Here is a 60,948-nt window from a genome sequence, read left to right on the forward strand (position 1 = left end):
TAAGAGTTGTTTAAAGTTACAAAACAGTTAGTAAAGGCCATTAAGAACAGAACAGCTTGTCACCACACAATTATAAGCCAGAGGAGAAAACAGATATGGAAAATACATTTGGTAGAAACACTGTATGATTAATAAAGTATTGGACACTAAATATTATAAGACATACACATTAAAATATCAGGTTATGTGTTTCAGAATTTTCTAACAAAACATTTTTAACACTGAAACTGCATATCAGTGTGTGTGTGTGTGTGGGGGGGGGGTTTCTTCAGTGTTTAATCCACAGTTATACAAACTAATTACTTGTTTATACTTAAATGAGAGATAAAGATTGTGCTCTGATTATGTTTGCAACACTCATGCTAAGTATATTGAATGAATCAAAAATTAGAAGGAAAAAAATAAAACAATTGTTATGCAAACTGAGTCAGAGTCATTTAACTAATTTCCTATCTTAGCTTTTTTAATGTCATATATATATACTAACTTAAAGCAAAAGTTGTGGAGCTTTTACTAATGCTTGTAACCAATGCATTAAGAGAATGGTGAAAGTTGTCAATAAATATGCCTTTAAAGGACAAAATAAAATACAATACAATTAGTATTCACTACAGAGTAACTAACTGCCTTCCAGAAAATTGCAGCTATATACAATAAGATTGGCAAATACAAATATAATGTAAATGGGATGCATGCATACAGTATGCTCTAAAAAAAGAATGTGTTGACATATCAAAGGGAAGCAATCTGTAGCTTACCCTTGATAAAACTATACGATCATCTGGATCTCTGCACTCAACGTGCATACCAAGACCGTACATTGTTGGGACAAAGGCATTTATATTTTTGTCAAACATTTCGACTTTATAGTTGCCTGAAACAGGAATGAATTACAAGACATATTCAAAATGGTTTTGGTTTGAATTTGCAGTAACATTCACAACCCTGTTGAAACCTCACAATTGTCATAGCTGACATCCACTCCATATTCATAATTTAATGCCATTAATGGCTATTCAACCATCATCTACAAGATTAGGTTGCCTGAATTATTTAGTGCTGTGAACAAATAATTAAAAACTTTACTGCATTTTATACAAGGATTTTGCCCATTTTTAGATGCCCCGAAAGGGAAAAAGACGCTATTAGTTTTGTGTGGCCTGTCTGTCCTGTTTAGATCTCAGAAACTAGAAGAGAAAATGAAAATCGAACATCATGATATTTTAGATCATTCAAAGTTCTGATGCAACGGCTATTTTTTTCTTTTCTGAAAGCGAAAAATCTAATTTTTAAAATCAATTATGCAAGCATTTTTTCATAAAAATACACCATTTTTACAACTATTCACTTTTAATAGTAACAAACACTGGAAGCTTTTTAGTAAGGGAGAAGGCCATTTACCATTTTTTAAACACATTTATGCAAATGGTTTTAGATTTTAGATCAAAAAATATTATTTTTTACAATTGTGTTGCTAAGTTATGTAAGTTGTCATACTAAATACTACATTTACAAAAAAAAAAATTTAAACAGAAAAAAATCTATTTACTATGCAAATAAGTTGGGCATAATTTAAAACAACAATTAATAAGTAGTTTTTCAGATTATCGCGTGAACTGAAATGTACAAATCACATAATGGAACTCAAAACTAAAGGAATTTTTTTTTTTTACTGAGATGTTTTTTTCTTGAGGCTTTGAATAAGAGATTCCTGATCTAGATCTAAAATGGGTTGTAATAAAGATCTAGAATATTCTAGAATCTAGATTGACTAGATCATCATCTATCTATAGTACTATAGTAGTCTCATCTCTAGAAAGTATCTAGTCTAGATCTTATTTCTAATTCTAGATGTAGATTCTAGATCTATATTATTCTATATTCTATATATTATAATATATATAGACGTCTAGAGTCTAGTATAGATTATAATTATAAATTCATTTTTGGCTATCATCTAGTCTGGACTATAATACTATTCTATATTCTATATAGTAATATAGTGGATATATAGATCTATAGAGATTATAGAGATCTAGAATATTCTAGATCTATTATAAATTTGTTAAGATTCTAGAATCTAGACTCAATCTAGAGAATTACTCATTCAGCTCATTCAATTGAGTTGTGATCTGTGATCTGATTGAGACTGATTGAGTCTGAGAGTTGTAGAATATAGTCATTCTAAGACTAAGACTGTTGAAACTCTCTATTATAATCTATATTAAGTCTATATATTATAATTAGATCTAGATCTAGACTCTAGTTATAAATTATCTTTATTATACTACTTGTAACTTGACTTATCTCTAGACTCTAGTTTTAGTTTAAGTTTAGTAATAGATCTAGATCTAGATCTATCATCTACCTCTGTCGGCTCTGTCTCTATATATATATTTATTATTATTATATAGTCATAGTATAGATCTATCATTTGACTTAGAGATCCAGTACAAAGAGAAAATAGAAACTGCTTACCAACAACCATAGTTTCATCTGGTATTTCTTCGATGAAACATTTTCTTTCGGTTTCTCCTATATGAAAATACAACGCATTTGTATAGAGAAAAAGGCAGAAAACGACCAAGGCTGTTGTCAACGCCATGTTGGCACTTCAATAGGAAGTTTAGTTTCGCATGCGCAATCATCTTAGCCACGTATTTCTTGTTTATTATTTCAAAATATATTCCGTTCTCTCCCTTGCATTATCGGTAATGAAGACCTCATAACGGCACGGGATTCTATTAATTTAGATTTAATACAATGACATCTTAGGCCTCAATATTATAATCGTTCATGCCAAATATAACGGTTCATTAACTGAAAAAAAACAACTAACTTGTGAACAGTGACGGTGTTTTCACAGATGACTGTGACCTTAATGCCTCAAATGAAGAAGACCTTCAAAAGAGCCTGTCCCTCTTCGCCAGGAGTGCAACAACCTAAATCAGACATTCGTATAGATGGCCAGAAACTAGCAATGTTTGTCTATCTGAGAAGCACCATATCAGCATACGCCAACCCACTAGCGGATCCAGAACTTTTGTTCAAAAAACTATGATTTCCCCTAAAAGTAGGACCTCCCCCCTCCCCCCCCCCCCACACACACTCAAAGCCAAGGGTTTAGTTTGGAAGGGCAGTAGAAGTATTCGCCCCATCCCCCAATCGGCCAACAGGGAAACGACATGATATAAAGATCTGTTAAAACATCAATAACAAGTTTTAATCATATAGATATTTAATATATTCTGCTAGCAAGCTGTGATTTCTACAAATAATTTGGACTCAAAAGTTTATAGGGGGGCGGGAATGATGCCATCGCCCCCTCAAGATCCCACCAAATCGGCCAACATACTAGAGGGGGGGGGGACGAAATAATTTAAAAATAGGTTGAAATATAAATAATTAGTATATATTTTGTTAAAAGTAATAAATTCGTACACAAATGTGGATTCTATATTAAAATTCGTCCGCCCCAAGGTGGGTGGGTGAGAGGGGGGGGGTCGGAGGAGTGGGGGGGGGCGATCGCCCCACCGCTCCCCCCCCCCCCCCCCCCCTGGATCCGCCAGTGCGCCAGCTTAGATGATGATGAGGTAGACAACTGCGTTGCACATGCCAGTGCTGCCTTTGGCAGGCTTCAAGGACAAGTGTGGCAACGGAGAGGACTATGCATATCAAAAAAAAAAAAAAAAAAAGGAAGTCTACAGTGCTGTAGTCCTGTCGTCACTCTTATATGCATTTGAGTCCTGGACCTTATATTCTTGCCACATCAAAAAGCTAAACTGCTTCTACCTACGCTGTCTAAGGAGTATTCTGATTCATAAGGTGCGTTGGTACGACTACAAACCAGACACATAGATCTTAAAGCTGTCCAACAAGAACAGTATCAATGCGACAGTAAAAAGGTCCCAACTTCGATGGGCGGGACATGTAGTCCGCATGCCAGACAATCACCTTCCGAAGTGACTTCTGTACGGGAGTTGTGCGCAGGAAAGCGCTCACAGGGAGGTCAATACAAGCGCTACAAAGACACTCTCAAGAGCTCCTTCAAGGAGTGTGATATTGACATTCACGGCTGGAAAGCACTAGCCCTCGATCGCTCCTCATGGCGTGAAGCTGTAAGTCTTGGAGTCTCAAGATATGAAGCAAGAAGAGTGGCCAGCGTGATAGAGCGTCGAACCAACAAAAAGCTGAGAGAAGACGCAGGCCTATCTGCAACTGAACTGAACGCCACGTATGCGGCCGGTTTTTTAAAGCGAGGATTGGACTTTACAGTAATCTTCCAGTTCATTGAGTATGAGAAATGTGCTCATCTTCGATCACGAAGGTGAAGAAGCTACATTTCCACAGTTAAACAAACTGTGGGGCGCATCCCATAAAAAGAAGGGTGTGAAAGCGGTCATTCATGTTTAAAGGGAAATACTGCATTCCTCATTAATCTTCGGACTTGAAGACAAGTCTTATTATAAAAAAAATAATAATAAAGTGCCGGTAGTCAGTGATGAATTGCCAAACTTTTAACTACTCATAAATTAATAATAAAGGTTAAAAATACAAGAAAAATAATAATTTTTCCCCACATTGAAAAAGGTGCCGGTACGCCGTACCGATGCGTACCGTCACACACACAAAAAAAGCACTGATTATTATTATAAATCCAAATTTGAAATTGATCAAGTGAAACGAAATGATTACATTTACCAATGTTTGAGAGGTTACAAAATTAAATTATGAGACATCCTTTCACTGACTGTCTTCAAATGGTTCGAAACCGCCTGATTCCATTCTCTGCCGTCCAGATGGAGGTTTGGACTAAGTCATAATAACCTTTATTTTATGAAGGATGTGCGAAACTTATCAAACTTTCAAGGGTCTACACTTTTCAATGGAGACGTCTGCAACAAGATGAACTCAAAAAGTTCATTCGAAGAAGACACTTTAAATGCGTCTGTGCCAAGGAGATTCTGCCGTTCTTTCTTGCGTCAGAACAGAGGACTTTCTCACGTTGTAACCTTGTTCCATTGTGAAGTTCTATGCCTGAACTGCTTGGTTTCAACTCATTTTGCTTAACACAAGGAGATGTTTTCTCTTTGTACTTTAAGACATCATTAAACAGTTGCATTAGTTCAATAGGGCTTCCTTTCAGACATCAGGCAGTATACAGTTGCATTAGTTCAATAGGGCTTCCTTTCAGACATCAGGCATTATACAGTTGCATTAGTTCAATAGGGCTTCCTTTCAGACATCAGGCATTGTACAGTTGCATTAGTTCAATAGGGCTTCCTTTCAGACATCAGGCATTATACAGTTGCATTAGTTCAATAGGGCTTCCTTTCAGACATCAGGCATTATACAGTTGCATTAGTTCAATAGGGCTTCCTTTCAGACATCAGGCAGTATACAGTTGCATTAGTTCAATAGGGCTTCCTTTCAGACATCAGGCAGTATACAGTTGCATTAGTTCAATAGGGCTTCCTTTCAGACATCAGGCAGTATACAGTTGCATTAGTTCAATAGGGCTTCCTTTCAGACATCAGGCATTATACAGTTGCATTAGTTCAATAGGGCTTCCTTTCAGACATCAGGCATTATACAGTTGCATTAGTTCAATAGGGCTTCCTTTCAGACATCAGGCAGTATACAGTTGCATTAGTTCAATAGGGCTTCCTTTCAGACATCAGGCATTATACAGTTGCATTAGTTCAATAGGGCTTCCTTTCAGACATCAGGCATTATACAGTTGCATTAGTTCAATAGGGCTTCCTTTCAGACATCAGGCATTATACAGTTGCATTAGTTCAATAGGGCTTCCTTTCAGACATCAGGCATTATACAGTTGCATTAGTTCAATAGGGCTTCCTTTCAGACATCAGGCATTATACAGTTGCATTAGTTCAATAGGGCTTCCTTTCAGACATCAGGCATTATACAGTTGCATTAGTTCAATAGGGCTTCCTTTCAGACATCAGGCATTATACAGTTGCATTAGTTCAATAGGGCTTCCTTTCAGACATCAGGCATTATACAGTTGCATTAGTTCAATAGGGCTTCCTTTCAGACATCAGGCATTATACAGTTGCATTAGTTCAATAGGGCTTCCTTTCAGACATCAGGCATTATACAGTTGCATTAGTTCAATAGGGCTTCCTTTCAGACCTTGCCATCTATGGGGCAGATGATGTTAAGGTCACCTGTTTCTGTGGCCAACTGTTGACGAGCATAACGACCAACTGTCTTTACTTTCCCCAACTAAAGTCTTTAAGCTTTTCCAAAGATGTAACACACGCGTGTCATTGGGAAACTAAACGAAAAGCTATTCAAATACGAAAAAAAAAAAATCATATCAACAAAACATACAGATTTTTATAAGACCTAATATAAGACCTACGCTGCATTAACGTCTGAAAAATTCTTCCCAACCGATATCAGGCCAAAACGTCTTAGAATCCGAGTCTACTACATTTAGTCTGAGACTTGAATCTTCATCTTAGTTGATATTTGTCTTACTTGTCTAGTCCTTCTTAGTAAGTAGAATCCTTTTAGAAATGACATTTTCCTTTGTGTCCATCTCAGAATTTCACAAGTCATGGGCGTGGCTAAGGTGTGACAAAAAAATCTGGGTCAAGAAAGGGGTTGGATTATTCGCAAGAACAGCGTTGAACAATAGCCGCACTCTCGGTGCCAAGATTCAAATAGAGACATTATTTTCTAATCATTCCAAAAAGGAGTGTCCACTCCATGGAAGGCGAGACCCGTGATAAAATAACATCATCAGATGCGCAAATAACGGAGGTAACGCACCGTGGACAGTGGTCAATTTATGACCTAGAGTGACAGGCGGGTGTCGAAAATAAAATAAAACCACTACAAATACGTACGCAGTTAGCTTAGAGCAGTCTTGATTTAGTAGTGGAAGTTTTTTTAAAACTTTAGCAAAACTGAAATAGTAGATTTTTAAAGTTTTTTTTTAATGCCCTTGGCACTCTGTTTGTTAATCATTATTGGAGTGTTCTTCTCTTACGTCCTATTGAACACTCACTGCCATTGGGCAGGTCTGTTTGCGTTTTTGTTAAATGTCAAAGAGAATGTGTCGAGAAAATGGGATACACTGCTTGGCATACGATAAAACATTGGTAGCTATCCAAAATAAGTTATTGAAAAGAAGGACATTAATTATATTAATTGTAAAGATTATTTCTTTTAGCGGTAAGCCTACAAAATGTTATCTTAAGTTTCGGATGTCCCATAAAGAAGTTACTTTAAAAAAAAAAGAAGTTAATTACGTTTTAATTTACACATTACTACAAATCGAAGACGTAAACACTGCTAAACTATTGGTTTTCCTGGCTCTTTACGGTAACCCATTTCATGTTCTAATGGCACTAGGGAAGATAGAGCACTTCTGCCTAAATCTGTTTGATTCATGTACCCCCTTCTCTTCCATTGGAGGAACACAAGAAGAATTAGAGTGACTCCCTTCGAAAGATAGGCGAATCTAAGCTCGACTCATTCTCTGAGGAAAACAACAACAACATGTTACAATAAAACAGAAAAGGAAATAAATTAATAAAATTATTAAAAACAACAACTTACTTGTGGTGTCATTCTATTGAATTCTACATAATAAATGATAATACTAATAATAATTAATTCTATATGTCGAGGAAAGGCCAAGTCGTAAAAACAACAACAACTATGTGAAAGTAAATACTTTGTAAAACATTCGCTTCTATTGAGTAGAATCGCAATGGAACTAAGATGCTACAGAAAGATCCTAGGTCTCATAAACAATGCATCACGAATGAAGAGATTAGAAACAGGATTAATACAGCAATTTGACCCCACGATGACCTGCTAACCACTCTCAAAATCGTAAACTCAAACTCTATGGCCACATCACAAAGTCCTCATTGCTGGAGAAAGACAGTTGACAGATCTTGTGTGGTGTCCGAACTGCTTTTTTATCTACTAGATTAGCTGCTCATTAGTTCTAAGTTTTTACCATGACTCAAGGTTTATTTAACAAAAGTTTAGATTTACCTGTTCGACTACCAATGTTAGAAGACCTTTTGTTGGAAATGTCGACACGATATTTCGAGACTACTACATTAAAAAAGGCAAACGAAAAGCGGAAGAAATGTTCAAGAAATCGGCCAACTTTCAGAAGAAAGTTATGAACACGGTCACAGAAGATTCAAGTTCCAGCGATGCAGAGAAAAGTCAGCATATCGGCTTCGATTGGAAAGATCTAGGCTAGTGGTCATCTTCAATTAGCAATAAAGAGCTTGTCAAAACCATATTGATTGATTTCACTATAGATATAAATATGTTCGTAATAAATTGCATGCTTTTATTTTTCGTTGTTTATTTTTAATTTTTATTTGGGGCCATCTAATTCACTTCGCATAGGGCCTCCAATTACTTAAGGCCGGCCCTAATGGAGTGAGTCAATGTAAGCTCCGTGAAAAACAAATAAAACACTAAAGTGATTGGCTTTCAATTTGAGTTCAAAACTGTCACATGTTTAAAAAAACAGCACCTCACAAATGTAGGCCTACAGCCCTCACAGAATGCACTAAGCATGCTTGATATTTGAGGACTGAAAGGCGTGACGAGTCAGAAATATCATCATCATTAATTTCTTTTCAGAAAAATGAGAGATTGCATATTTTAATCGCCTCTATCTATAGAAACAATACACCTAGTTGTTCTATCAACCGAGGAGATAATGACAACTGAACTCCCAGTCACATTCGAAGCCTTACTAAACATTCCTAAAAGGAACCTCATTACCTGTCAGAGGGCAGTAGTGCTGCAGACATGTCACATCATCAGAACATTTCACAGTGGACACTGTTAATGGAACTACAATGAATACTGTTTCCCTATAACGAAGGTTAGCCTGAGAACGAAAATACATTCCTTTCTCTAATAATAATACTAACTTCAACTCACACTAAACACAAACACACGCAGCGCTTTCATTTCCTCGATTTTATTTTCTTTTTTTAGTGCATTTTAATTGAAACGTTTGTTGTTGTTTTTTTTTTTACTATTTATTATTTTCGCCTTTTTAGTCTCAAACTGTAACAATCAATTTCGACCACTCTTGCTACTCAAACAATGTCTTGGTAAGAAAAAAAAGGTTTGTGAACCAAACATGACATTTAATCGAGTCACTTTAAGGCCTTACTATTGGCAAAGAGAGATTACACGGAGGTGTAGTGTTATTGTTTACATACCACCCACGACTAGTCTCCCCTTAGCTTAACATTTTCTCTATAAAAACAAACTGAATTAATTACGACTACTTGATGAGCTTGTTGATTTTTTTTTTTATTGATTCACATGTTGTCATCGAGCATAAGGTTGTATGCATGAGCGTATATGCCATATTCGATGACATTTAGATGAGTAGAATTGGTTTAAAAATCGATTTCGAAAATCCAATCATACAAGAAACATACAGAGTCTTCTTCCTCGTTCTCATTTTTCATGTCGGAGGGTTACAGATCAGTAATCATACAGTACATACTGAGTGTCTTGTAATAAGCGTTGTAAACTATGAAATGTCTTAATGAACAGGAAGGGGTATTTATTCAGTGTAATATTTGTGTATGAATTTCTGTCCTTAAACTTCAATGCTTATTGAAAAATGTCACTTTATAATAGGCCTACAGCATCAAATAAATCTCTCTACAAATGTCATTTAGCTTATTTTACTAAAAGTCTTAAATAAACTGTCATGACAGTGTCTGCTACCACCTAGGTGATTGGCGCATTGGATAGGACAATAACTAAATCTTAACAAAACAAAACAGAGCCCTGGCAGACTGTCTGTCTCTGGATAGGACTGACCAGAGAAAGGAAGCTGTGACGTCAGTCACGTTTATTTAGGCTGTCGTTACGCTTATTAAACCACGGGGAATAATTCTTACACGGACGTTTATATACGCGTATAGCTGGCCGAATAGCGCCCCTCCTAAACCAAAAACACGGGCGACAATGAGTTTAATTTTTACCTCCCTTTCACTTGGTGGAGGAAACCTTGCGCCATTTCTGTTGTGCCAACCACATCTAGGGTTAACTCAGGGGGAGAGAATCAGTGTCACTGTCTGTCGTCACTTTCCCTGGAAGAAAGGAACGAAAAGACGTAGGGGCGGGAGGTCTTGATTTCTCATTCATGCTAATTCACATCCGATGGCCACTGGTCAATGAGATTACACAAAGAGCCATAAAATATAATCGCTTCCCATTGAACGGAAATGGAAGTAAATCAAGCAATCTTTCCGACATGAGAATCTAGGCTTTAAAAAAACAGGAAAAGTATAATAATAATGACACCTCTGTCCTGGTGGTTAAGTTGGGTTTTAAATTTATATTAGAATCATTATAAATTTACAATCCATACCTATTTAATAAATAGAAAGTCTAATTGTCCACAAGTATAAGCCCATGAAAGGATGTAATCAATGGTAGGCCACAGTGGCCACTGATTTATTTTGGCTAACAATGTTTAGGGGAAGGAGTATTTGGTCGTCGATTTGGTCTAACATTTGTTGAGTTCTTAATTGAAGACGACTATTTGAAGACACACCTGGCTAGTATGTCCAAAGGAAGAATCTAGCAAAGCAGCATACATCTCTATGTGTAAAATGTACCACTTATTAACTGAATCCTCTGAATTGTTTGGTCCTAATATTTAAAAAAAAAACTTTGATTACATTGTCATAAAACAATTTTTTGCGACCTAGTTTATTGCGTGCAGCGGTTAATTGTAAAAATAATTTATTTTAAAAACTCATTCATTTTGAGCAGACATTAGCGAAACCCATGACATCTTGCCCCTAATACAAGACATATTCACAAGCTAATCGAGTCGTGAATGGGAAACACTGAACCAACATGGTTATCTCTGCAAATATTTGGAATGAGGTCCTTGAAAGGTTGTCTTGTTACAGGCCACAAGAACTAAACTAACCGTGGAGTTGGGAAATCCCAAAAGTAAAAGGAACAGGAATTTCACCCTTTAGGCTATGAACTCATCAAATGGATTTTACTTCGTTTTTAATGGAAATTCTTAGCGTGCCCACTAAACTAATAAACTATTATGCCCATGTCTGTTAAGCTAAGGATAGGCTATAATTACCTGTTACCATTTAAGTTTTAATGTATAATTAAAATAACCATACCTTAGACTTACAATGTAACTTTTCTTTCCGTAAAATTGAAATGAGCAAATTTTAAATAATAAATTAGTACCTGTATTCACTATTCACCCACCGGCTACTCCCGCTACAATGATATTCATCCATCCCAGTGGCGCTAGAGCCCGTTGAGGACACACACATCGTTTCATTCCAATATCTCTCGAGCTTTTCGTCTCCATGCTGAAATCCCATGTTGTTTTAGGTATGCCTTTTGTTATGGAGTTTGTAAGTGTTTCTATGGTGGCAGCGGAAGTTAGTGATTGGTTGTGAATGATGCAAGATAAACGCCATAGTCGTCAGCAGTCTTAGATAGGGGAGACGACTTCAGAACGCCTGACTGAAAAGTATTGTTGTTATGGTGAGTTACATTTTGTTAAAAATAACATTTTATATTATTACTAACTTTTACTACATTAATTTCATTATATCTCAGCTTGATTCTGTCTATAATATAACACATGTTATATATATATGCCTAGTATTGTTCACAAGAAAGTTATTCATGTTCTTTAAAGTCTTTGAAGTAAAGATATAATATGTCTAGAGCGGTTTAGTTGTCTACCAGCAGTCTGGTGCTACATACCAACGACCGTCTACAACACCTCTGCAACGTGAATTTTATTCTTCGTTTGCTTTGAGTCGTCTGCGTCTTGTTGCTTTGTTTTGTTGATTTGCCGGTGCACTATTTTCATCTTTCTATTCTCTAACATTTGTTCAAGATGGTCTAGACAATTGGTCCCTAAGTACAACTATGTCAGCCTTCTACTCTTCCCTAAGTAGGGATACATGTTTAAGCATTAAAAAAAAAAAATTATAAAAGTTGGAAAATACTGTGAATTTGAGCAGTTTGTATAGCTAGTAAAACACATAGGCCCTACACACACTCACACACAAGCACACACACATTACTTAGTTTCCAAACAGTATGCTAATCATTGTTTTGATTAAATTCTGATTTTTAAAGAAAAATGACCAAAAAAAGTTAAATAAATTAAAAGCGTTCTTGCAAAAGTAAAAAAAAAAAAGAATGAAGTGTAGGCCTAATCATGTTCTGGGACTCAACAGGCTGATCCGCTGAGCTGCTTGAAACTGAATATTTTATATTTTAACATTGAAATGATATATCGAACATCCAGGTCATCACTTTTTGTGGCACACGGTTAACGAGGGTGTCATGTGACCAGCACAACGAAGAACCGCCTTTACTTTTGCCCAACTAATGTCAGGTACTCAGCTGGGTGGAGGCGCCTTAACGATTCTAAAATTCAACATCCAAGTCTTCACCGAGATTTGATCACAGGATCCCACTTTCGGAAACCAACCGCTTTACCACTCAGCCTCTGCGCCTCCACCGTCAAACATTGCGCTAAATAAAATTCTATCTGTTTGTAAAAAATTTAATTTCTACAAACTTTCGCCTCCTGGTTGTTCTTCTCTTGTTACTCTACGAGGGTAATTGACGAGTGTAGATTAGTGAACGCTTTACTGTGGTGCATGTTCGCTATATTAGTGAACGCTTTACTGTGGTGCATGTTCTTTAGATTAGTGAACACTTTACTGTGGCGCATCTTCGTTAGATTAGTGAACGCTTTACTGTGGCGCATGTTCGTTGGATTAGTGAACACTTTACTGTGGCGCATGTTCGTTGGATTAGTGAACACTTTACTGTGGTGCATCTTCGTTGTCTTGTGTTCCACTCTACTTTTGGTGCTTCAATGAACAGAAATATATGTTAATATCTTCCATCTTTTTCGCCTGGGGCGACATTCTTCTCTTCATAATAAACATTGAAAGCCACCTATCAAACCCAATTTGTATTTTTCATTTCATGCCGCAAGATCTTTTAAAGTTCGTTTCTCGTTCCTCATTGCCCGGGCCAGTCATTTTACACCTAGTCGTACACTCATTTCGGGAGACAAAATATGTAACAAACAAAATCAGGGAGCTCGCCAAATGACCAGACACCTCGAACAATGAAATTAACCCACTGATGGAAATCATGAAGCCCCTCAAATCTCTGTCTCCTTTTCTTTTGACAAGATCTAAAGCTCGTCGACCTTTCTGGGCGCGTGGAAATGACCACAAGACAAGACTTCAAGCCGACGAGGCACACTTCGATTATGACACTCCTGCTTGCCCAATGGGCATTCGATTTGTCCGACAGCCTATTCTTACAGGAACATTAGAGAGTCGTTGCGGCCCCCTTTTTTTAAAAACTTGGCTTAAATTAAAGCGAAGTAATTTGCGTCTGCTTTGGGTGATGACGTGCTAATGCGAGAGATTCTGACTCAAGAAGTAACACTCTTAGTGAAAGGAGACGAGCTTGTTATGAAGTCTGGCCAATACATCTTCCTTAATAAAAACTAAAACAAAATATTAAAAGTTAATAGTTAAAAGTTTATTGAAATTATTTTAAGTTACATTTTCTTTATATTGCTTTATATTTTGTATATGTATATTTTGTTTCATTATATCACATTGCCATTGAGCATCATATTTATGATAAGTTAGAAGTTGTTTTTTTCTTCGTTTAGTTTGATTTTGTCCCATGAGTCTATATGTAAATCTAATGGATAGTTCTACTAATAACAGATGTCTTACAAAGAGACGAAAAAAAAAAAGGTTACAAAGACAGTTTGTGTGGAAACACAAACTCAAAATCGGCATCCGAAGTGCTCCACCCAGGCAGGCTTCAATATTTTCAGAAAGAACATCCGAATGAAATTATATCAAAGACAAATGAGAGATAAGAATGGAAAAAGAAGGTTTTCCCCAACTAATGTCAGGTACCCATTAGAGCTGGGTGGACTCAGAGACGCCCAAGGATTCCGAAGTTGAAAATCCTTCACCAGGATTCGAACCCTGGACCTCCGTTTGGAAGCCAAGCGCTTTACCGCTCAGCTACCGCGCCTCTACTGGCCTAACTGAAGTTTTATAATTGATGTAATTGTTTTGAAAAGGCTTATTCTCTTATTCTTTTTTTTTTTAACATTGTAAGAAACATCTTTTAATTATAACCTTATTTTTTCTTTGATGCTTCTTGTGCCTTGAGAACTCGGGCCACTATCTTTTGTTCCTCGATAAAAAATGCACGAACTATTCTTTCTCTGGCAGCTTTATGACATCTTGACCCACCATAGGCACGTGTAACAGTCTTTTGTCGTTTACTCATTGCAGCAAGTTTATGTGGCCTAACAGCTTTCACCCCTCTAAGTCTTGTTTTGTAATCACCGCATATTGGTGTCTTGGCCAATTTCTTCTGGTAAAGATATACCAGTTTGCCACCAAGTGTTTTTGAGACCTTTCTGCGGTTAGAATTGGTATTATAAGAAAGACGACGTCTAAATTTAAGACGCTGTGCCATCTTCTTACTTTAAGTTGGTTTGTAACTAGAAAAGGAAGCGGAAGCAGATTTATCACCTGTTTTATTATCTTATTCGAATCCTCTAAAAAAAAAAAAAAAAAAAAAAAGGAAATGCCACTGTTCAGCAGCTATAACAAAAGTTCAGTTTACAAGATTACTCTTTGTTCTAAATTAGGTCTAACTTATAATGTATACTAATTAGCTTTTTCTCTTTAAAAAACTGCTTGCATGACTGATTTTGAAAATTAGATTTTTCGCTTTCAGAAAAAAAAAGTAGCCGTTGCATCAGAACTTTGAATGGTCTAAAATATTGTGATGTCGGATTTTCAATATCTTTTCTAGTTTACGAGATCTCACCGGGGGCCGCTAAAAATGAACTTAGATAAAGTCTAGAGAGTCAGGATGGGTCTTATCTACTGATCTTTTTTTTTTTCCATCGTAAACAACTAAATGTTGAAGAGAAATATGTGAAAAGAATCATTTCTTTTTAATAGAGACATGCTAATATTGATCTTAGAAAATAGTGAAAATAGTTTTGAGCTAAAAATGGCTTCAGAAACCTTCTCCTAAAGCAAACGATCTGGTTGTTGGTTTAAAGATTTGAATTTATAAGTTCGACATTCCTACATAATGTTGTGCACTTTGTGACCGCAAAAATATATAGAACTAATCGAAAGGTTAGGCTCACCTTGGTCGTGGTCAATTTCTTCTGCAAATCTTGAACACTGTCAAGTTGGAGAGTATGGGCTAAGCCACGATGACGACATGCTTTAGGAAGCTGCTGAACATCGCTTAGAGAGAAGGAAACAAATGTCAGAATATTCTCAAAGATCAAACCCATTAGAAGCAACGTATGCCCACTCCCCAATTCCGGCTTCACATACAATTGACCAATCTATATTGAGTAAATGTGTTAACTAGTCTGGTCATCAAAAAAGCATTAAACTGTCAGGACAGCGCTCTGATTTACGGTGACTTAATTAAATCTTGACCCGGGAAGAAAGAGATTAATCTAGTGTTGTATTGTTTGAAAAGTTTATATAACATACCTCCCTTCCCCCCTTTCTATGGATTCATTTTCCACCTTACATGATTAGACATTTCTAAAATGGTTACTCGCCACAGGTCATCGGCTAGTTACTGTGAACGAACAGTGAAAGAAACGCTGGGACAGTGTTGACAACAAAATAGAGGGGACAATGGAGGCACGACCACTTCAAGGCTGGAACACAGGGGACGGTCAAGTAACGGTGTTTGGTGATCGACTGGACACATGTAACCCCTGGCTAGGATTCAAAGATCAACAGTGAATAGAGATTGGAACATAATAGATATTGGGGGAGGGGGGACAGAATGTAGAGCGAATAGTATTGTGGACTTATCTCTCTTTCTCTTTATCTCTCTCTCTCTATCTCTCTCTTTCTTTCTTACCTACACTTTCTCTCTTACCTACACTTTCTCACCCATTCATTCTTTCTCACACTCATTTCTCAATGTAAAAAATCTCTCTCACACATACACTATTACTCTTTCTCTCTTACACATTCTCACACACACACACAAACACACTTTGTGTTTGGATAGATGTAAATAAAACTTTTAGTGGACCTTTAATCTTTAACCTTAGAAATATTTGTGTAAATTATTGAATAGAAAAATAAACTATTACTACAAGTAAGACTTGTTTTTTTTTTATTAAAATTATAATTCATTTTATTGGGATTGAGATTTCGTTTTAGGTGAACACGTTACAGATGCTTATCAAAAGTTGTGTGGGTTTAATTCAGACTTGATTCACATTTTTTTTAAACCTCGTTTTACCTTCATTTAAAAAAAAAACGTGATGCCCCTTGTTTGTATGCTGTAAAATTACACTTTTCTAGACATTATTACTGAAGTCACTTGTACTGGTCATTGGGTGGCTGTAGCTCCTTGGGGTGAAACAGGTCATGATATTTTCCTTAGCCCCAGCTACGGTTTTATTTTGAATAGCGTCATGCTCCATTGAGCCTATCGAATCCCAGACTCCAAGGGTTAATTTCACACAACATATTCACACATGAATAGCTCCCGTTCATGCCAACGTGAAAAAATATTGACCCATATCACTGACTTACCTGATACTCATGCCATCACCTTATTGTCTTTACGTGTCCTACAGTGGTCAGTTTGGGGTCAGTGTATCTCTCGCTGCCTGCATGGCTTCCTTCTGTTCCACTGTCAGTAACATGTGTAGAAAGTTGTCAATATTTGTCCAGATTCCATGCTGACGTTAATCAAGTCCACTCACAAGGGTGGACAGTAAGAAATGGACATGCCCAGTGTTCTGAAAGATCGTCTGCTACCCGAGATCCAGGCTACACGATTGGATGAAAGTTAGTTAAAAGACAAAGCATCTACTTTTGTTCGTTTGCAAGTTACGATAAGATATTTTATCTCGATTAAAACTCTGATTATTTCAAGTGTCTTGACATTTAGATGTTAATGAACATTTATGTTAATGAAAAACACAAAGAAACACCCACTGCGGAGAAGATTGATATTTACTCTTATCTTATAAATTACAGACGTTCCTTCAATAGAAAAGATAATTACGTCCTACGCGTATCCATGTTGTAATCTAGTCGTGCATGTTGATTAGAGACTTCAACTTTGTTAAGTCGTTTTCCTGGTCCAGAAACCCATTCTAAGCTTTAATAGCACAGGGGAAGAAGAAGCAGTTGTAGGAATTTGTACTAACATACGCAATAAAAAAAAATATAGGCCCTACACTTCTCCTTGTGTCTTTCTGAGTATTTAATTGTGCTACGTCTTTTTTTAATGTAAATTAGGGTGTAGTGTTTTGTGCATTATTACTACTTTACTTCTTAGTCTTTCCTGGAGTGTCATTAAATTGAGTGATTTTACTCACGGTATTACTATAGTAAAATGTGAATATTCGTTTGTTGAAACGAAAGTAACTCCAAGCCTTTTTTAATCCACGCTTCTTTTTTTGCATTGGCCAGCTGCTCCTTAACTCAAGTTAAAAAAAAAAAAAAAGCAGCTTCTTCAGTGAGTTGAGATTCTTTCGGACATGTCAGTCCTTATAATACAAAGATCTAGTATTTTTGAGCTTTCCAATTCTTTATAACGAGGAAAACTGAATGAGTATAACCTATTTCTTGTCTTTTACTGTATTAGTGAAGTCAACGCTGCTACGCAAACCTACAAACATTTCGAAGTTTAATCCAATTGAAAACATTTAACATTTCACACAATTAGTAATAAACGATTGACAAGAAAATAAAATTGCCTACAGCTTTATAAAAGATCTTAATGTGACTTTCTAAAACGTGTTTCTAACTAGGCAGGAGGAATAAATGAATGACAGATCTTGGGAATAAATGAATGACAGATCTTGGAAATAAATGAATGACAGATCTTGGGAATAAATGAAGGACAGATCTCGGGAATAAATGAAGGACAGATCTTGGAAATAAATGAAGGACAGATCTTGGAAATAAATGAATGACAGATCTTGGGAATAAATTAATGACAGATCTTGGAAATAAATGTTTGTAAAAATGTTTTACATGTTTCGGATGTTCCTTCAGAGTTGAAGATAATTACTTCCTAGTCCAAACCTCCCGCAGGACGACGGGGGATGGGAGCGGGCAGGGTTTGAACCCTCGACCATCGATAAATGTGAACGACAGTCCAGCGCGCAAACCGCACGACCAGGCAGCCATCCTGGATGAATGACAGATCTTGGGAATAAATGAATGACAGATCTTGGGGATAAATGAAGGACAGATCTCGGGAATAAATGAAGGACATATCTTGGAAATAAAATGAATGACAGATCTTTGAAATAAATGAATGACAGATCTTGGAAATAAATGAATGACAGATCTTGGAAAAACAAAAAACACCATATTATTGCCAAAATTTTTCAAACAACAAAAGAAAAAATAATTCTTGGCAGTTCAATGGGAAGGGAGTTTTAAATGTTTACTCCATCATGACGCCATGAACTAAAATGTACGTTTTGAGGGGTGACAATCAGTAGAACTTAAAGAGAAGAATTCAGGGAACGCAATGAGTTTATAGATTATAAGCAGTGTAGCGTTTTGATTTACTTTTAAACCAGTGCTTTTTTTTGTAAGAATAATAGCTGCCGGTACTCAGTGATGGATTGCTTAACTTTTAACTACTAACAAATTAGAACATTACCACCAAGTAAATAGGCGTAATGAAGTAATAATTGTATTCTTCAACAGTTTTTGTTTTAATTACATGTAAATAGAACAGGGCCGGATTTAGGTAAAAAAAAAGTCCCTAAGCTATATGAGTTTATGGGCCCTTTATATGTCCACATATCATATGTACGTACTAAATATGATTTATATTTAGATGGTTTAACTTATATACAATTAAGAATTATATAGATATTGAATATATAGCGTCAAATAAATGCTAGTTTTTACTTCTACATAATAAAAGTTGTTTGTGAAAATTTTTTATTTTCTCTAAGCATATTTTAATAAAAAATATCAACAAATTTGTTACTTTTAGCCATGTTAACTATCACTGGTTGCATTTTAAAAATAAATATTACGAAAGTTATAGAACGCAATAGGCTTAATATACAGTACAAATAAAGAACTACTCCTATTGTGTAAGGCAAAACGCAAGGCCATATTACAGGCGAAGTACTTAAAAAGAAACCTTTTATTGGCGAAGCATTCCCAAAGTAATTTCTTTGTTGAAAAGCGATGCTTGAAAAGAAATATTGTAGGCCCTACACTATAAGTTTATACAGTCTTAGAACATATTTTAAGACAGTCAGTAAACACTCATGCTAGTCTAGTACTTAAACTAGATTCTCCATTGTGGCACCATATCATCAGTATCATCAGTATTCTGAGCATACAAGGATGTCCTCCTGGATGATGACAGCATCCGCTGTTCAGAAAATATTCTAAAATTTGTTTTCATATTCTAAAAAAAATGTTGAATGATCTTTTTCGTTGGCAACCAGATCATGGGGTGGGGCAGGAGGCGTCAAAAATAATTTTTAATGCAGTAAGATCAGGGAGATCCTCACTAGCTCAGAAAGTTCTGCCTTTGATAAAAGTTTTATACGAAAATAATATCTTTAGACAAAGTAGCTCTTCTTTTGCCTGGTGAACTCAACGGATTCAAAACATTAGGGAGTATCCGTTGAATAAAATCGATTATTCTTATCACGAATTCGCAACGAAGCTTAATGTCAAGGTTGCAGTAGCGGGCTAATGGTTTATTCCGAACATGTCCATTTAGTTTTGTATAAATAACATCTACACTTAGGTTAGAGAGTTAGTATTTTCTTAATAATAACCACAGAGAACAAATCTCTCAAATATATGTTTTTTGTTTGTTTGCTTGTAGAGCTGCTTCTCTAATCAACTAGCAACATTATAAATGAAGCCACTGGACAGCAACATTATCCATTCAACCAGACGAGAAGAGCAAGGCGTCATGTTGTTTTTTAATAACAAAAAGTCATATTTCTTTGGACACTTCATGAGGCCAATAATATGAGAGAGGGGGAAAGAACATCGTATAGACAATAAAATGGTAATTTGACAGACGATAGCCAGCATAAAAAAAAAAGATCGGGAAAGAGGTGGCCTATGGGACATAACTACGGACAGTATGGAGAAGAAATTGTGCAGCATGAGTAATGATGAGTGAAAATTATAAAGGTCAGTGTTGTTTCTTGTCGTCTGCTCATCTTACGTTAGAAATTGTATGAAATTATTCCAGACTCGTCCATTTTCTTCTCTCCAGCATAAATCTTCAATGAACCCTGTAAGAAAGTAACAAAATTAAGTGCCCACACCCCCTCCCCCATATACAGTGGAGGTGAATTCTAAATGATATCACATTCCTCCTTGACTTCTAGAATCCTCCCCCCCCCTTTTTTTTATTTTTCGTCGTATATTTTCCTCTCCATCTACGAAATGTCTTCCCGAGCGATCTGCTAAGCAGACTTCGTGGGGGCTTGATTTATCCCGGGAACTACCGAGAGCCGTTCGGTGACAAAAGGCGGAAAATATCGTGTGATAAATGACGCGGGGTCTTGTCTCATTTCGTGCGCTTCTGATCCGAAATAGTGGTAATCAGCACCCCGTTGTCTGGCCTCACTCTGCCCTACACACGCGTCATGGGGTCGAGTTGACGCATTAACAACTCTTGCAAAGACGGACACTTTTATTGGCTATCAGCGTGACGGCTCGGCGTGGTCAACCGCATTTTACGCTTTTACTTCAAACGAAGGAGGGGACATCTTCCCCAGAAGCTCCGCCCCATTGGGTTTTTTTTTTCAAAGAAAATGCCATGAAAGGTTGGGGGCTCTAGGTTGGGTGGGAGAAGGGTCAGTGTTCAAGGAAATAATAAAGATTTGGTAAGTGGTTACAACATTTAACGGACATCATCCCCTAAATGGCCAGTGTCTTATGACGGATGTCCAGTACGGAAGAAGTTTTGTTCTGTGGATACTTATGAAACCGTTAATTTAGTCAAGCCACAAGCGGCCTTTTCTTATAGAATATATACAGCCGTATTATATATACAAAATACAGTTTTTATTGCATTTAATGAATAAGATCGTACATACTTCTTGGTGTTAACATAAAGGAATAATTTAATTACTAGACATTGTAAATATGCATCATTTAAGAGGTTTCTTTTTCCAACGTAGAACTATAGAACTACGATAGGGAAAACAAGTCAAATAGTTCAAGATCTGTTCTTAATATTTTGCATCTATTTTGATTTGAACTGCTAAGTGTTCGATAAAGTGTATTGGTCAAGGCACTGGAAATAGAAATGCAACCTGATGTGAGTTCGCCCTACATGTTATGGCAGTACATGAACGCTATGAAACCGCAAAAGTCTTCGGATTATGTTTTGCACCCTGCGTTTACTCACCCGGCCACTGCTTACACCACGCTACAGCCCGGCTGTGAGCAGAGCGTAGGAAGCTATGGCTACCAGCGCCATCAGCAGCAGGTGCACCATCCATACATGTACAGCAGACACACAGACGTAGCCTCGAAACAAAATTTCCAAAATGAAGGGACATTTACTAGAAATAACGTGAAAAAGCATAATTACAAAAATAGGACTGAACGCTTAATGAAAGCAAGTTATAACGAAACGAAACACTCGGAAGAGCCCGTAGACTTAATCTCTTTGACTAAATGTCCAAGAAGCAGCTCGCCGATGAAAGGCTCCTCCTTCACGATAGATGCCATTTTGAGAAGAGATGAAAGGGTTAAATCTCATGGCGATGACGCCATTGCGTCGGACGATTCTCTTTTGACAACGCACGTGAAGCCTGAGCATACATTTCCCTCAGAAAGAGTCCACTCGACGTCTCCACCTTGCATGACAGCCTGCTCTCCCACATCTGGGCGGCTTTACGGTCCACCGGTGATGCACAGCACTCCTTGCAGTCAGGAAAGGAAACACGGCCGGTTCTACGACTTTCCTCAACCCTATTTGTTTCACCAGTATGATTCTCTGCAAAGTCAGCACCAGCAGCCACACCACCATCCTCATCACCACACACAAACCTTAGGATCGTCTCAGTTAACGTCTTCTTCGTTAACATCATTGTCCAGTCTGTCCTCTGTGTCGTCACCTGCTTCCATTTCTCCAGAATCAAGTGCAACGTTACACAAGGGTAAGAGCAGTTTTTACTTTAACAAATCACAACCTATTGTACTACACTGTATGCAGCAAAGATATGTCCCACAAATAATAGTTAAAAATTTTATAAATTAAGTAAGGTCAAGATAATATTAAATACCAGCGAAATATTGTATTTACTATAAATAGTTTAACTGAAAAAAATCTTTAACGATATGATAGGATTTTTTTTTAATCAAAGGAACAGTATGTAGGCCTCAATATTTTGATAAATACTCAGACTTAGATGTTTTATTATTCTTATTGGAAATACTATGTGATTACATGGATTCTTTTGAGGCGCGGTGGCTGAGCGGAAAAGCGCTTTTCTTCCGAACTGGGGGTCCCGGGTTCGAATTCTGATGAAGACTGGGATATTTAATTTATATATCATTGTGCGCCTCTGAGTCCACCCAGCTCTAAAGGGTACTTGACATTAGTTGGGGAAAAGTAAAGGCGGTTGGTCGTTGTGCTGGTAACATGACACCCACGTTAACCCTAGGCCACAGAAAAAGATGACCTTTACATCATCTGCCCTATAGACCACAAGGTCTGAAAGGGGAACTTAACTTACAGGGATTCTTTACAACGATAAGGTTATTTTTGCCACACTCAACGCATTGGTTCTAAAATATTTACGCTTTTATTAGTTACTCATTGTAGAATATTGACAAGGGTCGCCCGCCGCCGATTTATTCTTTTTCCATTTGAAACAGAATTAATTAGTTACAACAAACAAGCTGAAGTTTTGCACAATTATTTCATTTACCTGACAAAACATAAAAAAAAATTAAACAATAGTTAACTAACTATTGGTAATTAATTATTTTGTTTGGTATCTCGAACAAGGGAAAGGAATTGTCCTTGACTGAATCGGTGGCATTTGTTGAATTAGTCCGCTCTATAGGTTGCGGCTCTAAAATGAAACAAACAGAATATAACTATACAAACAATCTTTTCTTGTCATAAGTACCTCACTGGCATAGCACTTCGGCCAGAGGAGGTGTGAGCCATGAGTTCGAATTCAGGTCTTTTTTTTTTTTTGTTTTTTTGTTTTTGTTTTTTGTCTTTTTTTGTTTGTTTGTTGTAAATGCTTTTAAAAACCAATTACGGTAAAATTCATCCAAATATCCATTCTTTCTCCCCCCCCCCTCATTTGTCTAACTGGTCCAGATAAGTGATAGGATCTTAGCGTATTGAGAAAGCTAAAAGCATAAAAAAGCGCTAAACAAAAACATTGGTAATATATTTTTTATGGCACAGATTTATTGTTGTTGGTCTAAATCTATTCCTATACTAATGACATGACTGATCCAACACTAATTGATACAATTACACTTCGTATAAGCTTTGTTTTTGTTTTTAAAATATTTCTGATGTTTTTCTTGTTTACTGTTCAAAAAGCCATCTACGACCTGGTGGTTTTCTCGTATTAATCTTAGAGAGATTTAGTAGGAGGACATTTTATTCTGTCTTCTCAGCGTTCAACTCAAGACAGAACGTATAACAATTGCTTTTTTTTAGGTCGATGTAGAGTCAATTCTACATCGTACAGACCTTTGGCTGAGCGGTAAAGCACTTGGCTTCTGAACAGGGGGTCCCGGGTACGAATCCTGATGAAGACTGGGATTTTTTATTTCGGGATCTTTGGGCGCCTAGGAAAAATATATGTGTGTGGGCGTGCGTGTGTGTGTGTGTGTGTACATAATTAATCTTTATTACATTCTGACCCTTCATTCTTTTGGAAGACGTTTATTGTACCATAGAATAGGTTCGTCCTGGAGATAGTGGAAAAATTGTAGACTCCCCGCCATTGTCAGCAAGGGGGTCTGGGGGAGCGCTGTGATCTCCAGCAGCGCGGGGCGAAGCCAAGTAGGCCTACTATTTCCGGTATCGAAAGCCAACAAAATGCATATTCTGAGGAATCTAGGCCTACATTGCATTGTCATGCTATTAAAAAGTGTTATTTCAAAAACCTTATGTAGCCTACTATTCTTACTAACTTAGATCCTCCCGCTTCGTTCAGCACATTTGCCGGCAAGCTGTTTCCACAAAAATCTATCATTGACAATGTCTGAAGCCACTTCCCACCAACTCTTTGGACCTACATGAGAGTGTGGCGTCAAGTTGTACAAGGATGTCCCTGTTTGCGCTTTCCTCGTAATGGCCACCATGTCATCGCAACTCTTATTATGCGTAATTCATTTTGTCGGAAAAATGTCCCGCAAACCTCATGCGACGCTCTGTCCCAGCCTTACTAAGAGGTCGACTCCTAGTTCGACATAGGATTTCCTTGATTGAGACCCGATCTTTAGATTTTATATCGAAAAGGGAAGTTTTATCGTCAAAATCATTTGGGGGGGGGGGGGGGGGAAGGGGGTTAAACTTAAAAATCTGTGGAGCTTTTTTTAAAAAAAATTCAAAACCCCCTTAGCTACGCTTATAGAATTTTGTTACTGTAGTTTGCTTCAGAATAAATGTTTTCAACCTCAAAACTCTCTGTATGGTGGTATTTAAACTCATTTTCATTGGGGGGGGGGGAGGTTTACAGACCTGTAACGTGGCAACGAGCTATTGGTCTCCACAGCCCACAAGTTGCGAGGTTGCAGCTTAGTGTTTGGCCTTCTATGACGATTGGTCTCGATTGGACTCGGTGAATATTACGGTGAAACGCATCGTGTATTTGTATTTGCCACGGGCCGAAAAGGCAACACTGTTTTGGATCATTATATATTTTAGTTTGGCTTGACATTCACATAAAATAAAATTAAATATAGACCAAACCATCTGATGTAGGCCTAATGATGGGGGTGTTAATTTTTTTTTTTTCATTTGTAATAATGTAAATTATAGGGGCTATAATCGATTTTTTTTTAAAAAGGAGTCAAAGTATTTATCAATTTAAATTGCAAAATTTATTCTTTATAAAAAGCTTATAGTAACTCACTCTGTCTGTCTGCCTGGTACAAAGTGTGCACACGTTATTTTTCCCACAACCATTCTTGGATCAAGCTAAAACTTTGCAAATTTATACATTGACATAGACAAGACATGAATCAATAAAGGAAAGTAACCAAATAGACAATTAATGACTATTAATTCATTATGTATTTTTTAATAGCAACAAGAGAAACTAATACTTCAGTATTCACATATTATGACTAAAATTGTTGGGTTTATCCCTCTTAAATAATTATTATCGCTATTTCTCCCTCCACGCATTCTCAACGTTGATTCTTTCAAAAAACTATTTGTAGTATTTAACAAAACATGATCAACAAAAATACTCAATTAGTCAATTAATTATTGGTAATTAATTATTTTGTTTGATAAGGGAAATAGCTTGTGCAATATTGGTAGATTTAGTTTAGATAAGCTATTTAAAAAAAAAGTAAAAGGATTTTAAATATATTGCTTGTTATTTATTTATTGAGCAGGAAAGCTAGAAAGAAAACATGGCGGTAAACCTAAACGTATTAGGACGATATTTACTCCTGAGCAGTTGGACAAACTGGAGGCAGAGTTTGAGCGCCAGCAATACATGGTCGGCACAGAAAGGTGGGTGCACTTTCTGGATCAAATCTTTGTGAACTTAAGTAACACACACACACACAGACACACACACACAAGTTATACTTGTTCTTGATTGTTGACTATTTGATTGATATGAGATTCATTGAGGCGGTGTAGTACATAACGTTTAACTATATCTGCTACTTGCCGTTAACAAATCGTGTGTTGGTAAGTGTAAGGTAATAGTGTCAAACCACGGTAAATGTAAGGTAATAGTGTCAAACCACGGTAAATGTAAGGTAATAGTGTCAAACCACGGTAAATGTAAGGTAATAGTGTCAAACCACGGTAAATGTAAGGTAATAGTGTCAAACCATAAATACGTGTATAGAGTATAGTTGCAGCTGATTGCTCCATCTCAACACCAACACAAACAATATAAAAATGTATATATTTCATGGCTGGTATGAGAATTTCCACAGGTCGGGAATTTATTATATTTGGCTTGGCTCGGGGAAAATAAATAGCGAACATCACAATGTTTCTCAACCTTTGAACCCTGTTCCCAATTACTCATCACTTCCCATTTTCTGTTGATTAGTGAAGAAAAATTGGAAGTGATATCATTTCTTTAAAAAAAAAAAATTAAGTAAATGACAGGCTTTACTGACTATCTTTTTAAAAAAATTATATTCAAATATCAAATACTAGCTAGTCAATGCGACTTCCTGACTCTTCTCTCCTTTCTACACCACTGCAAGACACCGCATAAGACTCAAGCGCTACTTAACATGGGTAACAACCGGAAATGTTCGACGGAAGTCACAGAAGGTGATGACCACTGTATAAATGAATTGTCCTCGGAATCACTGATCCGTGTCCTGGTTGTGTCCAAAATCATTTTGAACTGTCCTGACATGAAGTGGTCATCGTTAACTCCCCCACAACATCGGCAGCTACCATTGCTCTTCCCCGCCCAACTGACACAAAAGTGTGCTGGGGTCTTGGAGATGACAGCATTGTTCAGGGAGTCATAATATTATGATGATCCTCTTTTGTGTCCACTCGTAACGGTTGAAGAAGGACACATTGTGGCCACTGCGTCCAGGTCCCATCGTTTTCTCACGGCACTTGACGTAAAACTGGAGATGGACAAATGAAAAGCTTAAAACTAGATCTCCCGAAACAGAAATAATAAAGTGGACAGTGGACATATGTGGCAATGATAGGCGTCCTGACAGAGGCGGACTGGATGTCAAAATCGGCCCAGACATTTCTAAACAGTACATTTCGTAAATTGTAAATCATATGATGGGTCTCCAATTATATGCCTATCTGTTCTCAAAATCATTATGTTTTTTTTATGACGTATTATAGTTTATCATCTTGAAACTGTATGCATGCTCTATAATACTCTATATCTTTAAAAGAAATATAGGACTTATGTTGCTTTTGAATCGCTATGTGTGTTAGCCCTAAAGGATGAAGCCTACTAATAGCAATGTCTACGGATGTAGGCTATTACATTATTTTTGAAAATGTGTGAGATTAAATTAGTATTACACTGTAGTCTGTAAAACATGTATTTAACTTGACGCTCATATAGCCCCTTATATAAGAGAATATTATAAAATCTTTAACAATTTTATGCGTGCCATAGTGGCATTCATGAGACCCTTTAGGCCCATTTGATTACCGGCCCACCGGGCATTTGCCCAAATACCCATATAGCCAGTCCGCCACTGCATCTTGGTCTAGTGTAGAGACATCTTGGTCTAGTGTAGAGACATCTTGGTCTAGTGTAGAGACATCTTGGTCTAGTGTAGAGATATCTTGGTCTAGTGTAGAGACATCTTGGTCTAGTGTAGAGACATCTTGGTGTAGAGACATCTTGGTCTAGTGTAGAGACATCTTGGTCTAGTGTAGAGATATCTTGGTCTAGTGTAGAGACATCTTGGTCTAGTGTAGAGATATCTTGGTCTAGTGTAGAGACATCTTGGTGTAGAGACATCTTGGTCTAGTGTAGAGACATCTTGGTCTAGTGTAGAGATATCTTGGTCTAGTGTAGAGACATCTTGGTGTAGAGACATCTTGGTCTAGTGTAGAGACATCTTGGTCTAGTGTAGAGACATCTTGGTCTAGTGTAGAGATATCTTGGTCTAGTGTAGAGACATCTTGGTCTAGTGTAGAGACATCTTGGTCTAGTGTAGAGACATCTTGGTCTAGTGTAGAGACATCTTGGTCTAGTGTAGAGACATCTTGGTCTAGTGTAGAGACATCTTGGTCTAGTGTAGAGACATCTTGGTGTAGAGACATCTTTGTCTAGTGTAGAGACATCTTGGTCTAGTGTAGAGACATCTTGGTCTAGTGTAGAGACATCTTTGTCTAGTGTAGAGACATCTTGGTCTAGTGTAGAGACATCTTGGTGTAGAGACATCTTTGTCTAGTGTAGAGACATCTTGGTCTAGTGTAGAGACATCTTGGTCTAGTGTAGAGACATCTTGGTCTAGTGTAGAGATATCTTGGTCTAGTGTAGAGACATCTTGGTCTAGTGTAGAGACATCTTGGTCTAGTGTAGAGACATCTTGGTCTAGTGTAGAGACATCTTGGTCTAGTGTAGAGACATCTTGGTCTAGTGTAGAGACATCTTGGTCTAGTGTAGAGACATCTTGGTGTAGAGACATCTTTGTCTAGTGTAGAGACATCTTGGTCTAGTGTAGAGACATCTTGGTCTAGTGTAGAGACATCTTTGTCTAGTGTAGAGACATCTTGGTCTAGTGTAGAGACATCTTGGTGTAGAGACATCTTTGTCTAGTGTAGAGACATCTTGGTCTAGTGTAGAGACATCTTGGTCTAGTGTAGAGACATCTTTGTCTAGTGTAGAGACATCTTGGTCTAGTGTAGAGACATCTTGGTCTAGTGTAGAGACATCTTTGTCTAGTGTAGAGACATCTTGGTCTAGTGTAGAGACATCTTGGTCTAGTGTAGAGATATCTTGGTCTAGTGTAGAGACATCTTGGTCTAGTGTAGAGACATCTTGGTCTAGTGTAGAGACATCTTGGTCTAGTGTAGAGACATCTTGGTCTAGTGTAGAGACATCTTGGTCTAGTGTAGAGACATCTTGGTCTAGTGTAGAGACATCTTGGTGTAGAGACATCTTTGTCTAGTGTAGAGACATCTTGGTCTAGTGTAGAGACATCTTGGTCTAGTGTAGAGACATCTTTGTCTAGTGTAGAGACATCTTGGTCTAGTGTAGAGACATCTTGGTGTAGAGACATCTTTGTCTAGTGTAGAGACATCTTTGTCTAGTGTAGAGACATCTTGGTCTAGTGTAGAGACATCTTGGTCTAGTGTAGAGACATCTTGGTCTAGTGTAGAGACATCTTTGTCTAGTGTAGAGACATCTTGGTCTGGTGTAGAGACATCTTGGTCTAGTGTAGAGACATCTTGGTCTAGTGTAGAGACATCTTTGTCTAGTGTAGAGACATCTTGGTCTGGTGTAGAGACATCTTTGTCTAGTGTAGAGACATCTTGGTCTAGTGTAGAGACATCTTGGTCTAGTGTAGAGACATCTTGGTTTAGTGTAGAGACATCTTGGTCTAGTGTAGAGTGTAAACTCATCCTGAAACTAGTTTAATAAGGACTGCAATAAAAATAAATTTGAAAAAAATTAAATTGCTCTCCAAATGAATTTCTCTACACAGTCTAGCCTTTCAATAAAATTATTTAATTAGCGAAGGAGTGAAACTATTTTAATTATTTATTATTTTCTTTAATATTATTCATTTCTTTTTATTTCATCAGCTGGATAAATGATTTATTTAGGACCAGGCTTGAAAAGGTCACAACTATCATTTTTTTGGCCTTCTGAAAGCTAACATTTATCAACACAATTAGGTTCTCTTGGGATTTAAATATACAATTGAAAAAGTTCTCATAAATAATATTGTATAAAACACTAAATCAAAACTTACCGAATTCCATGAACGTATAGCTTTATAAAAACTAAAGCAAATGTAGGCTACTAAAAAAAAAAAAAGTATCCCCCTCTTTTTCCAGAAAATAAAATCCTAGCTACTCCCATGCTTTGACAGATGTAGAAACATTTTCGATTGAAGACAAAATAAACAGTTCGTGTTAATCCACAGTTCAAGTCTCTGCAGTTGTAACTATTTGTATCCAGCCGTAAGGCCAGGTTTATTCTCTTGTAAGAATGAAATGTATGCAACTCATGTTTAATATTGCATAGAATCTTAATATATGGTTCAGTGAGCCCACGACAGGTTCAGTTCACAAACTGTTCTGCCAATTACAAGCTCTCTCTGTAATTTGTCACACTTAGCTATCTCATTTATTTAACTTTACTTACTGGGATGTACTAAAGTCAGCAATTGGTCTAATAAATTTCGATTCATGAATGTTTATATTAGACTTTCAATGATCTCGCAAGCAGGACATCTGTTTTCGACCTATTAGTGTAAGAGGTTTGCATAATAATAAAAGTAATCCTAAGATAATTCTCGTCACCTGTCAGCAGGCAGTACTGCTGCAGACCTTCTACATCACCAGAAACATTCCACAGTGTAGGGGAGACTACATTGAATTTTGGTCCCCTTTAATTAACGAAGCTTTATCCTGTTAGTGCCAGAGTATGAAAATTAGTTCATTTTTACAATAGTAATAATAAATAAATATGTTAATTTTTTTTATATTTTTTTTTTTTTGCTTCATTTTTAATGACCAGAAAATTTAATATCTCATAACCAAGAAACAGTACGGAGGAGGACTTTTATTTGTTAATGGAAGTAGCAGACTCAATGTGGAGTACTTTAATAGGGAAAGAAATGTTTTATGTTCACCTGGACTCCACATTTGATCATATCTTAAGTTTTTTGTTAACGTTTGGTAAAATTTATTTTGCACAAATTTTATTTTAATCACAAAAGTACAAAATTATATTTAAAAACAATCATTGATGTCTCTGATTAATTGAGAAATAATTGAAGAGTCATTTAGTTCTAGCCAAAAGTGATAAAACCAGAATTTCACAAAAACAACTCATAATTTTTTTACGATTTGATGAACTTTTTGCAATCCTAGATTCAACATAACCGACAGGTATACTAAAACTAGAAGGACAAAAAAAAATAAGTGGTAACGAAATTTACAAACATTTAGCTGTGGTGGATGTGTGATAAAGTGCTTGGCCTTCGAACCAAGGGGCCTCGAGTTTGAAGATTGATATTTTGAACTTCGGGATCTCCAGGACGCCCCTAACTCCACTCAATTCTAATAGGTACCTGAAATAAGGATCAAGTTGAAATTTTGCACCATTATTTCTTGTACCTGAAAACAAGAATCAATAATAATATTGACTATTTGTAACTAATTATTTTGTTTGGTATCGAACAAGGGAAGGAAATAGTGATTGACATATGTGGTGATATAAGTGAAATTAGTCCCCTTTAGGAATGAACACGTTTTTTTTATGCATCTAAAAAGGGACAAAGGTAATATTCACCAAGATACCCCTTTCTCCCGCCCCACCCACTTTCCCAATGAGTCCAGACAAGAGATAGGATCATATCGCATTAAGAAAGCTAAAAGCATGAAGTTGTACTAAACACAAACAATTGGTAGGCCTATATTTCTCATCGCACAGATTTATCATCGTTAGTCTAGGTCTATTACAAATTTAATCAAACGACTGATCCAAACTAATTGCTACATTAATTACGTTTAATATACGCTTTGTTTATTTTTTGTTGTTGTTTTTTTAAAATAAATCTTTGCAAATCCGATTCTACTCGACTCTCATGCATATATTTTTGTTCTGATGTCAACTTTTGCGTGACTAAATAGGTCCGCGAGAAGACGTTTGACACCAAGATGATATTACGATAATACATTTCGAATGATTTATCTCGAATGTTCTTCGCAGTATTGGTCAGTGCTGCCTTCATTATTTGACTGAATTTGACTATATAATTTTTGGTTTACTAGGATGAATAGTGTTTTCTAAATGACACACGAATGCGTTCTTCATCTCTATTGCACAAAAATGCTTCAATATCAACAGGACCCACCCTTTCTTACTTGAACTTTATTTGACCTGCGTTCTTCTACTTTAAGAAAAAGTGCGTTCTAGACTCGAGGAAAATGAATTTCTGAGGCTGATAACGCAGGAAAACGCTTGGCCCTGGAGCTTAGCGCTCCACCAGACTCACCTGCAGGATTTGTAGAGCACCTGCTGATATTCCACCACTAATTTCAAAATAACCTACCTAGCACAGAAAACACTTTAAAATATATACGAATCTCTACTTCCGAGAAAGAAAAAGACTTAACGGACTAGCTTTAATTAACAGTTATTACGTGAATTTGGATTCCAAACAGATCACATAAGAGTATATGTACAAATTCAGAGCTGTTTGATTAACTAAACCAGTGATGCCCAAAACGCGGCCCGCGAGGCCAGATCCGGCCTGCGGCATGGTTCCATCAGGCCCTCCGAAATATCCGTACAACGTGTAGAAAATCCGCTACCCCCTAAAGAAAGGTTGAAATATGTCTCTTTACCTACGTTAGGCTACGCAATTTTTCTCCGATTGATTGGTACCATGACCTTTAACATTTGTGCGTTTATGAAATGTGACTATTAATGTAGAATCTACCAAAAAAAATGAAAGGACCTTTACCTTTTGTGGAACATGATGTGGCTGTTTAAAAAAAAGAATAACATATAAACGGCATTTAAAAATAAATTTGACGTCATTCGAATAAAAAGATTGTTAAACTATGTCTACAGATTGGAAGATTAATGAGAATATTTACCAAAAAGAGACAAGAAAATAAGTCGGCGTTAAGACTAGCTACAGTTGCTCACATTTTTAATAGAGAAATGAAGCCATTTTCTGAAGCATGAAAAAAAAATAATATCCCATGAATGTAAGTGCTAGATCCACAGGTTTCTAATCACAAAGTTTCATTTTCATTTCGTTTTCGTACCTTTTCGTTTATGTGTCAGAAATTAAAAAGGATCGCAGGTTGATTGATGTACCATATCACTGAACTAAAGAGTGAGTAAACTCGACCGTCTTGCCAGATAGGCTTCTTATTTAAGTGAAAAACGAACAGAAATCTTCTTTACGAAATAAAACACTTTAATTTCTCAACTTGAAATCTCGAAAAAATATGAAACTCACACTACAAATACACAATATCATTTCATTTCACTGGTAGATTTACAAAAGTAAGCATAATAAACTTATTTGAATAACTCAACGACCCCGATGGTTGTCTTTCCATGTTTATATGCTCATAATCTATGTCTCCCGTTGTTCGAACTAACTAACTAATCTATTTTTAGTAATATGGATATTAAATGTCTATCGTATCTGCTGGAAGCTAATAATGAATTGTAAACCACATATTTATGCAAACAATAAGACAGCGATGCGTATTATGAATATCTTCTCGAACTTACTTTGCTGAAACAAACTTCATTATTCAAAACCTGAGAGTTTTGACGATTATATTATGTGACATCGATATATATGTCAAGAAAACCTGAGAATCGCGTTATAAAAATGTGGCTTTAACTCCCTTTTCTTATTAATGCTGGACTCCTCTGGAGGAGCTCACAGCGCTCCTCTGATCAACTTGCTGGCTAAATGAGGTGCAAAATATTTTTTAAGCAGCTTTAAAACCGTACCAGATCTGACACTGCATGATGATTAACTTGTAACTGTTTATGCTTTGTATTAAAATGTATTTAATTTATTTAAAATCTACGAATGGAAGATTTTGAAATGTTTATTAAATGAAAATATGTGGTAGCACAGAATGTGAAGAATGGGTTCCTTCTAATAATAAAACTGAATTCCCCCCCCCCCCCTTCCCCCATTTTTCAGGTTTATTGAACTTTCATGAATACTGTCTCGTAACAACGTTGCACTATCGCACTGAAAGCACATGATTGTGTCAGCTATTTCTTGAAATGCCTTTAAATGCACAAACTATGACATGTAATTTTTGTAAGGGAAAAAGATGGTCTCTCAATACATTCATTGCCAAAAAGAGATGCTATGAAATGAAGATTGTCAACGATTTCTTTGTTTGTCCTTTTATTGCAGATATTACCTGGCCGCATCTTTAAACCTGACCGAAGCACAAGTTAAAGTCTGGTTCCAGAACAGACGCATCAAATGGCGGAAGCAACACTTGGAGCAGCAGCAGGCGAGACTGGCGCAGGGTGACCTCTTCCGGGATGTGGATAATGACTACGACGAGGAGTCTGAGTCCTCCGATGCCGAGGACATGTTAGAGGGCAGATCTACAGACCTGCCTCAGCAATCACATCATAACGAGAAAGCTGAAATTTCCAATGAAACAGGCTATGCCAGCTCTTAGGAGGCATGAAGACATTGTATTTAACATCCGGGTCATCGAAATTTGTAAGGGATACTTGAAGTTTGGCCACTGCATTTCTTCTGTTATAATTTAGATAATCATAATGCTCATTATACTTAATTAGACTTAGATCCTGCCGCGCAGTTCGGCTCCTCGGGCGGCAAGCTATCTTCACATAATCCTCATAATTCAAGTGATTACTTGCTACATCACACAACTAATGTTTAATAATGTTTAATGATGTTTGTTTAATAAATAATGTACATAGCTATCATTTTTTGAGTTGTTACTGTTAGTTTCTCTTTCTAAATAACAACACTTTTACTACAGTTTAAACCTAGATATCAACTCAATAAAACATTACGAAACTGGAACAGACACAAAATAGAGCAGTGAGATTCATAACAAACACATTTTCGCATTTGACAAAAGTAAAAAGTAAAAACACTAAATTTAGAAAGGCTCCAGGAAAGAAGACTTAAAAGTAAAGTAACAATTATACATAAAACACTAAACCATAATCTTCAAATACAAAATCTAATAAAATACTCAGAAAGACACAAAATAAAGGTGCACTACATACGCCATATGCTTGGACAAATAAGTCACAAATTTGTACTAATGCTCCATTTTCCTATGTGCTATTGTGCATGGAGTGGTTTGCCTGAGCCAGCCAGGAAAACCAATGACTTGGCAGAGTTTAAGTCATTGGTTAATATGCATGTATTTTATAAGATAAGATTTAAGATCTGTAAAAGAGATTTAGAATTTTTACTTTGTTTTGTGTGTTGTTGTTTTCTTTAAATGAATTAATTCAAACACGTGGTTTCTCCTTAGAATGGGCAAAATTAAAATAATTATAAGCCGATTCAAAGTACAATTATACACAAAATGATAAATCTTCAGCTATAACTACAAGCCCGAAATTAATCCACCAACGTTGGCAGACCAAAGAATGTTCCATTTAAACAAGGATGTCCGTATAGGCCACTCACGCTTAATTATAGGGACCTCCATTTTTTTTTGGGGGGGGGGGGTGCTAAAAATTGTCCGACAATTGTCCGACTAAATTTGTTTTTAAGTTATAATGATTATAAGTTAGAGATCTATTATTTCACTATCTGTTTACTAATTGTAGCCCGCATATCAGTTTTACCCTCTAGGTAAATCTATAATAATATTATAATATAACATTAGTATCTTTTAATCTCTATTAACGTAGGGCCTTATCAAGTCTAAATTGGTCCTATGTCCACTATAATGGAAAATCAGACTACCCAAAGCTACTATACAATTATAGTTTCCAGTGATAATGCTCAATAACGAGAACAAGGGACACAAAATATCAACAACAACAAATTAAATTCCGACAGAAGACAAATGTAATTAATGTTCTTTATTACTTCCCTTGCATTGTTATTCCCCCCCCCCCCCCGGGCCATTTTTTTTTTTTTTTGTTGCATTCAATCAATTACAAATCTCGCACTAAACAAACTGTTTCGGTTGTGTCCGTAATAGATATCGTCTGGCAAATAACACGAAATACGAAGAAGAATTTTTTAGGAGGCGCTAAAAGGGCCATGACGGATATATACTTTTTTTTTCTCTCACTATTCTCCTTCTTTCCCCTTCAGGTCTCGAGCAACTCAAAAAATCCACCCTCCCCTATTAAAAAAACAACAAAAAAACAAACAAAAAAACCCAGTAACATCAGTGTTGTTAGAAAAAGAAAACGTGGAAATAAAAATGTCTGATGTGAGCAAGTTAAAGAAAAAAAAAATCAAGAAGGGACACTAATATTGTGGTAATTTCTCCTTCCGCTTGTGGGTTAATTAGTGAAGTGGACAAGATGGACCAATCAATCAGCATTGATTACATTCTCTCCACTAGCAGACGTCCGCCTCGTTTTAATGACCAGATTTTCTTGTTCCCGTGGTTTCTTCGAGCGAGCGTGATGCCAGTTTGGATGTTCGGTTATTTCCCACTTATTTTCCAGACAATTGGTTTGCTCACGAGTTAAAAAAAAATAGTATGGAAGTACTCGGTAAAGGAAATGGAGGGGGTGGGGAGAGATACGGACTATAAATAACTAAAGAAGTTATTCATCCTTGACTTTCTCACAAGAAAGCGTCGGATTTAATCTCCCATAAAGGCACCAGGATATTGGCACGTGATTTTCGTTAGAATCCCGCCCACTTCCTGTCAGAAAAGCACGCGTATGCAAATAAGTTTGCGGGTTCTCAACATGAGCGACAAACGAGATGCATAGGCTCATTGGAAAGAACTGAATGCACTCCTTTCTTGCCCGTATCAGTCTAGGACCGACGCCCAATTGAACTGAAGGGGGAAAAAAAGTTCGACCATACTTAGGGATCCTGCCACTGTCAGTCACACGTGAATGTCGGTGTTTGTTGTGGAGATGTGGTCATAGCTTGGTGGTGACACTAGGAGTAGAAGAGTATAATTTGACGATTTTCTATTATTAAACCTATCAAACATCTCTCGCGAACCCTTGGGGTTATCTGTGGGCAGGCTATAAACACTTGAGTAGCGATGTATTCAATAAAATGAAAGACGTCGACTGTAACTCAGTGTAAGAGAAATGTTATGTCAAGCCTTTACTGACAAGGGTGGATCCAGACAATTGTTTTTATTTTATTTTATGTTTTTATGGGAAATGCTAAACCTAGTCCGCTTAGTACATTTAAGCAATTTAATATACTAGTTTAGCTCACGTTTTACAGTCCTAATACAAATGCTGTAAGCTTAAGGGATCCAAGATAAGCTTTGCCTTACAATTGCTAAGATCAAGACAACAAACACAAAGAGCTGCCCTCAGATGTTAAGTCATTTCCTCCACAGACCACGCATACAGAATTCTTAAGTTCACCACTGCCATTGTCCGCTTCGTGAAGCACCAACAACACAACATCTTGCTCCAGAAAGCCATACTCTGTGATTTCCTTTTGTCACTTATGCCAGTTTGGACTGAAGAAAACTTCTCACTAAACCATGGAACTATACTAAACCCATAGACATAGATATATCAACCCGTGTATGGTCTTTTTTAATGGTCACCAATCGCCAACTCTTTATCACGAATTCGATGGAGCATAAGTGATATTTTAACTTTGATGGTGCCAAATGTCAGCACTAAAAGTGTTCTTGTGCTGTGCTATAACTAAAAACACGGCTTTTCAAGGATATTGTTCACATAGACATAAAATATAGAGACTGGAAGGTGGAATTACTTTTCTGTAACTTGAGAAACATGGTAGTTCTGTTTCAAGTGCTACTATAAATTCTGAAAAGTCGCATGATCTTCAGGTTTGAAAATTAAAAACAAAATACACAATTGGAGTGCTCCAGAACATGGGCACACACATATATATATATGTGATATAGATCTTTTTTTTTTTTTTTGTACGGTTTTCTTTATAGTGAAGATGTGTAGATGACCACAACAAACAGACGCGACTATCAGCTTTGAGTTTACTTCCTCCACACACGGAGTTTTATTTCAGCACTACGTTCGGTTCAGACTCCCCACGCTGCACCAACAACAAACTCCACAGTGCTGCTCCAGCCTCACAGCAACAGCCTCCAGTCGTGACAGTTACCACTTTACCACACAGGACACCTCTTTACTCTTTGCACAGAACAAAAGACTGCCTATTCTCGTTACGGTACTTTTGGCCGGATCTTAAGCTTCGGTTTCTAAACACGTTCTTGTCGCGGGTTAAACAGTGCATTGTTGTGTGGCAGTGTGCAAGACAGAGTTACTACACGGTTAGCTTTCTCTTATTGTTTGCTCTGCTCAGAAAGCTTCAACACGTGCAACAGAAGAAAATAAGGAAATCTCCTGGCTCCTTTCGATATGTGCTAAGTAAATCTATGGAAGGCATTTAGGCCTACCTTCATTAAAGTCAACTCCATTTGTCCATCACACAGAAGTTACAAGGCACCGATCACACACAAAAACTGACACTCTTCCCTTAAATAATTAAATCCTTAAGTAATATAATGATTACAAATTAAATTATGATCAACTATTCAACATAGCTAGGTAAAGACAAAACTAAAATTAGAGGTACCATTGTAAGAGACATGCTCTTCCCTGCGACAGTGGTGACAAGATTTAGTGTATTTTTAAGATGCAGTTTTTCTTTCAGCTCATTTGATCCAAGATGACAGCTGGAGGGGAGGGTAACCCTAACCTTCATGTAGAGGTCATAGAGCCAGCACAACAGCCTACTGCCTTTAATTTCATCAACTAATGTCAGCTACCCATTTGAGATTGCCAGACTCAGGGGCGGGAAGCATGGTGGCTGAGTGGTAAAGCGTTTGACTTCTGAACCAGGGGTCCCGGGTTCGAATCCTTGTGAAGACTGGGATTTTTAATTTCGGGACCTTTGGGAGCCTGAGTCCACCCAGCTTTAATAGTTGGGGAAAAGTAAAGACGGTTGGTCATTGTGCTGGCCACATGATACCCTCGTTAACCGTAGGTCACAGAATCAGAATCATCTGCCCTATAGACCTAAAGGTCTGAAAGGGGAATTTTACTAGACTCTGGGGCGTCTTCAAAATACTGAATTAAATAATCCAGCCCCCCCCCCCCCCCCCCAATCACTCGAGACCCAGAACTATGAATATTGTGTAACTTTAGTCTGAAAAGAAACACTTTCAAAGATGTCTGAAAAAAAAAAAACAATGTACATGTTTCCTCTTGAGGTCTACATAACACACCCATATATATATATATATTAAGAAACTTTAGAAAGCAATTATTTTATTGGCAGTTTTCATCTGCATGCAACAAAGATTAAGACTACAAAGAAAAATGTCCTCCTTTGGTGTTAGCCAAAAAGCCTTAACAATGTTTTACCCTGTCCACATGAGCAGTATTTACGTTTCAACATCACAGCCTGGTATGGCAATCTGAACATTCAAAACAAACATTAACATCATAAAATCCTAAAGTCATTAGCAACAAACAAACCCCATTGGGACAACTGTTTGAGAAAACATTCCTAAGAAAGCTTAAAAGATTATTTAAAAAAAAAAAAACACTTTAGGTAACAATGTTAACATTTTATTATTACAAAGGGGATATTAAATCATCACAAAAAACATGCAAGAACTCTTTGGTTCCCATAGCAATGAAATCATTAAATAGAATTAGAAATTTCAGATGTAATGCTTGAGTGAAACTGATGTGTATATTTCTTTGGCTAGAGTTATGATGTTTTGTTATGTGCGATGCACAAATTGTAAGACATATTTCCTCATGGATAACAAAGATATTATCACTATTATTGTAACTATCAGATATTTTTAAAGGATTCATGCAACAAGGACAAAACAAAATGTAAAGATGTAACAATAAAACCTGTAACAAAATTGAACAGATTAGCTGTAAAGAATGAAAACAACACTGAAATATACAGCATAAAAATGTATTGTGTAATAGAGCTATAATTTTGTTTTTAAATGTACATGTGAAACGGCTTTGATCCCTTATAAAATGCCATGTTTTGAAATCTGTGACTTTTACTTACGTAACAAAACAAAAAACATGCAAAGAGACCCATGTAATATTGTAACAATCTTTCAATAATTATTTAATCATAGGTCTGTAAACATCTTTTCAGGTACCTGGTAATAGAAAAAGCACATGAAAAAAAATTACATCATACATCATAAGTACCGGGATATGATTTGTCAAAAATATAACTTAGCAAGTTTTATGTAATATCACAAAAGCCATAGAGCAGAGGAAATAAAACTAAAATTTCCTAAAGAAATTGTATTTAAAAAAAAAGATAATATTCAGTGCTGTTAAATGCACATATATAAATCTACTCTGTACAACAAATTAGATTTTTAAAAATTTTTTTTGGTACGGTATGTAATTCAAAAAATTTTTTTTATACATTTTTTATTTAGTACAATATGAAAAAAGAATTAGCATGATTAAATTACTATGTAAAGACAAACTATAAATAATGATTAGTAAGAGTTATTTCTCAAAGTAAGAGTATATTAAAACTTTATTTACCAAATTTTATTTCTTCTTTATTTCTCAATAAGTATTATTTTAAATTCCACTTGCTAAAAAATATTTTGTGGAGGAAAAATGTTTTTTGTAAAGCACTATCAAATCTAGAAACAAGATCAGAAAAATTACAGCAACATATTATTAAATTACTTACTGTAATAAGAATTTTTTTTTTATCAAGCACATATAAAAATAATTTTGGATAACTATTTTCTTAGTATCATATAAATAAGATATCACAAGATACAAAAATAAAAACACAGAATTACAACATAAGTTATGTTTTGCTAAATGAGAGGAACTGTTGTTTTTTGCTTGTTTTTTTTTTTTGCTTTAAAAATTAGAAGAAATGCTAAAAAGAAACACTGAAATGTTATGTATGAACTATTAATAGAATGGTGTATGAACTATTAATAGAATGCTGTATAATGTACATTCAAAATGTATAAAAATTAAAAAATATATTTTTTATCAAATAGCAATATTTTACATACAGCCTTGCTGTAAATAAAAGAATATCAATACCAAACAATAAGAAATATATTACATTTCTGAAAGATAAAACAAAATGAATTACAGAACACAACTTGTGCTTGGTTGGTATCATTCTTTTTGGTCCTATTAGATGTTTTCCATCTATTTGATTGTTAACTATTTTTTGGCTTTAAAGAATTCGCTGATCTTTCTTTGGTTTGCTGGAGGATCATGTTTTCTCTTCAATTCTGTCCAAATAAAAATATACAGAAGTCAATGTACAATGTATTTAAATAAAGCACAATACAGGGACATACTAGCACAACCATAAAAGATACAGTAATCATAAGGCAATTTGTGACAACCTTATTTATCACAACATAACATCTCATAACAATTAATATTCATATTCAATATTACATTATAGTTAAAATATTCCATAGGCCTGCTTGACTTTGAGGCGTACCTTAAAGATTTGAAAAGGCACAATTTTGTAAAAGAAAAAAAACTGTCATTAGAATACTGATTTAGGTTAGTCCAGTGTTTTTCAAACTTTTGCCAGTGGCACCCCCTCTCCCTCAAATGAAAAAAAATTGGTTTATGTCTTCCTTAGCCAGAATGGTCCCTAGAAGAGTGCTGTAGGCTCCCACAGTAGAGTCTGAGAAAGTTTTAAGAAAGTAATTTTAAAAAAAAAGGAACTTAAAAGACATACAATTATAATTTTAGAATGAGACTTGCATAATGAATGTTCACTAAATTCCTTTGGTCTTTTTTATTTTTGAAAATAATGTTTTTTAGATAATGCTGAAGTGTTTTGTGTACTAGAAAAAGTTCTTTCTGAAGATAATATTGAAGAAGCAGTAGTTTCCCCAGCCCATCCAGCAGGATGGTTGGGGGAGTCTGTTTTGATTCTCAGAAATTCTTTCTCCTGGCACCTACAATGTCTTTTCTAGAAAGGGTGTGGCAGACTGATATTGAAGTATTTTATTGCAATCAGAGCACACTGTCATTGTAGTAAAAAAAATGTTGCAGATCAAATTAAGTCTTGAGTCAAGCAGCACAATACTGTTGTAACCCTGCCTTGCACCAGTGCTTATGGTGCGTACGAGAGCACTATTGAACCAGAGCAGGAAGGCGCTAGAATAGAAGAAAGAACAGCGTATCAAGTGATTGTGACGAGTCTGAATTGTTGGAAACTAAGGATCTGTCTTTTGTGCTTCCTGAAGACTGTAGTGGGGACCTGGAGCGAAGCGGGGAAGGCTGTTGTTGGTTCGTATTCAGATTGCTGGTGAAAGGACTGGTATAATTAGTAACAAGACTCTTTGAATGCAGAAGGCTGTAATGTGTTTGTCCTGGTAAATAAACACACTTATTTATTTACTGTAGAACTTCGTTGAGTTGCCTGCCTTAGATTTACAACAATACTATTATGTTAAAGCATTCAAGGTACATATAGCACATGAACAACTAATGAGCACGATCATAGTAAGATCCTCTTTGTGTTAAGAAATCTTACAGTGGACCTTTTATTTTTTGTCCCACAAAAGTTGTGAGCATAATGTACAAAAGAAAGGAGAATTTTGACCATTCTGACACAAGTCAAGAAAAATCATGCTAGAGAGGACATTTTGAAATATTTTCTTCAAAAAGTTTTGATTCAAGATTGATGCAGACGCCTTTTTATTGCCCCTTGAAAAATAAATTGAGTGGCTTCTCCCCTCCCCTTTTTTTAAAATCAGGACACCATACCCCCCCCCCCCTCTCCTTTAGGGAGGGCACTTCCAATAGTTTGAGAAATGTTGGTTAGTCAAAGAGTTTTTGTGAGCTAAGGCAGAAATTTAAGATTCTAGTTATTATTCTGAATTAAACCTTACAGTTGTTGTCCAGTGCACTGAGTGGAGACCAATAGTGTAATTACATTTTACAAAGGAAAAAAATAATATTGAAAAGTAGAAGACTTTAAACTTTTTTTTAAACCATAAAAGTTCTTTGAAGCTCATTGGTGAGTTGTTAACTGAAATATTTCACGGAACACTAACTTTAATGAAACAAATGGTTAATAAAATATTCCAATGATTACTAAATTCAGCTTAAAGCATATTTTATCTTCTAGACATTTAATATCTGGTAAAGTGCTTGCTTTCTAAAACAAGAGGTCTCAGATTCAAATTTTTGTGAAGGCTGGAATTTTGACTTTTTGTTTTTTTAAGATGCACCCCCCCCCCCCCCCCCGAGAACTAAGTCTTCTACTTTTTAACTATTTAAAATGCTAAAATCAAAACCTTTTAAGCATGATTCATTAAAATCTAATATTAATAATTAACATTACAAAAAAACATCATTTAGTCTACATACCATTAGGATTTGTGAATGTTTTTGCCATGTCTGGATACCTCTGCATAAACATATGCTTAGGTATGGACAGAACATAACATTTATCTTCAACAGCAATATATTCATCTAAATCTGGGGAGAACAAATGAAAACAGAACACAATAGGTAAGTGTGTTTTTACTTAAACAAAATAAACAATTAATAATAATTAAACTCTTTTAGCACAATAAAACAAACTGCAAGCCTTTGGCCAAACTCATGACATACTAAAGGACATAACATATACACATTCACTGTATTGTGTTAAGCTTACATTTAAAGTTATATGAAATAGAAATATTCTTCCTAAGTTAATCAAAGGACAACAATTTATTAAATAAGCTTTAAGATTCTCAACTTTACTGACAAAGAAACTATCCAAATGTGTTTAATGAGTTCAACAAAAGTGTTAATCTATTACTTATGGTTCTAAATTAAATGATTTAATTTATTCTAATACATTTGAACTTTGTTTTTGACCTCCACTGATGTAAAGACCTCTCAGGATTAGCAGAATTAAAAAATTATGAAATCCCAAGTAGCTCAATAACATCAAAGAGCAGAGAAGTACAAAGTAAATAGACTGTGCTTACAACAAATCCCAAGGATGAGCCAAACGCTAAACTAAGTGTTCTGTGACATCCATCAATCACATTTAGGTCTGTTTAGTTAAGTAGAACCCAAGACAAAGGAATATTAAGTGAGAGAAAGAGAAAATCTAGCTATTGAATCTTAAGGTCCAAAAATTATGGAGAGGATAGACAAGTCCTGTCAAGCCAATCAATTCAATACATTGACTAACACAGTCTAATTGCTAGCGGACCTTTGACAGTCAAGTAAGTGTTCAGAGCATTAATGTCCTTATTTTTTTAACAGGTTCTTGACAAATGTCTTCTTGAAACACTGTAGCTCTACACCTTACTGTTATCATAGAATAAGACACATGTACTAATAAAATTTAGAATGCTAAAAGGAACAGAAAGGTTGTATAAAATCAAGTTCACATATACTTTATTTTGCATTTTACACAAAAAATGTCTTTATAACTTTCTGTCAGATACATGAACTCACTGAGAAGTTAAATCTGAAAGAAAATCTGCCTGTCATGTGGTATTACGCGTTGGACTTTCAAAACCTGTCCATCACCATGCATTGCACCCTGTGGGAGGTTTGGGCTAGGATATAATAATCTTCAATTCTGAAGAAACATCCAAAACATGTTCAACAAAAAACATGTGAAGATAAAGAAATCTATGATTTATGAATCACAGTGTGAGTATACAAGTCTAGCAAGGGAAACTAAATAGGAACCTCAACAGCATGGATAAAATTAGCTGTTAACCAACAAAAGAGATGACTAATTTGTGATTAATCATGACTTGAGTGACTTACTTGAAAAAAAAAAGATTATCTTGGAACTTACCAGAAATTTTCCATTTGACTTGAAAGCATTTTTCTGTTGACTCTGTGCATGAGTTGAGAATTCTGAAATATATTCCCAAACATTCATTCTCTACTTTTGAAAATTTAGTTAAATGAAATGCAATTCCGTGTAATGTGACTAAGACTTAAGCACTCAGGGAAAAAAAAATGAAATACTGGTGCGCCAGTTTTAAAACATTATCATAATAATCACAGAATTTACCCAAGAGGAACTGCATAGTGCATGGGCACAATTCCACACAATGCTAGTTTTATGTATGCAGGCAAAATATGATTCATCATCTCTGAAGGTGTTAATTTTATTATAGTCCCTAAAATATCAAAAAGCTTTGGAAAATTTGGCCAAGAAACTTGAATCTTTGGATCATCAAAACTGTTCTCATTCTCCAAGTACTCTTTAATGATCTGAAAGTATTTGAAAAACATTCTGTTAAATCAAACTTATATATGTTATCATGGAACATAAGCATATAGTGCAAACACTGAGTCTTTTACTTAAAATTACTCATTATAAGAATAACAAAGGACACCAAGCATGATAAGACATAATAATTAACCAACAAACATGAATAATTCTTCATAATCATATGAAAAAAATAGGTCTAACTCATGATTTTTATTATTGATTTAAAAAAATATAGAAAAGAATATTCCTTCTTTGAAGAAGACAGAGAGGTGAAGTACATTTGCCATGACAGAAGAGAGCATCAACATCATACGCTAAGTGAAATGTGATTTTGACCAACCAGGAAGGTAGTCTATACTCAAAGGAGTTACAATGACAAGAAAAGATAATTATAGTCTACACTAAAGAAAAGGGACAAATCGCTACAAAAACTATAGTGTTTGGAATTGTTTAAATAGGATAGTTATTCATCATAAGTGTGGAGTTTCTCCATCATATTAAGCAGGTAAAAGGATGCTATTAACAGAGAACATGGACAAAGCAAACATGTAAGAACTTACTTCCTGGTTTGGAAAATATGAATCAGATTGTAAAGCAGAACTCCGTATTTTCATCTCAGTTGTGTATGGAAAAATGTGTCTCTCAAGACAATGTTGCTGACAAGAGCATAAAGGGTAGGAGTTGTGGTCTGCTTTTTTGTTCACTTCCACACAGGTCTCAGCTGTTTGGCAACAAAGACATCCTTGCTTTGCATGTAACTGTTTAGAGCCTGAAACAAAGAAATTCATTAAGCTGTACATTTGTTTTCATTCATTTCAAAACACTAGAAGTAACAATAAAAAATGTCTATATTCTCTTAAACTCATTTCTCATTGTTTATCTCATCATTCTTTTATATATTCAAAATAATGTCCCTTGTTGTTTTGATGACTATGACCTCGGAGAATAAGCTAGTTAAATGTGATTGTAAGCAGTTGACAAATTCATCATCTTCAAATACTTTTAATAGACAGACTTCTGCACCAATCTATAAAATGTTAGCTGTTAATTCTAGCAAGGAAATAAAACCAACTTGCCTTCATGCTGACATCTAGTACAATGTTTTGTTTTCATATTCAACAATTCTAGTTTTTTAGTCTCTAGATTTGACAATTCTTGACTGTTTTTCCACAACTGAATTCTGTTGAAGATGATAGTTTCTACATTTTTAAAATCTAGTTCAATTTCAAATTTACATTACAACTAGCTAATGATGGAAGTCATGAAAGTTTTTTTTATTAAATTCTAAAGTCATAAACTGTTGGAAGGTAGTTTGTAAGTCGATATCTAATTATGACAAACATCAACATTGCTTAGTGACACATATCCTTAGACCAGCCAATTGTTCTTGAATAAGGCCTTGTGATCAAAGTCACTGGGTTTTTATTAACTTATTTTCTGTTTATTGAACTACTGATCAAAGTTTCAGTCAAAAATAGTGATGAAAATACAGTACATAACTTACATAGTATTTGACTTGTCTTATTAAATTAGCCAGTTTTGTCTCATATTTTAACCAAAGAAAGAATTAATAAGAAATGTTAGTTGCTTTAGTGACAGTATTATCAACCTTTTAACCTTTACTCTAATTATATAATACTTAATGATCAAATTCATTGTTTCTTGGCTTCATCTACCTCAACAATAGAAGAGCATGCAGCAATGATCTACCTTTCCAAAGCATCTTCAAATTGATTGGTTTTAAATTCTTCCATCAATTTAATAAATGTCTTCTCTCCCACATTTGGGACACCATCAGTTAAATCTCCATGGTTCATCAAAGCATAAACAACCAAATCTCTATGGGTGAGTTTGAGTGAGGATGTTATATCTCTCATTTGATACTTTTCTGCAAATCTCTCCTGTAGACATAGATCTTTACTTCAGAAAGTTGAATGGAAAAGTTACTTAGAGGGTAAGGAGACTTAAATAACTTCAAACAGTAAATTGTTCTTGTAAAATATTTTTGTTTCAATAATAATTGATTTTTTAAAATATAGTTCAACAATATAATTATTAGGGTATTCAATGTTTTTTTTTTTGTTTTCAAAACCTAATAATTAAATAATCATGAGTCTATGCAACCAAAAAAAAAGTAAAATTTCAGTAAAAATGTTTTCACTTGAACTGATGACAGTATGTTCCTTCAAAACAAGAATAATTAGAGTTACATAAATGTTAAGTCAAAATATTTGTTTTCATTAGACCTAAAAAATGACTGAATAGAACTGCACTGCACAAAGATTTTACCTTTTTAGAGAAAACACCTCTGTAGACAATTTCTCCGCCATATACAAAGACATCTCCATCATCAGTTATAATGCCATCTACAATCTTGTAAAACAAACATTAAAAAAAAGATTTTAAGCTTGCATATTTATCCCCTAATGTATTAGCTTCTTATTCATTTATTTTATAATTTACAGCTTTTTATCTTCTTTATTCTCATTATGAAGTTGGAAGGTTTTGGTAATCAGTACTATAGCTGAGATAAACTGCCTAGTGATTTACAGATCAGGCAGTATTTCATTCAGTTAGTATATTTCTTTATCTTAATTTTGTTTCTTCCGATAAGGCAAATTATTGTAATGCTAGTTCTTATAAAATAATAATTTTGAATAGTAGAAGCTCTCAATAGTATGTCTCAGAGAATTACCTTTTTTCTGTTCAGATCGGCACAAAGTTTCTCAGCCTCTCCAACAGACTCTATTACTGGAAGGCCCATTGCAAGCAGCAGTTCTTTGTACTGACGAAATGGGAGGCAAACCAAAAAAAACTTTATTGAACAAATGATATTGATCTACAATGTTCACATACAAAGTGCATGTCAAGCTCAAACATATGCACATAGCAGTGACTGGACTGGCTCCAAGACAATATTAACATTTTGTTATGTAATCTATAACATAATGTAATGTAATCCAAAAACAGTTTGTAATGTAATCTATGAAATATTTTAATGTAATCTATCTATAACATATTGTAATGTAGTCTATAAAATACTGTAATGTAATCTATAACATATTGTAAAGTAATCTATAACATACATAATGTAATCTATAAAATATTGTAATGTAATCTATAACATTTTGTAATGTAATCAATAACTTAGATAAAATACCTGCAGAGATGACTGGTAGAAAAAATCTCTGGTTTTTCTATTTCTCTTCATCTGTGGAGGCACAGGTCCATCCATGACAAAAATCAGTGATATACCAAGTGATAAAAGCTTTAATGTTTTGAAAAATATTCCCCTGCAAACAAATAATCAAATAGGTTAAAGATGTATCCTTTTATGTAAGACTTTCAACTATATACAGTACATTAAAAAGCTAGTTTTTACTTCAAAATGCTTAAAATCAATCAGTCCATAAAAGGTTATAAAATTTAATAAGATGCTTATCCCCTACCATTTAGTTTCTAGTAAGTAGTAAGTCTATCTGTACCATACCTGTGACATAGATAACGTTCAGATACAGCTGCTGAAGATGATGTTGTTTGCAGCTGTACAATCCAAGCGCTAAGATCAACAGCCAATATTTTACCTTCACATTCAGTAAGACAAACATTTGTTTTAATAGGACTTAACAGAGACCAAAGTCCAGTTATGCCCATGTTGTTAAAAGTTTATATTCAAATCTGCAGTCACACCAATTTTTTTGACCATTAGAAATATCTGTTGTGCTACTCTAACAAATAACCAAACCTAAAAAAAAAAAATATATATATATATAAATATTGTTACGAATCTCACTATCCAGGCTCTCTGCAAACTGCAACATACACCACCAACTTAAAGAACTTGACAACTCAGGGCTCCGAAGTAACGTAACACTTTAATGTCAATAAATAACAGCCAATACTGTACAATTGGCAACACGTACACTGTACAAATATCTCTCCGATAACACCGTTCCGCCGTATCAACTCTTGCACTGGCCTCTCCGTCTCGTTCCGGGCTTGCACTGGGTTCAACAGTTCAGGACTGACTTCACACACTAGGCTCGTTGTGTCCGACTAGATTGCAGACCAAGATCAAGATGCCAGTTGTCTCAACTGTACTTGACAGTACTCCGCACTGAACCGTCATAATGCTCCGTACAGAACCACACCGCTGAACTGTGCTGTAGTCGACCGGACTGTAGTGAACCGGGCTCTGAACCACTGCCGTGAACCGTCTTGACTGCGACACCTCCGCTCTTTACATAGGGTCCCTACTGGCCTTCTGGACAGAACGTCGCTCGACATTTCTAGGTGGTCAGATGACTACAACTCTCGTGACGCTCCTGAACTCTGTTCACGACAGCGATCCTTCCCGAACCGTCCTGTTGACACTCGACTCGGCTGACCATCGTAACTCGTCATGGTTGACCGCTCGTCTAGCGCTGGCCTGGGGCGATTTGCGTCGGCTGACTACACACACACTACCACCCCCATCTGTGCCACCACCAGGTTTATAACACTATGTACATAGTAGCAGTCTAGACTGACACTTCATTTTGATTCAAGATCAGTGTTTCTCAAAATCTGTTTTTATTTTCAGTTTAAGGGAAAAAAATCTGCAATATTTGCCTTATAATTGGTTAGTATAATAAAGTAGAAACAACAAAATTACCAGTGTTTAAGAAATTAAATTATGAAATGAAGTGTATCATTTCATTATCAAAATAGGATTTTTCATACTGTTATCATGAATGTCATTACATTATAAACAGCATTAAAAGGTGCTTTTGAAAATAGTATTTCAATTCTAGAGTCTAGACATTTTTTATATATATATATATATATATAGTGCTTTTTTTGTTAAAATATAGGTGCTGGTACTCAGGGCCGCTCTCCCCCCCCCCCCTTTTTTTGTTTTTAGAAAAAAAATTAAGACTGAGCTGGACACTGTACCAAAAGTGCTCTTTGATTTAAATCCATTTAGACCATTTCTTTTTTCCTTTCTTATTCACATTGTTGTCATATCCTCCTGCCCTCTAAGATGTTTTATTTTCAGTTTTAACTTTGCATTTTTTAAAAGAAAGTAAAAAAAAAAGAAAAGAAACTTAGTCTTAATTATAATGCAATTTTACAACTTTTAGGTTTTATTTTTCATTAAATTTCACTAAAAGGAGTCAGTTTTTTTTTCCGAAATAGTGTTGCCTACATGATTGTTAAGCGTTGCATAAAGTTCTTTCTGGAGATAGTTTTTAAGATGTGGCAGGTTTCCTCTCAAGTTGACAAGAGGTTTGATTCCGGGGAGGGGGGGCCCAGGCGCTAAGCGTCTTCTGACTTATTTTTTTAACTTCAGAAATTATTTTCCTGGCCTTTTTCTCGTAGTAAGAAGAGAGAATATAAACAAAAGAATATTGATGTGTGTGACTCTCCGTCTGTCCGTCCGTCCCGTTTACATCTCAGAAATGTGTTTTCTTTACGAACGGACTATTCATTTTAATTTTTTAAAAAGTTGAGGGCCATATTAAGTCTAATAATGTAGGCCATATTATGCGAGAAACATTCTAAGTAGGCCTACGTAGGCCTATTGCGCACAGACGTCTGTAATGGGCGTGATCTTTTTTTTAAAAATATTCTGCATGTTAAGTAAGACGTCTCTGTCTCGCACCTTTTGTTTTCCCACAAAAAATCGTCACCATAATGAAGTGCATAGTCGGAAGAAATGCGGCCATTCTGGGACACAAAATCCAGAAGAATCCCACTAGCTGAGACGTTTTGAAATGTTTTCTTCAAAACGTTTTGATCCATAATGTGGCATATGCCTTTTGCAAAAAACGGTCTACATTTCACAAGGTGTTATTAGTAGACAAACTCTCTTACTTAAGATATTTTAATGTTTAAAACATTGGTAATAATGTAATTTTACTAATATTCAGATAAATTACACCTCCCCTTGTTGTTGGTTGGTCGTTGGCTTGTCGCTCCAAACATCTAGTACAACTAAACCTATGTGGGCGTTTAATATAAAATATTTAACTAATTTTTATTACTAAACCAAAAATTTAAGAAAAAAAAGCAACCTTTGAGTAATGATTTGGCCGCCCCCTAAAGTCGGCCACCAGCGTGCAGTGCACACATTGCACAATAGGTAGCGGCGGCCCTGCTGGTACTCAGTGATTAGATGCTAGTACTCAGTAGTTGATTGCCTAACTTTTAACTACTAAAAATTAATATATATACGTTAAAATACAAGAAAAGTAATATTTTTTCAAAAAGGTGCCGGAACGACATACTGGTGCGTACAGTCACAAAAAAATCCCTGTGTATATATACATATATATATATATGTATGTGTGTATGTATGTATGTATGTAGCCTATCTATGTATGTTAGCAGGGTTAAATTATGAGTATCATTGAATGTACCATTGTTCTTTTGATGCCTTTTGCATGAACAAAACAGGCCTGCTACAAGATATCTTGCTGAACATGAGGAGGATCTTACAATCTTAGACTTGAAACAAAATGTCTATTATTAGTCATCCTAATCACCTACTCCATTTTAATTTAATTATATTTTACCTGCTATCTTATTACTAGGAGAAATATATTTTTGAAGGTCAGAAATGAAGGAAAACATTTTTTTACAGAACTTCCTCAAACTCCTTAGCCAAAAAAAAAAGGGGTGGGGGACATCTGAATTATTTTGGTGGGGGAGGGGGAATTACAGACTCTCGATATCCAGGTCAAATAAATGTTTAAAAAAATACTGCTCTAGATTTTGTCACTCTAGATTTGATCAATACACACAATAGTTTAGTAAGATATTACAAAGAAAATTGAAAGATATATTAAGATATTATATGATTATCAAGAAGTGTTAGTCTGCAATGTACTATTTATATATATCAATTATATACATATGTGCATATAAACATGTAGATTTAGAAGCTAGATTTATTATAATAATTAAATATCATATATATGTAACACTGTCTGGTACACTGCAGGGTTTTATCCACAAATAAAGTAGGTGAGGCAGGAGCCCTTTTTTTTAACCAGCCCCTTAGAGCCTGCAGATTTTAATGGCTTGACCCTTCACTAGTCTCCAGGGCAGCGGCTGATCAGTTCAGCAAAAGCTATATGCCACTAAAGGCACAGTCTCTACACCAACGAGCGTGCAGTAGCTATGTCAGTCAGACCTAAGCATTTTCCCCAAAGCTCACCAGCAGAGCTCTGCACCAGGAGAGTGTGAGAGTCTGCTAGGAAAGATGCGTGGAAGAAGAGGAAAGCGTGTCTCATATTCTTTTTCAACTGCCCCAGACTTGCTGATTTCCATCTCAACAGGTCTGGGAAACCAAAAATTCTCAACCTGTATGGTGACATGTATGCACTGCGCAAAACAGCAAGGTTTCTGTCCAGGGCTTTTGCAAGAAAGGATTTGAGCCTCTCAAGCCCTCATTCAAATGGAGTTTGATGATGATGATGGTACACTGCAATCCCATATGATACTGCACACTATTCAACACCTACAGTTTAAAAAAAAAGAAAGATAAGCTTCCTTCCACCCTAAGTCAGTTACTAAGTGACAATGGAATTGCAAAGGAAAGAATTTCATTTTTCCAGCCTGGTAACTTTAGGGGACTGTGGCTGTCCTGAACTGAAGCAACACTGTTGTTAGTGCTGTGTGTGTGGGAGGGGGTGCTTGAAAGTGGGTAGATCATAGATGGGAATGTAAAGAACTAGATCTATCTAGAGTAGTTTATGCTATTCGAACACCCATAGGCCAACAATTCAAAGTTTGACTTTGACAGGGCATTATTTGATAATGGTTTGACTTAGAAAAGAAAATGAAGTATCAAAATCTTCTTTAGTTAAAATTAAGGGGAATAAGGATGACTACTTATATTTGTACCCCTAACCTATATTTGTTATTATATTTCAAGTCAAAGGGGCCATTTTATTCAAAACAATTTGACACACATTATTTATTTGATTCCGGACACCATCATGATCATGATCATTTATTTCATTAATTTCAAACACTGAAGTTGAACAGTCTCTAGTCTATATTTTGGCATCAATAAACTCAGATTTTAATTCTATATTAACTAAATTTCAAGATCCCCAGCCCCAGGCATAGCCACTCACATGCAACCATTAAGAATAAGATGTTTTCATATTATTAATTATTGTATGCATAAATACCATAGACTATCTCTATAGTCACTATAGTACTATAGTCTATATATTGCAAGCTGTTTTTGTTTGAACCGTATCTTGAAATCTTCAGCTTACTTTTGTTAAAAATTGATATTTATTGATCTAGATCTAGAAGTAGATCTTTCTAGATCTAGATCTATATCCTTAAAACTAAATATATTCTAATTAAGTCTAATATTATTTAGATCTTATTGATCTAGAATTAGAATCTCAGCTACATCAGATCAGGAAATCTAGATGTAGATCTAGATATCTACCGTTCATGTTTTTATATTGTTATTTAGATCTACTATTTTTATAAATTAAGGGTTCCAAGCATGCGCATTACATATAATTTTCAACTTCCGAAGCTCAATTGTTTATACCAAGCAACAGCCCAACCGAAGGAACCGGCGAGAAAAAATACATTTTCTAGATTTAGACTAGTAAAAAAAAAATAAAAAATTAATGTTTACATATTATACTTCCGAAGCTCAATCTTCTTTAGTTAAAATTAAGGGGAATAAGGATGACTACTTATATTTGTACCCCTAACCTATATTTGTTATTATATTTCAAGTCAAAGTACTCAAACTCAAAGGGGCCATTTTATTCAAAACAATTTGACACACATTATTTATTTGATTCCGGACACCATCATGATCATTTATCAACCGAAGGAACCGGCGAGAAAAATACATTTTCTAGATTTAGACTAGTAAAAAAAAAAAATAATATTAATAATCATAATCTGATAATCATGTTTACAATAATGAATAACAATTACATATATAATAATATCTATACTATAAAGTAGAATGTGAGGTGTATGTAATTAGTAATATGTATGTTACTTATAGACATCAAAACCGCTTGACCAATCTTGATAAAACTTGGCAGGAATGTTTCTTAGGTCAATTTACTTAGTTAGGTACCAACTTAGACCTTAGTGTATGTATCGTAGCCCTAAAACAAACTTAAGACCCTAAAAAAAAATAAAGTTGTCCGACAGCTATAGTATTTTATGGATCTAGGCCATGTCTACAATGTTGACATAGAAAAGATCGAAAGGATTTAGACCTAGATCTAATTGTTAGAAATACACTTTGCGCAGATAGTTTTTTACTTTGACACATGAAAATACAAAAGAAGATCCATTGATTTTATTATATAATAAAATTAACCTTCAATTTTGTGTTTCAAAAGCATTTTTTGAATTAATTAGTTCGTTATATCTGTGACTGCAGATTTCCTGACAAACATTCTTTCATTAGACAATACCGTAATGAATCGCTTACTAAAAATTAATTCGTTTAATTGTTTGCTTTATAATCCCATCCCTAGATCTAAAACTCTAATTCAACTCTAAGATGATAAAATTTCTCTTAGCACAGATAGTTTTATACTGTAACACATGAAAATACTAATTATAGTCCATTCATTTCATATTTTGATCAAATAAACATTCAAATTTGGTTTTCTAAAGCATTTTTAATAGACGTTTACGAAAGCTGCGAAGCTGAGTTGAGATAGGCCTAGATCTATATTCATTCATGAATCACGTACTAAAAATTATTTCGTTTAATTGTTCACTTTATAATCCCATTCATTTAACAACGCTATCGCTCTTTTCGTTTTTAATAGATATGTATCCGGCTTCGGGTAAATCCATTTTCGCAAAACTAATTTTATTTTCGTAGCGAAAGAGAAAAAACTTGAAAGGATCATTAGCTACGTTTAACATACATTTAAATCCAATCCACTAGATTAGTAAACACAAACTTAGACCCTCAGGCCGCGGGTAATGCCAGGCTAGTATCAAATTTATGATATTATGATATTACTATTAGATATTATAGTTTTTTTTACTTTATAATTTATAAACTATCATAGTCTGTCAATTGTCTATTATCCAGGTGGTTATTTATTTGATTTATATTGACTTCGATAATACAATCAGTAATTAGATCTAAGTAAACAAGTATTAAGATATTTAATTATTTAAGACGTCATTATTAAATAATTAAATCAGACATTTACATTATTATTATCAATCACTATTTATTTTATTATATGATTATGAGGTCTAAGTAATCTCTGCTTTGTCAGCTTTTGACTTTGGTTATTAAAATATTTGGTTGGAATTTTAAGTTTGGTAAAATTAGAATATATATTCTTCGTTATCATCATGCCTCGTGCCTGTTTGTAGAAAATTACTAAGAATTATACTTAGAATACTGATATAGCTATAAATAAATAAATTAATACTGAGAATGACAATTCTTAGATTGTACTACTACTAGTATGAGATCTAGTCCTAAAGCTCCTACTGGCTGCAGGAGATGTGCTGATCATGTGATCATGTGAACCTACCACACTAAGAGTAAACTTCATACTAGTCTAGATCTATCTATTTCTAAAGACAAATAAACTATAAAATCAAATTAGAGACCTATTCCTAGATCTTATTCACGTCTAACACAAATTAATCATTCAGTCTTTGTCTATCAGACAAGTGGTTAACAGAAAAAATAGATCCATTTCAAGACTAATTGAGTTATAGGTCCAGTTAATTGACAGATGACAGTTGATTCACCAATAATTTGTTCACAGAAAGGTGGAATAAGTTGGTTGTTATTGTATGAATCCCTTATTAAAGTCAATCACAAGTGATAGTTATTACATCTAGTTCTTTATTAGATTTTGCCTAATATATTTTTTTTTTACAATCTTGAATGAAGTTAATCATTATATGATAGGATAAGAAAAGCCAATTATTATTACAAAGGAAAACTTTGTAGAATTATTTTAAAAAATATAGTCATGAAAAAAGAAGAGGAATAGCTGAAAATCTTTCTGATTTTCCAGAAAAAAACAACAACAAATACTCCTTGTGTGATATGATAACAATAAGAAAAAAATGAAAAGAAATAAAGAGATCTAGAATAATGCAAGTCTGATTTGTTTGTTTTTTAAAGGGTGGAGGCACTGGATGATTTGGTTTGGGGGAGGGGGAATCAGAATGCTTTGTGAGGAAATAACTCAATTGCTGTAAATAGTTTATTAATAATCTATGTTTTTATTTGTCTCTTGATTATATACCTTATTTTAATGCTCCATCACCCATCTCCACAAATATAAAAATTATTATAATGCTCAATCACCCACCTCCACAGATATAAAAATTATTATAATGCTCAATCACCCATCTCCACAAATATAAAAATTATTATAATGCTCAATCACCCACCTCCACAAATATACAAATTATTATAATGCTTCATCACCCACCTCCCCCATCTTACTAGATACCTGAGCAAAATTCAAACTGATCAAAGAAAGTTAGACATAAAGAAATTACAAAATAGAAGATTGGGTTGGTACTTCCCACTCAAATGAGTATGGTGATATAATAAGGATGACTTTAATGGCTTGACCTAAAAAGCTTGAATGTAATTAATACTGACTTTTAAAGAGATTACTTTTAGTTTTACACTACTGCTACTTGTTTTTTTGTTTTAATTCACAGGTACAAGGACATGATTAGTTCTTTGATTATTCTAACACTTTTTATTAAGACCAAGATTTAAGAAATACATTTGTATTTTAGAATGGCTAAACATATTACACAAAAAACATTTGATGACATTGTACTGGAAAATATGTCTGAATTTGAAATGGAACCTGAGGAAGCTATTCAAGATGCAGTCAAGCAGTTTGAATCTCAGGTACTCTTAGTGATGTGCACATTCAAAGTTGTTGTTTTTTTCTATGAACTGCATAGAAAGATGACAAGAAGTATGAGCATAAGAAAAATAATTTTGAACTTAATTAACAAAATGTAATTTATTTGATTCTTGAACTTATAGCCATATTATGCTATTTTTTTCTTTTAATGTTTATATGTTTGTTTGTTTGCTTTTATATATTTTTCTTGCTCTTCACAAACCAAATGCTTTTATTTTTTAATATCATAGGATATAATTGAAATATAAAGGACAGAAGAGTTTAAGTGTTTTGGTATCTATTTAAAATAGTCAATTGAAAATGAATGTGTATAACTTTATTACCTGAGGAAAGATTGATGTTTATGTATAGACCCAATTCTAATCAAGTGTTATAAATTTAACTTAAAACTGTAGCAATAGTTGCATGTAACGGTAAATAAAACACTTAGTGGCTGTTTTCCCCCCACATTCTTCCTCTCTTAGCATTCATTGATAAAAATTGTTATTGAATGTTGACATTACATTTTTTTTCAGGGTGTTTCCTTAAGTAATATAGTAATAGATCCATCTTTATACTCCAGTGAAAAAGGAGAAGCACAAGATCATCCAGTTATTACAGCTGTTAAAACACTATCTGCTTCACTTAATGACAGCAATGACAGTATCATTGTCAGTAGTCTAAATACAATCCATGCTGAGTGTGACATTGATTTGGCGAGGCGGTGCCTCGCTGGCTCTCATGGAGCCTATGCCTGTGTTTTGCAAGCTATGAAACGATACAGAGATACTCCAGACCATCTTGTATCTGCCTTGTCTGTTTTCTGTTCACTTGTTAATGGACAACCTGATTTAATGGATTCAGAAGGATATGACTTTTTGATTTCTTTGGTGAAGCAGTACAAAGCAAACACTCAGATTTTAGAACTCACCATTAGAGCTGTTAGATTGAACTGTGTTAAACATGAAGGTAACAGGCAGGAATTTATAGAGCGTGAGCTGATCATCCTCTTGACTGAGCTTCTCACGCTTCACAAACCACATGCTGAAATGATCAAAGAAGTAGCTATTTGTCTAAGATCTTTGACATTGGATGATGATGTGAGAGTGCCCTTTGGTAAAGCTCATGAAAATGCCAAGACCATAGTTACAGAAGGTGAGGCTCTCAAAGCCATTCTGGAACTATGTGAAGGTATGCTACAGTTTTTATTTTCTGTTTCTATATTATATTTAAAACTATGTTAAACATTCTCTATGAAAATGTATATCATTCTTAAACAATTTTATATTTTGAATATATTGACAATAAAGGCTCACTGGGCTCTCTTTTTTCTCCAATTGTTTCAAGCAATATTTTAATTTATCTTACGATCAAAACCACAGTAGATGATTGGAAAGGTTGTTTAGGTCATCAAACAAGGACTTTAAAATCAAGTGACTTTTTGGTAATGTGGTTACTGCCACATTCTTATTTGCTTGTGAATCTGGTATGCTGACTGCAGATCTAGAGAGGAGGATCTTAACAATGGCATTGAAATGCTACAGAAAGATACTTGGTATCACTTACAAAGACCACATCACAAATGAAGAGATTAGAAAAGGATTAATACAGCATTGTGCCCCCACGAGGACCTGCTAACTACTGTAAAAAACAAAGTTTAAATTCAATGGCCATATCACAAGGTCCTCAGGGCTCGCAAAGACCTTCCTTCTGGGAACAGTACCAGGAAAAAGAAGTAGAGACAGACAGAGAAAGAGATGGGAAGACTACATAAAAGAATGAACAGGCCTGTCATTGCAAGAAATTCTTTCCAAGGCAAAGGAAAGAAAGGAAGGGAGAATGACAGTCAACAGTTTAACAAAGGAATAGGTTTCAACAGTTTAACAAAGGAATAGGTAAAGGGTGAATGTGGAGTAATGATTTTTTCTTTTTTAGCTTAAACAGTTTGTATTATATTATTAGCTTTGGCTTCTAATAGTATTAACTTAGAACATTTTGATAAACCTAAATCAAGCAATTTAGGGATGCTGTAGGTGCTATATATATATATATATATATATATATATATATATTTATTAAATATATGGTATCAAAGAACATAATTAATTACCTGTAATTAATTGACTAATTGTTTAATTTTTTTAGGTATTCTTGTATTGTCTACACCAATGCAATGTGTACATGAGAGCCATTATGTTTATAAATGCTAATTATTCTTTAGGTAAATAAGTTTCTTTATTTTTTTCCATATAAATTCATATAAATATGATAACAGCTATTTAAAGATGTTTCATTTATTTCCTGCTCTTCAGAACACATGAACACCCCATCAGTTTTGGCTGAGCTTTTTTTAACCCTAGGATGTCTTGCTGTGAGAGATGAGTTTTGTCATGAAGTCTTGGTCAGAGGAGGTGTCCGCTTTATTGTCAATGCTTTTAAAAACTCTATTAATGATAAAGTAAGAAAGATTTTGCAGTGCTATGAATATTTACCCTATAAAGTAGTATTATATATACATCAAATTTTTAAGAACAATCAACATTAAGTTTTTTGTATGAAATAAAAAAAAAAAGGCACTTTTCGTAACCCTATCACCTCAAAAAAATAAATTGCAGGGAAAAACATTGCTTTAAAATAGTACACAAAATATATTCTTTGATATTCATTTGTTTATAAATCCATTATTAAAAGTTTTGTAACATCTAACACATTATTATGCTTTACTGTTTTTTTCTTTTAGTACATTTAGTTGACAAATAAATTATTTTAACATTAAAAGGTTTACAATTTTCACAGACCATAGTTCGTCAGGCTCTCACTGTTCTCAAAGTTCTTGCTGGTAATGATGAAGTTAAACATGAAATTGCCAAATTAGAAGGTGTGGAACTTGCTGTCAGTGCTATGATCACCCATGCTAAAAGTGCTTCCATTGCAGAAGCTGTCTGCAAAGTACTAACTGCCATAACTCTACGTAATGCTGAGAACTGCCAAAAAGTGGTTGAGTGTGAAGGTCATCAGCATATTGTACAAGCAATGAGACTTCACCCAGGGGATGTGGGTGTACAGGTTAGTTTTGTGTTATTGTTTAACTTAATCAGTTTTTTATTCACTTTATTTTGAAAAGTTTATGTAAAGTAGTTGTTGAGTGATGGAGCATTCAGTTTTCAAGCCAAGTACTGTAGATTCAGATTCACTTGCAATCTTGAGTATTTGTTCTCTGGATTAAAAAAAAATTTGAAATACACACATTGCTATGAGAAAGTAATATTTGTTAAGTTTAATGCTGATAAAGGATTTTTGTATCACAAATATTCTATATTCTCTCAGGTGTATTTTAGCACACTTGTAATAGCTTGACTTAATCCTGTGCTCCCAGTGGTACCCAGGGCCTAAACCATACCTCACCACAGAACTTGGTTCTTAGCTTTCTTCATATTGATGTAAAAATTTAAGTGTACTTAAATCTAAATAATTGTATTGAAAAAATGTGTATTTATTCATTTTAAACTGTTTAAGTCAGAATAAAATAATTATTTTAAAAAAATCCTTTCAGAAAAATGCATGTATGGCACTAAGGAACTTAGTTTCAAGGTCAAAAGAATTTACAGACCAAATATTATCCCTTGGGACAGAGAGACTACTAAATGAAGCAATGACTCGTCATGAAGCAGCACAGGATGAAGCAAAGGCTGCTCTTCGAGATCTTGGCTGCAAAGTTGAGTTGAAGGAGCTTTGGAAAGGAGAGAGAGGAACTATACAATAATAGAACATAGAACTGGTATTATGAATTTTTTTTTTGTGGTAATTTTTCATCAATACTTGCAAAAATAAAAAAAAGATATTAAAAAAGGCATTACTTAGTTAGTTGCATTAATTTTGTTGATAAAACTTAAAGTAATTGGGCAATTCATGCTAATAATACTATTATGGAAATTTTTCTTACTATCCATCCATCTATCCAGTGGCGTAGCTACCAATGTGCGGGTGGTGCGGGCCGCACAGGGCACCTAGTGGAGAGGGGCACCAAAATTCCCCCAGTGTGTATTAATTTCCTATTTCCGTGAGCTTTTCAGTAA

The 60,948-nt window shown here is 35.1% G+C and overlaps 4 protein-coding genes across 12 annotated transcripts in view; 2 read left to right on the plus strand and 2 right to left on the minus strand.

Moving 5' to 3' along the window:
* Positions 1-2,629, minus strand: part of LOC106079898 (transmembrane emp24 domain-containing protein eca-like) — a 7,014-nt gene extending 4,385 nt beyond the window's left edge. For 2 of the 3 annotated variants that reach the window (XM_013241151.2, XM_013241150.2), the window contains exon 1: positions 2,479-2,629. In XM_013241151.2, coding sequence (XP_013096605.1) covers positions 2,479-2,605 — 127 coding nt within the window. In that variant the 5' untranslated portion in view covers positions 2,606-2,629. Of the gene's footprint in view, positions 1-758; positions 875-2,478 lie in introns of all 3 variants that reach the window. The other variant, XM_013241152.2, reaches the window with a different exon arrangement.
* Positions 2,630-21,063: 18,434 nt separating this feature from the next.
* Positions 21,064-34,424, plus strand: LOC106079894 (homeobox protein H2.0-like). Its single transcript, XM_013241145.2, has 3 exons — positions 21,064-22,285; positions 25,728-25,848; positions 33,939-34,424. Exons 1-3 carry the CDS (start codon positions 21,427-21,429, stop codon positions 34,213-34,215), a joined length of 1,257 nt encoding a protein of 418 aa, XP_013096599.2. The 5' UTR covers positions 21,064-21,426; the 3' UTR covers positions 34,216-34,424.
* A 4,867-nt stretch (positions 34,425-39,291) lies between these two features.
* Positions 39,292-53,445, minus strand: LOC106079906 (flap endonuclease GEN homolog 1-like). 4 transcript variants are annotated; one of them, XM_013241168.2, is made up of 12 exons: positions 53,425-53,445; positions 48,460-48,714; positions 48,130-48,262; positions 47,665-47,754; positions 47,259-47,342; positions 46,680-46,870; positions 46,046-46,149; positions 45,530-45,738; positions 44,766-44,968; positions 44,544-44,605; positions 43,103-43,213; positions 39,292-40,995 (listed from the first exon to the last, which is right to left on the minus strand). In XM_013241168.2, the coding sequence occupies exons 2-12, from the start codon at positions 48,621-48,623 to the stop codon at positions 40,925-40,927; spliced, it is 1,422 nt and encodes a 473-aa protein (XP_013096622.2). In that variant the 5' UTR covers positions 48,624-48,714; positions 53,425-53,445; the 3' UTR covers positions 39,292-40,924. The 4 variants fall into 4 exon arrangements, with proteins under 4 accessions (XP_013096622.2, XP_013096620.2, XP_013096619.2 ...); XM_013241166.2 differs by lacking the exon at positions 53,425-53,445 and adding an exon at positions 53,243-53,381; XM_013241165.2 differs by lacking the exon at positions 53,425-53,445 and adding an exon at positions 53,153-53,283.
* LOC106079907 (armadillo repeat-containing protein 6-like) lies at positions 53,292-60,725 on the plus strand. 4 transcript variants are annotated; one of them, XM_013241171.2, is made up of 6 exons: positions 53,292-53,431; positions 56,676-56,874; positions 57,409-58,063; positions 59,185-59,330; positions 59,669-59,938; positions 60,426-60,725. In XM_013241171.2, exons 2-6 carry the CDS (start codon positions 56,758-56,760, stop codon positions 60,633-60,635), a joined length of 1,398 nt encoding a protein of 465 aa, XP_013096625.2. In that variant the 5' UTR covers positions 53,292-53,431; positions 56,676-56,757; the 3' UTR covers positions 60,636-60,725. The 4 variants fall into 4 exon arrangements, with proteins under 4 accessions (XP_013096625.2, XP_013096623.2, XP_055867999.1 ...); XM_013241169.2 differs by lacking the exon at positions 53,292-53,431 and adding an exon at positions 53,466-53,592; XM_056012024.1 differs by lacking the exon at positions 53,292-53,431 and adding an exon at positions 53,720-53,864.
* The last annotated feature ends 223 nt before the right edge of the window (positions 60,726-60,948 follow it).

This window comes from Biomphalaria glabrata, chromosome 1, assembly GCF_947242115.1.
Source record: "Biomphalaria glabrata chromosome 1, xgBioGlab47.1, whole genome shotgun sequence".
NCBI lineage: Eukaryota > Metazoa > Mollusca > Gastropoda > Planorbidae > Biomphalaria > Biomphalaria glabrata.

Coding starts and splice junctions, on each gene's coding strand:
- LOC106079894 (XM_013241145.2), top strand. CDS start 21,427: ATGCAACCTGATGTGAGTTCGCCCTACATGTTATGGCAGTACATGAAC. Junction 22,286..25,727: donor AAGTGCAACGTTACACAAGG/GTAAGAGCAGTT, acceptor TTTATTGAGCAG/GAAAGCTAGAAAGAAAACAT. Junction 25,849..33,938: donor TACATGGTCGGCACAGAAAG/GTGGGTGCACTT, acceptor CTTTTATTGCAG/ATATTACCTGGCCGCATCTT.
- LOC106079906 (XM_013241168.2), bottom strand. CDS start 48,623: ATGGGCATAACTGGACTTTGGTCTCTGTTAAGTCCTATTAAAACAAAT. Junction 46,150..46,679: donor TTTGAAGATGCTTTGGAAAG/GTAGATCATTGC, acceptor CATCTTCAACAG/AATTCAGTTGTGGAAAAACA. Junction 40,996..43,102: donor AACATTCACAAATCCTAATG/GTATGTAGACTA, acceptor TTATTTGGACAG/AATTGAAGAGAAAACATGAT.
- LOC106079907 (XM_013241171.2), top strand. CDS start 56,758: ATGGCTAAACATATTACACAAAAAACATTTGATGACATTGTACTGGAA. Junction 59,331..59,668: donor AAAACTCTATTAATGATAAA/GTAAGAAAGATT, acceptor CAATTTTCACAG/ACCATAGTTCGTCAGGCTCT. Junction 59,939..60,425: donor CAGGGGATGTGGGTGTACAG/GTTAGTTTTGTG, acceptor AAATCCTTTCAG/AAAAATGCATGTATGGCACT.